At 38.0% G+C, this 72,089-nt stretch overlaps 1 protein-coding gene and 1 pseudogene across 1 annotated transcript; one reads left to right on the top strand and one right to left on the bottom strand.

The window, feature by feature from the left end:
- Nucleotides 1-45,426: 45,426 nt before the first annotated feature.
- Nucleotides 45,427-46,389, bottom strand: LOC112318570 (glyceraldehyde-3-phosphate dehydrogenase-like; annotated as a pseudogene).
- A 9,192-nt stretch (nt 46,390-55,581) lies between these two features.
- ALG10 (ALG10 alpha-1,2-glucosyltransferase) lies at nt 55,582-63,724 on the top strand. The gene is made up of 3 exons (XM_024575642.3): nt 55,582-55,904; nt 57,238-57,435; nt 59,133-63,724. The coding sequence occupies exons 1-3, from the start codon at nt 55,722-55,724 to the stop codon at nt 60,186-60,188; spliced, it is 1,437 nt and encodes a 478-aa protein (XP_024431410.2). The 5' UTR covers nt 55,582-55,721; the 3' UTR covers nt 60,189-63,724.
- Nucleotides 63,725-72,089: the final 8,365 nt, after the last annotated feature.

Raw genomic sequence — 72,089 nt, 5'->3', positions numbered from 1 at the left:
AACAAAGGCCTCCAGGGAACAATATAAGAGACCTGGCCTGAGATGAAAATCAAGCTGCCTATTCAAGTAGGAATAGGGTACATAATGACCAAAAGTCTAGGCAGTAGGAAATCAGCATAGTTCCCTCTAGGTGGTTGACTAATCATTATCAGACAGTTGTAGCAGCAGGATCAGGTGGTCAGTGATGGAGAATGAGGCTATTTGAGGCTAAGGTCACTAGGCAGAAATGGGTTAGAAGGCAGAAAGTGTTAGTGGGAACAAGAGGAATGAGGCCAAATCTCAGTCACTAAGTACTTGGGGCACACTAAAAAATCCCAAGTTTACCAAGGCAGTCTTTAAATTCCAAAGTCAAAGACATGTGAACTACAAATGGAGTGCTCAATGTTTAGCCATGTCCTACTGTTGTATAAATGTAGTCTTGGACTGTTGACCTTGGGGATGGAGAGAAATAAGCTTAGCCTAAAGAGATTTCAGGTGGGAAGACAAAAAATATTACTTTCTTCTAAATTCCTATGGCATTATAGAAAGTAACACGGCCCTATAAGATAGGAGGAGGAGTGTGGTCAAGGTTGTAATCAAGAGTAACTAGAGAATATAGGAGAGGTGAAAATGGGACTCAAATACATACAAACAGTAGGAGAGGGGAAATAAGGATGGAGTAGGCAGTGGTGAAGGCAGAGTCTGGGTGTCATGCTTTTACTAAATAAAAGTGGGGTTTTGCTGCCTGCCACCACCCACAGGCATAGTCTGAAGACAAATGTTGGTGGGAGAGGAAAAGAGGACTTCATCGAAAGGTTGCACAATTTGGGAGGGTGGGGAACTCCCCAGGTCCAGGATCATCTCTTCCACAAAACCCAGACAAGGCTCAGCCATCCCCAGAAACAGAAACAGTGCCCAAAATCCCTGCTCCATCCTTATTTGTCCTTTGGAGCCTGAGGGTGCTAAGCAGACGGCTCTCTAGCTTCAGGCTCATTTCTTGGGTCCATGTGTGGGGCCTGGCACCACCATAGTCACATGACTCCCAGGACCTAGCTGATCCTGCCAGTGTTCTAGCCCATACATCCAGCAGGTGGATTCCAGAGAAAGAGGATGAGTCTTTGCCTTCCTTTTGTTTAAATTTCCCAGCCCAAACCTCCGTGCACTCTGAAAGGGTCCGGCTCCCGCAGCCAATTCCGTCCTTGTCCGTGCTTAGACTGACTGGTCAGCACCTCTCCCTGTCGCCATGTTGACCTTTATGATACATGTGCCACTGTTTACTCTGGGACAGAAGGGGAGTAGAAGGTCTTTTCCCTCTGTTAATCACTCTCACCAGCCAGGTGTAGGCTCAGCGCAATGACTTCCTTCTGCATTATTTTGCCTAAGGGCAGGGAAATTTGTCCTTGCACACTAGTAGTGTGGCTTCACCCAAGCTGCCTCTGGCATTTCCTGTAGCCCCTCCCTCACTCCAGGGTCTGGCCAGGACATCTGTTCAGGTCTACCTGTATCAATACTGGGTTGTATACAGAATAAGTCAAGGGAATTGGAAGAGATCTGGACTCAAGAAGGTCTTGAACCCTAAGTATGAGGCTGCTGAGGAGTCAAAATGCAAAAATGCAACATGACAACATGGTAACAGAAAGACGTTTAGAAAATACATTTTTCCTCTTTAATATTTTTTCAATGTTTAAATATAAAGAAGAAAGTTTTGTTTAAAACCAAATTGTTCCTGGTTAAAATCATTAACTCACATCAGCAGATAAACAACTATCCATTACTCACTTATGTTTGCAGCAAAAAGTAAAGAGAAAAAAGACAAATACCATGTGATCTCACCTATAATAAGTGGAACCTAATCAACAAAACAAACAAATGAGCAAAATAGAACCTGAGTCTTGGAAATAAAGAACAAACCTACAGTGACTAAAGGGGAGGAGGGAAGGGGGAAATGGGGGAAAGAAGGGGAAGGGACAAGCAAAGGAACATGAATAGAGGACACATGGGCACAGACAATGGGGGGAGGTTGACTGTGGGAGTGGGGTGTAGCAATGGGGAAAAAGGCGGGATGACTGTAATTGAACAACAATAAATTTTTAAAAACTAAATCTAGAGAAAGCGGTCTATTGTTTAGGCTTTGCACACGCAAGTGAAGATGCTGAGGTAGAAGGTAGAGAAAATTGGAGTGTACTGCCAATTATATGGAGCATGATATATATGTGTGTTATCATAACCATTATTTCAGCATCTGGAAGTCCACAATAGACAGGAGACACAGTTACACAGGGTCCTTGCTTTTACTCATACCTGAAACACTAGCCTCTGGGTATTTCCTCTTGCTACTCCCTCTGTGAGAAATGCTCATGCAAAGTTGTCATCCTGACAATTTAAAAGCAATGATTTGCTTTTAATCCCATTCAGTTCTTTAGACAAATGTTATCTTCTCATTCAGGTCTCTGTCACTCTATTTAAAATTGATTCCATCATACACCCACTCTCTTCTTCCCCCCTACAGGGGGTTAAATGAAAGCCCCCTAAAGGTGTCTGCCCAAAACCTGTGCTTACAATCTACTTTGGGGAAAGGAACTTTACAAATATAATTGAGCTCAGGGATTGAGATGAGATCATCATGGATTTAGGGTGGGCCTTAATCCATTTGTTCTTACAGGAAAAAGGCAGGAAGAGATTGGAGACACAGATGAAGGGCAAAAGTCCACAAACGAGGAATGCCTGGAGCTCCAGCAGCAGGAAGGACGCAGGAAAGATCCTCCCCTAGAGCCTTCTGAGGGAGACTTGATTGCAGACGTCTGGCCTCCAGAGCTGACAGAGAATAAGTTTTTTTTGTTCTATACCACCAAGTCTGTGGTGATTTGTTATGACAGCCCTAGAAAACTAATGCATGGCCCTTATCTGTACCTGATACATTATATGTTTTACTTATCTTCTGTTATATTATCTTTCTCCCATTGGAATGTAAGCTCCAGTGGAGCAGGGGTTTCTTATGTTGTTTGTTAATAGCTGTATTCCCTAGCAGTAGAACCAGTGTTGCCGTATGCTAGGTACTCAGTAAATGTTCGCTGAAAGAGTAAGTGGTAGATTTGAACAGAGGATAAATGAGGTGAGTTTCACATTTGGATCTTTGCGGAACAGAGAAAACAGAGCACCCTAGAGGTAGAATGTGAGTGAGACTGAGAGCCTCAGGCAAGTGAGGCGTTGGATTTGGAAACGACCAAGAGACCATAAGCCTCCTGAACCTCCAGGCACTAAAGAAGTTATGGGGGATGAGGATCATGATGTGAATTCTGAATCACACAAACTTCGCCTTCACAAATTGTTGTAGTGTTTAGTAGCTCATTCTCTGGATAGTGGCTTCTGGTGTTATCAGAGTCCTTGCTCTACCCAGAGGGTAAATATTTTAAATAAACATCACTTTTTCCAGCCAAAAAGACAAGAAACTTATAAAACTCCCCAGACCCCCAACATGACTGAGATCGGAATACTTAGATTAAACACTTTCATGTCTCCAGAAGTAAGCAGTTGTGGGGGGCAGGGGACAGTCAAACTATAGCTGACAATAGAATAATGCCTATGAAAGGCCTTAAAATATGTTTTTCTTTTCATCTAGAAAATCCATTTCTCAGAAATCATGAAGTATGTGCTCAAATATATAATTGCAAAGATAATTGCCACCGCATTATTTATAACAAAAAAAGAAGGTAAATTAAATGTTCAAAAATAGTGCTACTTAAATGAGTTTCAAAATGTCCATTCAAGATATCATAGAAGTATGCTTACTGGAAAGGAAAGAGACTCATGATATATTAAGTGGAAAAAAAAGGGTGCAAAACAACATATATAGTGGGTTTTTTTAAGTTTTTATGTACAAGGAGATACACTAAAAATCTGAAAACCATATATAGTGTAGTAGATAAGGGTGATCTTTATGTTCTCTTTGTTTATCAAAACTTTTATGAAGATATGTTACTTTCATAGTAAAGGGGAAAATGACATTTATTTTAAAAGCAAATCCAGTTTATGAAATTTTGTGTGGAAATTTTTACATTTAAACCTTTGAGCAATTTCAGATAAAGAGACTGATAACTTTTTAATTCATATTCCAAAAATGGCCATCCCTATTGTCACCAGCAAGGTGGTAATCACATATAAAAAAAATCAGAACTTGGAAGTTTAAAAAAAAAACTACAGGAAAATTGAAAATGGATCAACCCTTATTCACTGCTGGTGGGAACGTAAACTGGGACAGCCGCTATGGGAAACAGTGTGGAGGTTTCTCAAAAATTAAGAGTAGAGCTACCATATAACTAAGCAATTACTCTTCTGGGTATCTACCCAAAAATCTCAGAAACATTTATATGGAAAGATACATGCATCTGCATGTTAATTGCAGCATTATTTACAGCGGCCAAGACATAGAGACAACCAAAGTGCCCATTCAACAGAGGATTCAGTAAAGATGTGGTACATACGTACAATGGAGCACTACTCAGCCATAAGAGAAGATGAAATACTGCCCTTTGCAACAACATGAATGGACTTTAAGAATATTATGCCAAATGAAATAGGTTAGTGAGAAAAGGCTAACGACCATATGATTTCACCCAAATGTGGGATATAAAAATGAAACTCATAGACACAGACAACAGTGTGGTGGTTACCAGAGGAAAGAGTGGGGGAGGCAAAGCATAAAGGGGCCAATTATATAAAGATGGAAGATGATTTGACTTTGGGTGGTGGGCACACAATGCAATAGACACATCATGCATCATAGAAATGTACACTTGAGACGTATATGATCCTATTAGCCAGTCACCCCAATACATTTTTAAAAAACTAGTTAAAAAAAAGAAAGTGGATCAGAGTAGAAACACTTTATTCACTCCTTGACAAAGAGGTTTCATAATTTCTAATGAAGAGAAATTAACATTAATACCAGAAAACATAATATTAGCACATGCATGATAATTATGTCAAGTTAACAATACAATAATAGAATAAGTCACAATTAATTATGTCCTTTACTGTCTTAATAAAATCCTCAGTATAAAACCTTTTCTTGTTTGGCTCCAGCTAGATAAACTCTAACTAACATTGTAACCAAGATTCTTCTATCCCAGAAGGAAAATTAGGGGAACAGTTTTCCTTACAGAAAAGGAACAAATTAAATTAATCTTAACCCAGGCTGGGTTTGAACCCTAATACAAAAACGAGTACTAATTGAGAAACTGCAGGAACATTTTAAAGTGGATTATCAACCAGAATAAAAAACAAACCCGAATGTCAGGAAAGTTTCTGCCCAAACATAACAACCTCTGTTTCCATTCTCTTTATCAGGTGATAATAGTAACTAATTGGCAGGAAAGCCTACTTGTAAAGAAGTTGAATATAGACTACTGATTACTGATAATGTGTTTAGGAGAAAATGCAGTTTTTTCAATGAGAAAGTTCCTTGGCAGCTGAAGAAAATGACCCAGAAAAATAGGAGCATCCTTATTCTTCCCTGCGAAGGACTGCATATCCTTAATGTTTTGCCCCTTGCGCCTTCCATGAAGCAGTTCAAGTTCAAGATGTTTCCAGCCCCATTAAAAACTGTCCTTCTTGGGTAAGATGCTTTTCTTTAAGGTGCTGGTCTTTGATAAACTGAGATAGCCTGTCAACTAAATTAAATTATTGGTGAATGATTCAGGCACTGATACACCAGAATCAATACAATTTTTATGGGGAAAAACTTTTGTTCAACCTCAAGATACTCCATGAACCCATGACTTTATATCATTTTTAGGCAGGGTTGGTTGTGTGCATTGGTCAGTACTTTGTCCTCATGACAGGCCCCCTGACCACCATTGAGGTTCCTGCGTTAGAGAAAACACACAGGTAAACAAGCGTTCTTGCAATGGGGAAATCTACTACCCTGGTTATCACCTTCAAAAATAAATCATGAGAAATAAAAAATAAATATTCCTAAGTTTTTCTGATCTTTCAAAGTAAATGCTCAGTCTTGCCAATACAATTTGGAAAGATTGGAAAGAGAAAAGGAGCATAGACCTTGAAAGTTTCAACTCAAGGGGATAAAAACACTGAGCAGTTCTAAGGATATTTGAGGGAGAATATGCCTTTAATCAATTCTCATCACGCCACCAAATGTGACTTGGCATTCAGCACTGCCTTTTTACACAGACCCTTTAAACTTAAGTCCAAATTTCTTGAGAGGAAAAGCTTTGGTTTATTTATGAATAGAAATACAGGAAGAATGATGTGCTTTACTTTCTTTCAAAGTCTTCCAGTAACTTCCATTAAAGATGGACACTTTATATTTTTATTTACTAGATTAAGTAGTTAACAGCAAATGAGTCTGTCCTTCTACAAAAGCAAATTCTTTTCATTCTCTTGCTATACTTATTATAGTTTATCTTGTGAAATTAGGTTTACTGACAAACTAATTGAGCTGGAGATGATGAGATTTGACTAGTCCAGTGATCAGAACCCAGATCACCTAATTAAGAGCCAATTAAGTGTTTTCTGGTTCTATTATTAGCTTTCCAATGACTGCCATTTCCCTGGCCCCCTTTGACATGTGATAATTGAGTATGTTGATTCATCCATTATTTCTAAGAATAAGGATAACAAGAATACCAATCACCTAGGATCATTTGAGGGTTAAATAAGACTAAATATAAAAAATACATGGCACAAGTAAAATCTCCTTAATTTATACACTATTATTATTAGTGTATAAAAGCAAATGAGAAAGAAGAAGGGATGAGCTAATAGTTGATGAAGATGACATAATATTAATAGGTTACAGAAAAAGACACATTCCCAAATGTATCTTCTCTGTTAGAATAGGCTTGGAACTGGAAAGAGAAAAACAAACAATGGGAAAAAAGCAACATCAGTTCACTACAAATAATAATGTAGTGATAAGGACCAGAAAGTTTTAATGTGCTTAAGTATCCAGGTGTTAGTTAATTTTATAGCACCTGGGAAAAAGAACATTTACATACCATACAAGAACATTGATACTCAAAGAAATCACATATGTTGGGAGAAGACCTGAGAACTATAGGTTAGGGACTGCACCAATTCCTAAAAGCAAGGAACTAGTCACTAGGGGAAATTACAGATTAGATCTTGATTTTCAGTAAAATTATAGAATCAATTACTAAATAAATGGTTAGTTTATTAGTATGAGAAAAATGAGGTGACTTTCAGGAGGCATCATTGTTTATTCAAAGTAAATCACAGTAAAAGTCATTTTTGATAGTATTATTTTATTCATTGATTAGGGAAAGGTCAGAGAGAAATATATAATTGCTATAACAAAATAGTAATTAAAAATTTCAGAGATGTCTTTGATTTAAAATGATAATACTGAAATTGTTTATTAATGGCTGTGTAATAAACATAACATGATATTCTGTGACCTGCTTAAAATATTCTGTATTTGGCCATCTAACTGTTTCACAGTTTTATCAATCTCCTCATGAAGATGTTAAATGCTCCCTAAGATTCAATTAATTTAAATATTTGTTCACTATGTACAAACATCAAGCATTGTTATAGTGCTGTGGAGTATACGCGTGAACAAAATAAAGACTGTTCTCAAGGACCATACTTCCTGTTGAGAGAGATGGAGAACAAAAAAGTAAGCAAATTGCATACAGAATTTATCATGCACATAGTCTTTGTCATGCATATAGAATGTCAAATGATATTTTTAAGGTAATAAAATGTGAAATTTATAAAGTGTGGTCAAAGATTAAATCTTTGATAAAAAGATAGTAAGCAGAGACTGAAATTCTATAAAGCCAAAAGGATACCTAATAGATAACAGATTCTAGAGTCTAAATTGTCCCAACAGGGTTAAGTACTGGTAAATATGAGTACAATAAATTTGCGATACTAGGTCTTGTTGTTTTTTTTTTTAATTTATTTAATCATGAATTCATTTAGTAAAAATTCTTAAGTAAATGAAGGGTAAGTTATGCTTGCTTGTAACTCATATGATAAAGATATATCGGAATTAATTAACCACAGAAATAATGTCAGTCAATAGCAGAATCTAAATAGTAAAAAAAGTCAGCACATTAGCTAGTTTCCAACAACGTAAGAATGGTGTTCTCAGCACAGGAATAGGTCTCCCACCGTACTCTATGCTAAAAAACAGATAAGCTTACCGACTTTTCTCCTCGTCAATATGTATTTTAAGCGGACATTAATAAAAACATGGTACCTGTCAGGAGGACATTTAGACTTGTTACAGAAGAGGAAAGATTTTAATATATAAACAAATTGGGAGTGTTTAAATAAACAAAAGGAAAATGGTAAGGACCATCCTTAAATATTTGAAATACTGTCATTTAGGAGTGGATTTTTTACCTGTTGCTTTTAAAGGCAAAATTACAAATAGTGAATGGAAGTTACGACGAAGTTAGATCTTTTCCCAATATTAAAAAATGGGTCTTGTGAAGCAGTGAATTACATAACATTATGCAAATTCATGAAGGGATGCAGTAAAAACATTTTGCATTGCTGAGGAAGGGAACTTGTCTTCCCTTTATTGTCCAGACCCGAGGGATGATGGTCGATTATAGCAGTTGAACGTTTCTGTCGCCAGACTGCCTGGGTTCAGTTTCTAGCCTTTCACCATGATTTTGGATGAGCTGCTTGATAACTCTGTACTTCAATTTCTTCATTGTGAAATGCAGGAAGAGTCACCAAAATGGGTCAATTATACACAATTATAAAATGCAAACATTTTCAAAACTAAAAACTTTAAGTTTGGAGCAAACTCACCTGGCAACAAGAACAATTCTGAGCTGATATGGATATGGGTTATTTATAGCCATATTTTCCCATGTAATGGAGACATTTATAAGTTTCTCTATTGAAGTGTTAATGTGTTTGCATTGGAGCGCTGCCCTAGACCTATCTGTAGCTATTCCTAACCTGCAGTATATGCCCAGTATTGTCTCTATGAAACTTAAAATCTCAATTTTCAAAACATATCTGTCCACAGTGATTCCAGAATAAGGACTATACCCCTGTAACACCCATTACTCCATAAGGTTAAATGAATTTATGGATAAAATGCATAGCACAATATCTGACACATAGTAAATACATAGTATAGGTTAGCTACCATTACTACAAAGAGTTTTGGTTCTTACATTAAAAACAAAGTAGTGAAAAAGGTCATTATTCCTTTAACAAACAAAAGAATTGATACCTTGCACATTGATGTATTTAAACTTTTTAATTATATAATCAAGAGTTTTTAATAGTGGTATTATAAACAGGTTCAATTTATTGCAGATCTTATCATTCTTTATTTATTTATAATAGTGAGAAATGTTAATGAAAATTTTTATTTTTTGCGCATGGACAGAATAAAATATTAAATGTATATACATGTAATCAGTAAATTATAAAATACATTTTCATCCAAGATAAAAAGTAAATAAGTGATAAAATCTAGTGCATTTCTGTGAAATATGTTGTGTTCTTTGCAGTTCTAAGAATTCTAATTCCTAGAGCACATGACTTTTTATATACATAAAAAGGTCCTATATACTTTTAGGGTAACTGTTTTCATATTAGGTCTACAACAAGAACCTGCCATTTAAAGTAGAACTGATGCTTACAAATAGTCTCTTTCTTGCAATGATCTATATATCACCTACGTACTTTAGAAGTTTCAAAGAAATGTGTGCTTTCAACACATAATTTTCAGCATTCCTGTATATTGTCAACCGTTTGATATGAAGAGGATTTATAGGTCAGATGCAAAAATGGAATTCTAAAACACAGGCAGCCAGGAGTAAGACAGCAGGATTTAGAGGCTCGAGTATCAGATATCACTACGCAAATTTGTGACTAATCTTATCGTCAAATAATCAATGATAGCCACAAAGTTCAACTGGCATCATGAAATACAGAGGGTCAGCTAGATGTAAAAGGGGTATTGTTACAAGAAGAATATTTTTCTTTCTATTTTTAGTACTTTAATCTTTTTTGGAAAATGCGTAGGAAAGACAGGAATTGCATACTTTTCTACCTCTTCTTGATTCTCAGGTACATAGCAGGAAGGGGGCTGCATTCACTGAGTTGGTGTGACCAAGAGGAGAAGCAGGCCCAGGGGAGACAGCAAGGAAAGACTGATTTTGTCTGTTGAATTTGTACTTTCTTTAGAACATGCAGATAAAGACTGCTGATAGGAACCAAATGCTGTCTTTCTTTTTTTTTTTCTTCAATAACACTTGACAATCAGTATTAATTTCAGGTATACAGTATAGGCATAGTAGTTAGACACTTATATAGCTTACAAAGGGATTCCTCCAATAAGTCTAGTAGCACCATACGTAGTTATTACAATATTATTGACTAGCCCTGGCCAGGTGGCTCAGATGGCTCAAGTGGTTGGAGTGTTGTCCTGTACACAAAAAGGTTGCAGGTTCGATCCCCAGTCAGAGCACATACCGGAGGCAATCAATGAACATTTCTTTCTCTCTCTCTCTTCTCTCAAATTAATAAAAACATATTCTCGGATGAGGATTAAAAAAACAATATTATTGACTAGATTCTCTATGCTGTACTTTTGCTTCACTGTGATTATTTATTAACTACTAATTTGTACTTCTTAATTATTTTACTTTTTTCACCCAGTCCCTCAACACCCACCCCAATCTATTTGGCAAACATTAGTTTGTTCTCCATATCTATGAGTTTGTTTCTGTTTTGTTTGTTTGTTTATTTTGTATTTTACATTGCACATATATATGAAATTATATGGTATTTGTCTTTCACTGACTTCTTTCACTTAGCATAATATCCTCTAGATTCTAAGAGATAGATAAGTATCAGAAGAATACAATTCTTCCCACTCCACGTTCCTCAAACCTCCCTCCTTGTGTATGAAGAAAAAAAGTTTATTTGTTTATCAAGTTAGAGAGTGAAGTCTATTAGGTTCAATTAACATGGTGTAAAAATACCAAAATATAGTGAAAACTCATCCCTTTTCTCTCTGCTTCTCTGTATCATTGAATGTGAGACAGGTCTTGGTTTTCCAGTTTTCTGCCCGAAGGCAGAAATTGTGTGTGTGTGTGTGTGTGTGTGTGTGTAGAAAGTAAGATTGGCAGGAGAGTGATAAAAGGAATAATTGTTTTGCCGCATTCTTCAGTGTAGAAATTACCAGAAAGCTCTAATCCAGGGTCAGTGTTTTATTTTTATGTCCACGTGGATCCTTAAACTTTTTCCTCCCCCAAGTGAAGACCAAAAAAGAGGAAGAAAGGACAATTATTAGATTACTACAACCTCAACCTCAAAGAAACATATCCAATAGGAAGCTGGAGATATAGGAATATGACCTGTAAGAGATATATGTCTGGGGTTGGCAAATAGTCATTGAAGCTGCAGGAGTGAATTGGTCACTTAGGGAGTGTGTATTAAGGAAGAGAAGATTCCTGAGGATAGAACTTTTACAACCACAGATGACAAAGGAATAAACAAAGAATGGGCAATCTGTCCATGATGATTAAGTAAAACAGAAATACAAGTCAAAGTGCTTCAAAAAAAGAAAGAGTTGTCGAAGGCACCAAACACTGCACAGCCCAGGCGAGCACATTCAGTGGCTGCTTCTCCAGTGACTAAGGCTCAGTAATTCCATTTCATTCACCTGACTTGGCCGTGAGAGCTTTATTTATGCATTGTCCAGGTTTCGCCTTCAGAACAAAATGGAATACATCCTTGACTGAGTATGGCCAACTAAATAAAGAGAAAGACTTCTCATAAATCTTTTAACAATAGGAAACAAAGAGTTTCCTGTGAAAAGAAAAAAAAAAAACAGGCAGAGAAAACTTGAGCCAGTTAAAACTTGAGCAAGTTAAATGGCCTTGGAGTTGGGGAGGTGAGTGGGAGGAATAGTTAAAAATGGCAACAAACAGAAGCTTCTAGATAATTGAAGAGTATGAGAATGATGGCCAATTAAATAAGTGTTGTTATTACCAGTATGATACTGTTATGCCCATAAGTTCTTAGGCCTGGGAAAATTCAGGAATAGTAAATAAAGTATTTTTTTCTCCTTTACAACTGCATGTATAATGAAGTTGTTCAACATTTTTACAATAAATAATAGCTGCTATAGTCTTTGATAATGTCCCTGAATAGAAGAAAGGATACCCTTTGCATGTAGTATTATTCTTGCAAATAAGAGACTGAATATACAAATGCACAATGGCCAGACCGTTGTAAAAACAGAACTCGGACCCACAATCCGTAGTAACCAGTGCAGAGAGCTAACAACTACCTACAAGTCAGACTTGTGGCACATCAGACTACTGTCTCCAGCAAACAGTCCAGGAAACCAAGCAATAATTCCTGAAACAAGTAGCCCAAGTACCAGGACTTGATTAATAACGGACAGGTTTCCCAGTTTTTGCCCTCACTTCCAATTTAGGATCAACCAGAAAAGGTCAAATGTGTTCCACAAGCCAATCACGTACAGTGCTCTACCTCTAGTTAATATAATATTAACTAACACATCTCCCATTACCAACACCTTCCAGTCAAGGCACACCTGGAACCTTCCCTGTTTCTCATGTAAAGCTTTCTCAGATTGTCTTTGAGTCTCTCCTAAGCCTAAATAACGATTCCTGACTCTCTTGCTAAAGAGAGCTCAGAATAAATAGACTTTGCTTATTCTCATTCAGTGGTCTGTTTATTTCCACGCAGGTGCAACTAAAATACATATCTTTGATCTCATAATTCATTGAATATTATTTATTAGTGGACTTATCCTGTAGAGGATCTGTTATAAAATATATTTTCTTCTAAGTAAAAGGGAAAATTTAATATGACTTTTAGCCCCCAAACTACATATTAATTATTTCCCTTTGTCCTCATACAGCACTGTTATCCCCCTTTCTCATTCCAGAAGCCACCATTTCAATGTATCTTTTCACTTCAATGTCTTCTGGTAAAATATGTTGCAAAAAAATGCAGCAAAGTGTTGTTGTTTCAAGGCAAGCTTTTAAAATTCATATGTAATAGCCCTGGCTGGTGTGGCTTAGGGGATTGAGTGCTGGCCTGCAAACCTAAAGGGTCACAGTTCCGATTCCCAGTCAGGGCACATACCCGGGTTGCAGGCCAGGTCCCCAGAAGGGGGTGTGTGAGAGGCAACCACATACTGATGTTTCTCTCCCTCTCTTACTCTTTCCCTTCCCCTTTCTGTAAAAACAAAGAAGTAAAATCTTTTAAAAATAAAAATAAAATTCATATTAATTGCATTTTTCACCTCGCCTCTCATTCACCCCTTGAACACATTCTAAATAACCATGAACTTTTACTGAATCGCACTTCACACTTCCATCTTACCATTTTCCTACTTTCACAGTTTCACTCAGGTTTGCCTCAAGGATAGAAATTCCTTTCTCTCAGCCAGATACCTGGCACAATCTATTTATCCTCCAAGTTACATGTCAAATCCTTCTTCATAAAAACTTCTCAATCACTAATATTCAAAATCATTTCTAGTTCCCTTGAACTTCTATAAGGGTTGTTTCTCTTATCAAATGTTTTTTGGTATTGAAATTGGTATTGTTCTTGGTTTTTCTCTCTTAAATGGAGCTCTTTGAGGGTTATACCACTATCAAGTGCTGGAAATATAATGATAAATTAGACAACCCACTAATCTTTGAGAAGCTCACACTCTAATGAGGCTGTTTATGTGTGTGCGATATAATTAACAACATTATCATCTGACCGGCTCCACTGGATCACAAAGGGGGCTCATTAGTCCTACCTGGCAGGATTGTGAATATGCTTTAAGGGAAGATTAATGCAGGCTTCCTGCCCTGCATGCACTCTTTCCATTCCTGCACCATTTCTTTCACATCAAAGAGCTGGCCCTGAAAACATGTTTGAATAAAGAGCTTCGCCTCTACTAGCCAATGTTGGTCTTACAGGAATAGAAGCCTGGCCCAAGCTAAAGTCATTGATCTGTTTTTCCAAGAAATTTGTAATTTGGATGTAGAAATTCTGGCATGTTATCAGTTACAGTGAAAGATTATGTAGCCCATGGCAGCTATTTTCCACCATGTACATTATTTTTTAGAAGAGTCCAATCTCGAGACAGACAAGTGTAAGGCAGACATTGAAGGGAAGAGAGGAAATGGCGCTTCACAGAGAGACAGGAAAAGAGTTTTGATTCCAGTCCATTTGCAGTTTCTCACTTCAGTCCTTCTCGGGCTGCCTGCACTTCTTGCCCTTAGGTTCTGTTTGATGACCTGTGTGTCCTCCCATTAAGTTTACAGATTCCATAAAATCTAGCTTAAGGGAATCTCTATTACTGCCTCCAACCTATCTTTGACTAAGGCAGCTATGTCTTAAAAGATAAATAACAATTTGCCAAATATATAAAGAAACAGGGCAAAACATCTCAACAAAGGGAAAAAATGACCAAGGATATAGAAATATGACATTTATGTCGGAGAAGTGGACCAGAGAAGTTAAACCATATGATGCGTAAGGAGATTGTTGAAGCCTCATTACAAATAAACCTAAACATCTTATTAGTGAATGTGGACTTTATCCCAAGAGCATGGAAAAGAAGACAGATGTTATTAAGGGAGGCTCCAACTGAAAAAGATTGGGCTTCCCTCCAGTCATATTGAAACACAGAGAAATGAAAGAACTCACGCTGCCGCCTAGACAGTAATGGAGATACACAGGTTTCAAACCCAGACAGACTAATACCAGTGTCTACACACAAAACTACTCATAACATTGCTTTATTCCTCAGAGTTCCTGTGTCTAACAGTCAGGGTTTGTTTAAAGATTTAAAATTATATATTGAAGCACCCATAACATAAATCGTGTTGCTCAGTTAACAGTAGTTCACACTGGTCATCACTCCCAAGTGCTTCCAGAGGGAGCTCTCCAGCACCCAATCGATGTGCCTACCTCTATCCTTAAAACTCTTATTAGTTTTAGGAAAGATCCATGTATATTACATGTAGTCATTATAATTTATTTCAAAATTTTAAATTTAATGCAAGCTTTTTCTCTGTACAGCTACACATTCAAAGAGAACAGAACACACAGACATCTGAGGCCCCTGTTGGTCAATTCTTTACTCCAGAGTTCAGAGTCTCTTCTAGTTAATCATCGTGTTTCATTTGTCTTGTCTTCTCAACTCCTTCATCCACTTCATCCCCCTCACACACATTCCTCTGTACTTTCTTCTTCCGCTCATGCTCCCCACAGACTTATTCAGCCACTCACACTGTCTACAGTTTAGCTTTTTATAGCTGACTCTGGCTAAGTTTCAGGCTTTGGGTATTTTTCTGCCCTGTTTCTCTCTTTTTATCTGTTTACTTTCATTTTAACTCCTGTTATTCACTGTTATCATCAAAACCAGAAATGGGGAGTCATTCAATGGGTATAAAGAGTCAGTTATACAAGATAAATAAGTTATAGAGTTTTGCTGTACAACATGGTGCCTATAGTCAATAATACTCTAATATACACTTAAAATTTTGCCAAGAGGGTAGATCCCTTAAGATCCTATTGTGTGGTGTATCAGGACTTTTAGCCTTAGTTTTGAAAAAAGGAAGGCTCATAATTCTCTGAGACAAGTAATTCTGGATGTATGTGATAACATGGCACAATACTGCTTGTGGTGGGGGAGAACATTTGGGTAGTTTTAGAGTGATTTCTATATCTTATATATCACATTTGGTTCCTAGAGATTTTAGTGAAATATTAGTATTTCTTTTTGCCATGTCAAGTATTCTACACACATACACACCTAAAACAAAGAGGCATAGAGGTAACAGATTATTTATTGTCTTGAATTTGGGGTTGGTTATCCAGATGTATGCATATATCCAAATTGAGTACATAAAATACATGCAGTTTTAAAAAGATCAATTATACCTCAATAAAGCTGTTTCTGAAAGTGTCACTCCGCTGATTCCACAAGATCACATTGATTGGACTTACTAGGTTCATGTTGAAATTAGACATGGTTGAAGCAGTTATTTACAAAGTGGTTTCCTCCAAGTGGGCATCCCAACAGCTATGTCCACTAGCCTGAGCACGGCATAGGTCACTGGCAACAACTCTGGTGTTGGTGCGTACCAAGCAAACAGCATCTGTGTAGTTGTGATGTGTCATGGCAAAAGCCATATAGTTCTGTCTCCTGTGGTGACCATATTTGCATTCTTTCTGTCCTTTGGTGGTTTGATCAGCTACAGTAGAGAATTGTTACAGACTGAATGCTTGTCTCCCCCAGTTTCATATCTTGAAATTCTAACTCTCAATGTGATAGTATATTAGGGAGTGGTGCCTTTGAGAGGCAATTAGGTCGCGAGAGTGGAGCCCTCCTGAATGGGATTAATGCCCTTCCATAAAAGAGGTCTCCTAGAGCTCTCTCGCCCCTTCTGTCACATGAGGAGACAGTGAGAAGAGAGCCATCTGTGAACCAGGAAGCCAGCCCTTATCAGACACCAAATCTTTTGGTGCCTTGACGTTGGACTGCTCAGCCCCCCAAAATGTGAGAAATAAATATCTGATGTTTATAAGCCACCCAGCCAATAGATAAGCATATTCACAGAGGCAGTTACCTAAATACTTGGCACTGCCATCACTTCTTTAACAAGATCTTCAAAGAGTGGGGCTGTAGCTGACACAATCACAAAATGGACATAAGACTGAACAAGTAATTCTAAACAGGTAAAAATATATGAAAGGACATCTACTTCATTTGCCACCAAAGAAATGCTCTATGGCGATCCCACCTGCTACACACCCACTGGGAAGACTAAAATAAAAAAGGCTGATGGTACCATGTATTGGTAAGATATAGAAAAATTAAAATATTCATACACTGCTAGTGGGCATGTAAATTGTTCTAGTCACTTTGAAAAATTACCTGGCGGAACCTATTAAGGCTAGCTTTATGTATCACTGTGGCCCAGGGATTCCATATCCAGTATATCTAACAGAGATCCACATGAGTATGAGTGTGTGTATTTTCATTTATACATGCACATTCATTGGCAGAATTATAGCTAATATCCAAAAACACAATGTAGATGTCTATCAGTCTACAATGGATAAATGAGTGGTAGTATATTTGTAATAGCATCCAGGATTGAGATCATATAAATAAACTACAACTATATATAACTGCATAAATCAATCTCATAGATAATGCCAAGTGAAAAAAGTCAAGGACAAAAAAAATCACTGAATTTTTTTCAATTTAGATAAAATTTAATTACAGACAAAATTAATCTGTGGTGAGAAGTCAGGACAGTAGCTACACTTAGGACTCATGAAAAATAAAGGAGTCTTCCGAGTACTAGTCACATTCTGTTTCTTGACCTCGGCACTGTTATTTCAGTGTGTTAACTTCATAGAAACTCACTGAGCTGCACATTATGATGTGTGCACTTTCCTTCATGCACTTCAATTAAAAATTTCAAGAAAAAATGTGAGAAAAAGATGGAGACTGTGTACTTTAGCTGAGTGCAGTTCACCAGAAGACACTGAGACTATCTACACTGCAGGCTCTGCTGCTACAGGCTCATAGCTCTGATGTACTTGCCTTGTGTCTCAGCCTTTGGCAAATTTCTGAATATATCTCCTTTATTTAATGAGAAAGTAAACTCTGCTAAGCAATTCTATTTTGCATAAGTGTTACAATGATGTAACACAGGACACAAATATAATTTCTGGGTGCGCAGTAATAATTAAATGTTTTTTCTGTAGTTAGGGTTGGTATCAACTGAAACCCAATAATATGGCAAGCATTGTTGTCCAAATGGAGGTGAAACACCCGGAACGTATGTACAGATGCTGCACCATTCCCATGGCATTTGCCATAAACTCCAGTAAAGATGTGTGATCGTAGGAGATCATTGATCATGTGATCCTGTGGAGCTTTCAAGGCATGGTCAAGTCAGTGGAGAAAGCAGACCTCCCCATGAAGTCTGTCTTCTTCAGGGTAACTTGGTAGGTGATATGGAAGATTTTCAGGTGGCCTATCCAATTAGGATCTGACAAAAATATTTCTTGGTTGCTCACTTGATAATCAAGTAGTAGGAGTCGTAACCATTCACTAAACACTTCTGTACTAGTTACCACATTTAACCTGGGGAGACAACATTGCCTAAACCTTGTGGAAGGCTTCATGCCACTCAACACTGGGCTGTTTTGCTACCTTATCTGAGAAAGAACCTATAGGGTCTCCCAGATAGAAAAGGTCAGGGAACCTATATTGACCTCACTCTCAATCAGCTTTAGGATAAAACTCTGCAGTCTTCAACTTCTCAGATTTCTGGATAGTTTTCCTTCTAAGTCCACATCTTCTACTCTGCACTATATCTCCATCTGCCCAGACTTTGGAAAGAAAGCTTTGCATTACCCTTACAGAAAGTCAGGGAAGGGTCTCTAGGTACATACTCAACTCAAGAGCCAGTACAGCCAAAACCTCAAGTGAACATTTTAAAGTAAAATTAAATATAATTAGGTTTAAATTCTTTCTCAAGATATCAAGTCTTTGTATGAACATTTTAATAATTATTGTTTTAGGCATATTGTCACTCTCCTATTTTATTTTAATTAGTTCCAGACCTGCAAGATGGTCTACTTTAGAAAAAATGACTTATGAAACACAAAATATTGTGTTAATGTAAGTATTATATATCAATTAAGTATTTTTGATTTTTACTTGGGATTCACGTTTTGTAATAAAAAGAGCAGAAAATGTTTCTCAGACTCTCTCCTCTGAGAATCATTTTTGGAAAAAGAAAACTCAATTAGCTTACATTAGTTTCTCACAAATCACAGAGATTCAAGACAATTCCTCTAAGAATGTTGAATTTCTTATCACTAAGAGCAAATTTATCTACTCCACATAATAAAAGCTATTCACAGTTAATATGAATAATCTTATATTAATGATGTGATAACTAAGTTTGAATGTTTAATTATTACCTTCAATATCCTTTTTCTTTTCCAAAAGCCATTTCCACAGCGTGGGCAGCAGCCTGGTGCCTCACCAAAGATGGCCACACTCTGATCTCCAGGAACCGTGACTGTGTTGCATTAGCTGGCAAAGCAGACCTCGAAGATGTAATTGCAGTAACTGGACCTTGAGTTCTTAAGCTGGATTATCTCGGTGGGCTCAGTCTAATCATGTGAGTCCTTCTCGGTGGAGAGCCTTTCCTGCCTGGGTCAGAAAGAAGAGACAAAGAGTCAACGTGTGAGAAAGACTGGATCCACTTTTTCTGGCTCTGAAGATTAAGTAAGGGGGACACAAGCCAAGGGATGAGCTAGCCTCTAGAAGCTGGCCCAGCCTTCCCTTGACAGCCAGCACTGGTTATATAAGCCTCTAATTCCCTGCATTAAAACCCTTCATAATCAGAATACATTGAATGATTCCCATTTTTGTCTAAAACCTGACTAATACACATGGACAAGCCTTAATATTCTGACTGTCAGAAATTAGTTCCATGAAAAATTTGACTCCGTTTTTTCTGGGAATACCTAAAGCTGAACCTCAAGATTATTTATTGAATGTAGTCACTGTGATGCGTCCATCACCCATAATTCTATTTATACACTGTGTAAAAGCTTAACCCCTGTCATGGTTCATGCTGACAAAACATTTCCTCCATCCTATGGAAAATGTTCATGAGCGCTTTCAACACACTTGTCATTTTCACCCAGAAGTGGGTAGAAAAGCCTCCTCCTAAGTCTGGGCTGTGGCTTGCCATGTGGGTTCATATTGTACCCAGGGTTTCACAAGTCTGTATGACACTCCATGAGCTCATCATCTAGATATTAATCCTTGCCAAGAATTTTGCCAATTCTCTCATTTAAAAAAAAAGTTATTTCCTTCTATCTTAATTCTAGCACTGAATTGGGGAGACTCCATAACATCTGTGTAATCCTCTTCCATTCTATTTTATCTCCTTTCTACCACCAAAATGAATTCCTTTCACCCAGTAACCAACTAGCCTTCTTCCATATTAGTCCATGAAAACCCCACAGGATGTTAAAATGGTACTCTTCTTGTCTCCATTTCAACCAAAGTATAAAGACATTACATAATGACACCATTACACTGAGGTCCAAAATGATACCATTACACTGAGGTCTTAAAGTCAACTAAAGGGAAAAGTAAAATAACTCAACTCCATAATTTATACGGAGGATATAAACTATTTGGGGGGTAGTGGTGAGGGTTTATGAGAACATTTAATGATGAGGAGTTTTGTAAATGGTTATTGATGTCTGATAAACTCTAATCTGCCCACTGCCAAGGTGAAGCAGAAGGATGAGGTTTCCATTTCTTCATCTCAGCCTAGTGTGGAAGCCATGAGGATGGACCTTGCAAGCCTCTAACGTCAGGGAGCAAAACTAAGGGCCCCAGCTTCTGCCTGCTGAAATCTATCATGCTAGTCCCAGCATGAGCATAGCAGGGATGCTATGGTTAGCCCCATTCCCGGTAGACATAGGACTCCTCTGATGCTACCTTCGGTCTGAGAACGCCCCAACAGCCCTGCTGACCCCTCCTCGGACAGCACTGCAGCCTAGAACCCTTCCAACTTGCCTTCCTCCCTCTCGGCCTCAGTAGGGGCCAGGCTTTGATTGCAGTTTCAGAGCTCTCCCAGCCTTTTCTGACTCCCACCCTGAGTTATCTCACAGGCATCTCTCCTAATGAATCCCTTGTTTGTTTAATCCTCTGTTGGCTTCTGCTTCTTGGAGGACCCAAACTAACTAAATGGCAGCCACACAATAGCAGATGGTGGATTGACTGACCTACAGCCTGGCAGATGAAGTGGATTCTATCTTGGTTGGTATGTGGGATCAGAATAGAGCCTGGCACAAGATGATAGTTCCATTGCTAAACCTTTAACGACCAGTGATAACCTGGGAAAATGTCCCAGTGGAAGGAAATGCTGTGGCGAGTTAAGTGTAATGACTCCAAACTCGAAAACTGTTTGGGGGGGATAATTCCTACAAAGACCACAGAGTTGGATAGTTGGTTAAGTTGTATTGACTCACTGCAGAAGGATAATGGCTGAGGGATTTTAGCATTCAGTTTTGTGGCTAAATATGAAAGCCAGAAAGCATCTCTTACAGTGGAAGAAAAGACACACTTGAGCAGCAGGCTGAAGGGCTGATTGTTAGAGTTCTGGAGCTTCTGAGATGTTTGAATACTCACCAAGTCAGGTCAGTTATGGAAAGTTCAGACTCCTGGTCAGGAAAGATAGGAACACAGGTCAGATATATCTGAGTTAACTTATAATTTATAAGTTATAATTATAATCATTTAAATGACACTGCAACTTCCCTGGACCCTCTGGGCTTGCAGAAATATCTCACTCTTCTCCACTCCCACTGTGCTGGAACACCTTCCCACAGAAGACTCTTTCCTATGAGGTAACAGGTGCCCCCGACTCAGGAACTTCTCCCACACCCTCTCCTGGCTGCCAGACTAATAACTAACATTAAATTTCCGTGTAACTTGACTAGAGATGCGCTAAGCCTGCTCGGGTGGGGGAAAGAATACACACCTAACATGGTTCAAGAATTAACTTGCATTTACCAGAAAGCGATAATGAAACACTCCTGGCATTGGATTTTGAAGGTTCTTTATCAAATGGCACCAGAATATAAGGATGGATACACAAGGATTCGGGGGAGGGGCACTTTCTCAGCACAAGGCATTCAACATCCTAGCAAGAGCTCAGGAAATGGTGTAAACTCACTACTGGGGTGGATCTTAGAAGTCTGAACAAAAAGTTAACATCCATGGGGATAAAGGGACTCTAAATAATAGAGACCAGGAGGCTACAATTCCTGTAATGACCAGTAAACCTTATATGTATCCCCTGCATTTGACACCTGAGTGGGCTGGTGTCTTCTCCTCACAAAAATCTAAATGACAAAGGAATGGCTAAGGAGAGGTGACTTGATTGTACTGCATAAGTAGAGTTTGTCACAACAATAAAACATTAATGTTTTCTGTGGACGAGATGAGAACCGCTGGAAGAGACACAGCCAGAGTGAGAGTGCCTCAGGTGCTGGCTTACAGAGCGCGGAGACTTCAGTTCAAGGAGGCTGAGGTGCATTTCCACTTGTGTAAAGGCTAAGAAGGAACGGACACTGCAGAAAAGAAATGCATTTATCCAGGGGAAGGGAACTTCAGAAGAAAGACTCCCCAAAATAGAGGGGCAATTTAGCAACATTTTCTAAAATTCCCACTTCCAGGAAGCTTGAGAAGAGAAAAAGCCTCAAAGTTCAGACAACCATGAGATTGCATATTAAACTGAGACAGGGCTCTGTGACCCATAAAGCCATAAAAATCATGAGGCTTGCCTAAACTTTCTTCACTGAGGAGCGAGGAAATTACTAGCCCACATAAATAAAGTTGGGAAACCAAATAAACTCGCTTTGAGATTGCATCACTTAAGAAATAATTGCCTAAACAAAGAAGATTAAAATAAGATTCTGAAACAGACTCTGGTTAAACAATATTTTTGCTTCCTTTAATGGCTGGAACTAATACAGACTCTGTTGCAATGAGACATTTTGTGAAGGAGAGTGATCAGCTGTGTCACCAGGCGGCCTGGCACTGAGGGACTGCACCTAAAGCAACGCGAAAGGAACAGAAGTTCCAAGGGCAGGAAATGGGCTCGCCCGTTTAATAAACCGACTTCTTTCCTGGAACATTACTTCGTATTGCAAACTGTTCATTCTTCATATAAGATAACGGCATTTGAGTAAAATAGATTTTCATGGATTATGTATCATACAAGTGCTTGTTTATAATTTAATGCTGTCTTACTATGAATAACATTTTTTTTCCTTTTGGTCAAAAGTAAAATCACTAGTTCAATTCTAAGTGTGTAAATTTTATTTTAAAAATGTCTCAGTAACCTTATGAGTCCATGTTGAATCAAAGTTGGTATTTTTTAAACAAAGTATGTATTTAAATAGCACAATGAATTGTTTCTTGCATTTCCAATTTAAGGTCACAACAGACAATCATCCAGTTAGAACTCACTATGACTCGATGCATCTACCTTTAAGACACATTTATTGAGAATATATCAGAACAGAAAGTTGCTAAATAACAAGGTTCTTTTGAGTTGAACATTTAATAATTAGAGTCTACTTTCACATATTCAATCTTAATTTTAACACCTAAAGTAATAATAATTAATAATAGCTCCAGAGTTAAGCTTTAAATAAATCATAAGGATTAAGGTCCATTAAAAGCCCATTAACTTTATATCAAACATTATATATTATAGTACAGGGTTCTTTATATACTTCTTACTGCTCAAATTAAATAAATTTCAGAAAAATAGAGAACATGTCTGAAATATTCTCCTTTGGCACTATGTTCTTTCAATTTATTGCAAAGAAACAAATCTTATTTTGAAAGGCCTTGAGTAGATTATAATGGAATAATATCATTTCATTTTAACCTCTATCCCTCACTTTAAGAAAGATTTGATTAATTTGAAAGGCATTTTCAGTCATATAGGTGGGTAAAATTGCCAGTGCCAATGCCATGCCAATGACAGGACATTGACATGGGCGAATGGGAGAAGTGATGAAGCAAGACATCCCTTTCAAAAATATCTTGTCCTCCTAAAGGACTGAATACCGATAATTTCACTGATTGGTACTGCATCTTTGGCCAGATTAGAATTAGGGAATCAGAAAACATTTCATCAGAAGGAGAAGATCACATTATTTTAATTCAATTCCCTTATTCAAGATAGAGAAACTGAGTCACAGAAATATTCCATTACTTGGTTAAAGTTGACCAGCCTCACAAATAATAATACATAAAGGACTAAAGACAGCCTCCTTTTTACCACCAGCACACTTTTGCTTCATTAAGCTGTTTAGTGCAGAGATGCTGAACACAGTTTGAAGACTAATTCAGGGAATGGCAAGGAAGGGAGGAAGGAGAGATTTTTAAATGGGAACAGTTGGAGAGTGATGTTCATTATCTTGAGTGTGGTGATGGTTTTATGGGTCATATGACATGTAAAAAGTGATCAAATTATACACTTCATGTGTGTGAAGCATATTCTATGGCAGTTATCCCATAAAGCTGTTTTCAAAGAGAGAGAGAGAGAGAGAGAGAGAATAAAAGGAAAAGACCCGAGCTTAAAATTTCATAATGAAACTAGGTTGGAAATGCAGTTTGATGCTGAAGCCCAGAAAAAGCTCGATAAGTATTTTGTAACTGTTATTTCAATGCAGCTTCAATTATTTTAATATATCCTAATTTTAAAAAATACCTCCATTACTCTTCTTTCAGTAAAAGACTTTTGTGAAAAAAAGAAGTTTATTACTAGGAAGGTCAAGTTAAATTGGACTGAAACCAAAGGTTTCCGTATCTCTTTTCATACTCAGAATTTGCCAGGTTATAATTGATCCTATCTATTCTATCTCAAGGAAGTCACTTAGACCTTTTTCTGAAGCCTACTGAGATGCAAATTAACCAGCTATTTCCAAAAGAGCTGATCACACTGGCTTGTCAACTTCAAGTGCTTTATTAATAATTTCTTGGGCTGACCCTTCTTAGGCTCTCAGAATCTAAGAGAAAAAATGTAGAAATCACAAAAGGATTTTAAATTTCTCATATCTCAGATGAACTAATTAAAAGGTCATAGTATTTAACTCTAGACCTTTTGAGAAGTCTTGCATAGATTTAGTATCAAAACAAATTATTAATTTGAGAATTAAAAATGGGTAAAAAACCATTGAGAATTGTACTACGCTATTTCTTTTTTTAAAGATTTTATTTATTTATTTTTAGAGAGAGAAGGGAAATAGAAAGAGAGGGAGAAAAACATCAATGTGTGGTTGCCTCTTATACATCCCCTACAGGGCACCTGGCCCACAACCCAGGCATGTGCCCTGACTGGAAGTCAAACCAGTGACCCTTTGGTTCACCAGCTGGCACTCAATCCACTGAGCCACACTAGCCAGGGCTGCACTATGCTATTTCTGCACTGCTCTTGTATTTTGTCCACTATTCCTCCATTTAGCTCTTTTTATATTGTCCTGCACAACTCTATCCTATTACACAATTATTTGCTATGGTCACAAAGTACAAAACAATGAGGAGACCACTATCCTCCAAGGCATAGAGGCTAATGCCCTACTGAAGAAGAGATTTTGGCAAAGGTAGATCAAATACTTAAAGAAAAGATACAGGAAAGTAGGGCTTTTGTAATATTTTCAAAGATCTAGATAAAATGTACTGTTTATGATGTTATATAAAACACTAATATTTGCAAGCAAATAGAGTATAATAATCTATTCATGCATTGCGCAGGCATATCATTCACTTTCAGTAAAGTCCTACGTTTATACAAAAAGTAGATTGACAGAAAAATCAATGCCTGTATATTTCAGAATGTGTGTCCATGGGATTTTTATCTCATATTTTACCTAATATTTTAAATCACTTTTTTCCCCTATACATTGAGACCTAATGCCTGTGATGTGTCTCTCAACATTCACACGTTTCTCTCACTGTACTGAGAGATGTTAAGCTATGTGAGGACCCAGTTCCTCAGGTTGAATTCTTTATGTAGCCTACATTTATTTTTATTTATTTATTTTTTATTGTTAAAGTACAGTTGTCTCCATCTCCCCCCACTACTTCCCCCTGCCCCATCCCTCCCTGCCACCCACCCTCGATCCTATCCCCTTTGGCTTTGTCCTTGTGTCCTTTATATATGTTTCTTGACAAATACCATATGATCTCACCTATAAGTGGAACCTAATCAACAAAATGAACAAGCAAGCAAAATATAACCAGAGACATTGAAATTAAGAACAAACTGACAGTAGCCAGAGGGGAGGGGGGAAGGGATTATGGGGGAAAATAGGGGAAGGGTCACCAAGGAACATATGTAGCCTAAATTTAAATCAGACCATTTGAAGAATACTAAGCCTGGTGAAAAATTATCTATATTTTCAACCATTTTAGGACAAAACAGATAAAGGGGAAAGGAGTTTATTTTATTAAAGATATTAGGCTGACAGCAAAATATGAGGAGCATAAAGTGATGCCCCCACTCCTCTCGTGCGTGACTTCCCCGCAATGCTGTGATGGGTGGGCAAAAAGAACAAGGTACCATGTAAATATGACTGACATCCCAGGAGATCTTTGGGTGTAGAGGTGCATATTCGAGAAGGCGAGCATTCTGTGAGGGGAAAAAATCCAATCTTCCAACTTGTGATTTACTCTTTGGCTGAGTTTCCTTACTCAGTTATCCTCTGTGTAAAGAAATTTGGTAGCTATTGGTATTAGTTTGCTAAGGCTGCCATAACAAATTATTACAGACAGAAAGGCTTAAATAACAGAAATTTATTTTCTCACAGTTTAGGAGGCTAGAAGTCAGGCCCAGGGTGTTAGCGAGGGTGATTTCTTCCCAGGCCTGGTACAGTTGGCCACCTTCTGTCTGCATCTTCACATGGTGTTTGCTCTGTACCTGTCTGTGTTCTAATCTCTTCTTATTATGACAGGCACCTGTCACACTGAATCAAGGCCCACCCTAATGACCTCATTTCACCTTAGTTATCTCTTTAAAGGCCCCATCTCCAAATACAGTCACATTCTGAGTTACTGGGTTCAGAAGTTCAACATATGAATTTTGAGGAAGGTATCCTTTTAGCCACACTGCCATTCTGCATGATACCCAATCCTACACACGTACACACACACACACACACACACACACATTTCCTTTTAGGATATTCAGCTGAATTCCACTCCAACTTCTACAATCTGAGTCTTCCTGTAAGAAAGAGAAGAAATCCAATAAAAATATTAATGTTGAGTTTTGGGCTAGAGACAGGCCAATCATTTTTTGTTTTCACTCAAAAAGAATGTACTGATCTTCCCTGTCTATCATATCTTGCCATCATATTATTCTATTCCCTCCTATGTAAGGTTTGCTCTCTCTTTAGGGTCTTAGTTTTTAATCAGAGAAAGCAGGTCTATTAGTTGTTCTCTCTGATCACATACTGTTGCTGCCTAATCTTTGTATATCAGGGTCTGCACGACATTCAAATGTTAGCTTAACTATCACCTCCTCCGAGAGGCCTTTGCCATCCTAGTCTCAAGTAGCTTCCAAATCACTGTTTATCACTCTATTTCAATTGTCTACACAGTGCTTACAATTGTCTCATATGTTTCTTGCTTATTTGTCTTTATTTGCTGTCTTTTCTATTTGACTATGCATTCCCTGATAACTTGGACCTTGACTGTTCTGACTACTATTATAACCCCAAAACAGAGAACAGGGCGTGGTATAGAGTAGTAAGTACTCACAAAATGCTTATTGAATAAATGAGTGTCTGGCTGCTGCTCAGAATGATAATGTATGATTCTTGAATTTATAAGATTATCACCCAAGATATCCCTACAACTTTGTCCTGTAGCTGCCCAGAGGATTCCCAGATCACTCAAAGGAATAAACAAGGCCAATTTTGTATAACTTTATTTCTTTTTTACTTTGAGTCAGTGCTTTGTAACAAATAAGACTATGATTGATATTTCACCCCCAGGAGCATCTGATTGGAATTCACTGTCATATGACTCACTAACTTAGTTGTCTAAGTCATTACTCAATAGTCCTAAAAAATAAGGAAATTGTTCCCATCATATTTGAATATTCATGAGCCTCTCATGCAAGTAACTATTAGCTGCTGAATAGCATGAAAAGAACTTTCTATACAAAACATAGACAGCAACAGTAACAATTACAGAATAGGATAAAAAGATTCGAGTATTCTGACTTCCCATAGCCATTTCTTCTAGAAATTTTTGACTATGGTGCTATATTAATAAAAACCTAACCCTTTCAGTTACACTGAATTCTGCATAGTTGCATAGATTTACCCCTTTAGAAAACTACAAGGAATTCACAGAATTTTCCCCTGGGATAAAATATGACAAACTTCAACAAGGCAAGAGACAACAGTCATGCTACCCTCTCTCATAATCACTGAGCTCTTCTCAGGGCACATAAAGTATGAAGAGCAATTTGAAGACCAGGGAAGAATTAACTATTAATGTATTTGAGCAATAAAATCTAAGGTTACTCAAATTAGCAGGCTATGTCTTTTGAGGAATAACTGGCATTTTTAATTTATGCTCAGTTTAAAAGTACAGAGTCGAATACACTGGTTTTACTGCTCTTTTTCCAATGGATACATCATTTCCTGCCTCTGGTCATCTCATTGGCTTCGTCTTGACAAAGGGCATCACGATGTGTTTTACTCCTGACTGAGCCACCAATCTCAAATATTTGTTTTTAGGCCCAAACTATGATCTTAAAGACTTCCTATTTCCTAAGCCAGTCCGTCATTATTCGCTGTCCTGCTGACGTGTTGGGCAATGAATCACTATCCACTTTGGGCTTTTCTGTTGCATTCTTAGTCATTTTTTGCCTCTACCTTCAAGAATGTCTCCTTCCTTTGTCTACAGCTCCATTTCCTTAACCCCTGGCAAAAATAGATATTTATAGAAAGAACAAACGTTAAAGTGTCAATTTCTTGGAGATTCTTGGGTTATAAACCTTAAGAGATGTATAAGGAAATTTGTTGTTAGTATGACTTACTCACTTAACTTTCTTAGTCAAAGCAAGCAGCATAAAATTTAGGAAGGGCATTGAGTTCTTTTGACCAATTATCCAGTTAGAAATTTGTTCTTCCAAGAGGACTCTTCCTGTTGCAAATACTAATTGGCTTTCAGTGAGTAACAGTGAATATACATAGTTACAAATATAAGGAAAGAGGTGAGGCAGCTGGACTCCCTGCTACTTAACAATGACTAGGCCCTGTGTCTCTAATTCAAAAGCTTACTTGACAGGAAAGACCTTGTTGTCACAATTGCCGTGGTTGGTGGTGTTTCTCTAACAGTCAGGTTTTCACCTGGAAGCATCTTTTCTTCCCCAGAAAGAAAAGGAAAACTGATGAATTTCCCGAATACCTCTGTGTATTGCTCATATAGTTCGCATTCTGCTTTACACATTATTTTGTATTTAACGACATTTCAGTAAGCACTGTCATACAATGTTGAGTGGCCAAAAGGAAGGGGCCCTTAGTCATGCTAAGTGCATAAGAGTAGAATACAAAGGCTTCAGAGTCAAATGGTTGGTTTGGAAACCCACCTCTCACATACATTGATAATATGACATTTGGGAAATTACATAATCTCTTAGTTTTAGTTTCTTCATTCATAAAACATGGATAATAGTAACAGTCCTTACTCTATTGGGTTTTTAAGAGGATAAATTCAGTAATTCTAATAATTCATGTATGGCACTTTGCTAAATGTTTGAATAAATTATTATGTCAATAAAGGTTTTGTACCATTATTATTATTTCCAAGAATATTCACTAACAGTTCAGCAAGCTACTTCATGTTATAAAAAAAGAAACTAAGACATCGAGGCTTAAATAGTCTTCCCAGGTCACATTTGGTAACAGTCAAGACGAGCACCCACGTTTGTAAATCCCAGAGCCAGATTCTTTCCAACCCATGACCCCCCGCCTGTCTGACGTTGCTTCAGTAAAGACGATTTTATTGTGGAATTAGAATCATCAGTCCACTCACTGACTATCTCATGTAGCGGGTAAAGGCGGTTCAGTCTGAGGAAGAAAGAACATATATATCTATTTAAATTAAAAAACATGGATAGTGTGTTTTAATGGTTAGAAGAACAGAGTTGCCCTAGAAAATCAAGATGCTTTGAGTGGATCTTATTTCTTCTCTGTTGTTGTTGTTTGGAAGGGAAGGCCTGGAAGTTGGAGGTCGTTTTATTTGTAGCTGCATGGATTAGGTTTGTAGGTACTGCTGACATTATAAGAGACTGAGAGTAAGAAAGTTTTGGTAGTAAGAGTCCAGCTAGCTGACACTAACTAGCAATAATATAATGCACATTTAGTAATGATGTTATGCAAAACTGAAAAGTCTAAATGGCAGTTTCTGCAACAGCGTTCAACAAAGTCTACTGAGCACTGTAATGAACGTTACTGTGGGTGAGTTGATGTAAGGGGGGCATGTTGAAGTGAAAGGCAGTGGAAGCGGCTCCTACACAGGTGCGTCGCCCATCATCTTGTACAGGACATCTTTTGAGTTAGTCTTGTCCTTTCCCTCTCCTTCCTGCCCTCAAAAAAGGGAGTATCTATAAAGGAAAAAACAAAAAAAGAAAAAGAGGAAAAGCACCTAAATTACTATAGAGAAACAATTCGAGTATCACAGCCAAACGGAAGAAATAACTGAGGAAACGGTTGAGGGAGTAATCATCAGAAAGCCATGGCAAGCAGCAGGAGGAGAAGGATTTTGAGTTTAGGGGTGATAACCAAAAGCATCTGGGTAGAGGGCAAGAAAAACAGACTGAAGAGGCACGACCGTGTAGGGAAGATGGGAACGTGAGAACAGCGGAGACAAGCAGCTGAAAGGTTGTTATAGTGAGAGAGGAGACTGAATAGAACAAAGCAGCCAGGTGCCCTAATCAGGGGTCTAAAAGCTCGTTTGAACTCATCTTAAATTTTGGTTATGGTCACCCTCCTCCCCATACAAAACATCTCTGCAAATACTCGAAATACAATGTAGTTATAACCTGCCTAACTCTCTTGGTACAGAGTTACCAAAATAGATATTTTATTTATAAGAAAAATTGTATTAAGTCAATAAATTTCACATAGATGCTGAATTCTTATTATTACCTCCCACCCCCTTTTTTTACATAGTTAAAAAAATCTAAAGGAGGAAATTGTTTCCATACGGTCAGCTAAGCTATTCTGATCAACCATGTTACTTTACAGAAACACGTGGCTATGCAAAAAATTTTTACTTAATTAAAAAAATAATTTATTGATAGCCATTCTGACAGACATGATTTTAATTGTGATTTTTATTTGCACATCTCTGATGATTAGTGATGTTGAGCGTCTTTTCATATGTCTGTTGACCATCTGTATGTCCTCTTTGGAGAACTGTCTATTCAGGTCCTTTGCCCACTTTTTTAATTGGGTTGTTTGCTTTTTGGGAATTGAGTGTTATAACTTCTTTATAAATTTTTTATATTAACCATCAGGTGTATCAATGAATATCTTCTCATTGATTTTTTTTTCATTTTGTTGGTAGTTTCCTTTGCTATGCAAGAACTTTTTAGTTTTATGTAGTCCAATTTATTTATTTATTTTTCTTTGGTTTCCCTTGCTTTAGGACATATATCAGAAAAATATTGCTAGGAGCAATATCTGAGATTTTACTGCATATGTTTTCAAACAACAAGTGCTGGTGAGCACATGGAGAAAGGGAAACCCTCCTGCACTCTTGGCGGGAATGCAGACTGACGCAGCCACTGTGGAAAGCAGTACAGAGTCACAAGACTGAAAATGGAACTGCCTCATGACCCAATGATTCTACTTCTGGGAACTTATCCAAAGAATCCCACAACTCTAATTCGAAAGAATATATGCACTGCTATGTGCATTGCAGTGTTATTTATAATCACTGAGATTTGGAAGCAGCCCAAGTGTCCGTCAGTAGATAAGGTGATAAAAAAGCTGTGATACGTGTACATGATGGAATACTACTTAGCCATAAAAAAGAAAACTATTTTTACCCTTTGTGACAGCATGGATGGACCTGGAGAGCATTATGCTAAGTGAAATAAACCAGTCAGAGAAAGATAAATAACATGAGTTCACTCATATGTGGAATCTAATGAACAAACTCAACTAATAAGGCAAAATGGAGACAGACCCATAGACAGCAGGCTGACAGCTCTGTGGGAGGATGGAGCAAAGAAGAAAGAGAACTCACGGACATGGATTTCAGTGTGATGAATGTGGGGGGCGGGTGTGAGTGGAGGTGGAAGAGGGTGTGGGGGGATAACTGTTAATAAAACATACAATAAAAAATGAACTATTTTTTAAAATGTTAACTTCCTAAAAGCATTTAGAAATGAAAATGCAGTCAGTAAGAGCCATGCCAAAAGTGAAGGGAAAACAGAGACCCAGACTGATAAGCAAGCATTAAGCCACTTTTGCTGAGAACATTTGCGGATACTGTTAGTATTAGATTCCCAATTTTACCCATTTGCTGAGGTGATAGAGGCATAAGTTAGAGTTCACAACCAGGTTAACAGAGAACCATCTCTGCCGTAAGCTGGGGCTCCCAAACTGTTGGAAATCAGAAGTGAGAGAGCTACTACATGGAATTTGGACCCAGATTTGAGGGCCCTGGTTTGACTATTTTTGGATCAAGGAATCTCAAAACTTAAAGTTGATGTCAGTAGTTGCAGACTGGAAATCCGCTCTGGTCCCTAGCAGAAGCAAAGGATATTCTATGGAGAAAATACCTTTGTAATGTACCACAAATCATTCTTGTACTTTTTCACATGCATTTTTTAATGTATATTAAAAAAATAATAGAAAACACAGGAAATTTGAGTTTGTAAGTGAAAACCAGTTGAAAACTGTAAGGGAAGTAGAAGCAAAAAGATTTCAGACACTGGGATTGTTAAATGCAGTTGCTAAAATAACCATGCATAAAGAAATGAATGTACTTGTTTGACAGTCTCCAAATTCCAGCTAATTCATAGATGTAATGAGAGGTCTTTTGCAAATTTAGGATCAAGTGAAGAAAAAACTAACAAACCTAAAAGAGAAATCCATCTTTCCTGCAATAATAATGTGTAAGTAGACTGTGTGACCATCAATGTTTCAACGTCCTGTTCCTAACAAATATTGACACTGTAACTCTCAACAAATTAATTAAATATCCTGCCAGGGTATTTAACTCACCCCAACTAACTAACAGCCAAAAAACCCAGAAGATCCAAAAAGCTGTGGAGAAAACTAGCTTTATTGAGCACTGATTATTTTCAGACACTGTGCTGCATACTCTCTCCCACACTTCTGTTTGATCCTCACAATGCCCTTTGGAGATGAAGATCCCAGGCTTCAAAATTGAAATCATTATTCCAAAGTCAAATACCTGGGAAATAGTGGAGTTATTTATTCTATCTCTAGGAGCCAAGCTTTACACACGGTGACGTGGTCGTGGCAAACAGAGTACTGGAGAAGGTAATAAAATGATGCCAGAATAGAGAAGTGGTCCAGAAATTTAGAGGAAAGACTAAAAATTGATTTCATTCGCTTTGTCTACAGAACATACCCCATGATCCGCTGGATCTTTATACTGTAGCTGGGCTCATGCGTTCAGTTACCTACTGGATTGTGCCATGTGAGTGTGTCATAGGTAAACTGAACCCAAAATGTATGAAGCTGAAATTCTCTTTCTTCCAAAACTTGTTCCTTCTCTTTTAGGCCTTATTTTTGTGAATGGCAATATCCTTTTATGCAAAGCTGAAGCCTGGGAGTCGTCTCGCTCCCCCTTCTCCCACAGCTCCAGGCTCACATTGGATATGCATGCTTTTCAGCTCACTGACTTCACTATGTCTCAATAGATCTATTCCCCCCATCTTCCTTTCTTCGCCAGAGCTCAGAAGGGATCAACTACATTTTACCTTGAACGTTAAAATATTTTGCTAAATGACCCAGTCTCACTTTCCTGTAATCCTCCATAGTTCTATGTGAAGAATTTCCAAAAAGACACATGATCCCTTGACCCCAGGCCCCACCTCCCCAGAAGCCTGGGAATACATTTCAAACACCTATATAGTATAGTCATCCTTTCATTGTACTGTCTTGCCTTTTTTTTTTTTTTTGCCTTGATTTTCTCCTTTGCACCAAGCTTACTGAATCACACTAGTGTCCCGAAGCCAACGTGCAACTTAATGCTTTCGTGCCTTGCACAGGCTGCCCCAGAGAAGCATGACATGAGTTTAGAGGTCCTGGGTAAATCGTATGTTAGGCTTCGGGACAACTGGACACTAATCAGATACAACACAATCACTTGAAAGGTTTCTTAAGAAAAATTTACTTTCCAGATTGCCACAAACCCTAGTTATGAATCCAAGCGGAGGTTTCCTAAGAATTGGTTTCTTTATTTGTTTCTCATCTTTTCTTTCTTCCTAGTTAGAAAGTATCTGCAGATGTGTCCTCAGATGTGTACTAGCATCTCAGTGGCTTAGAAGGTCCCGAAAACGTATCAGGATAAAAAATAAAGACATGTAAAGTGGCTATGATGAGCCAGATACTGTAAATGAGTCACATCTAAAGGAGTAATTTGGAAATTCTTATAGGCACATGAATCACCATCAATCAGTCCATGGTGGGGCAGGGATTAGGCTTTCCTGTGAATGGCCAGGTTACATTTTTGGTGTTGGTCCACAGAGTACAATTCGAGTTGCAAGGTTCTGGTCTATTATAACCCTTTTCCTGCTGATGTGGCATTGTGTTTGAAGTCCCCATAATTATTACCCCCTTCAAAAACCCTGTGCAAGAGCTGGTCTTCAGCTGATGGCATATTATGTCATGTTTAGAGGTGAATCACTACCTACTCGGGCCCTGAGTAAAGACTAAAGCAGCCACTAATGATAAAGGCATAGTTTGATTGGAAGGAACCCAGTGATAGGGTAGCAGAGTGGGCCCACAGAGACAGCAAGGAGGCTGCAGACACCTCACTGTGGGAATCTGAGGAATGCAAAGAAAAAAGGCGAGGAGCTCTGAAGACGAACATCTTTGTGGTCATCACAGCTATCATTTTGTGAACATTTGTCATGAGCCTATGTATGCACTTTGTGTGCGGTTAATAACGCACTTAGTATTTTAAAAATAACAATGTTGTCTATTTTGCAATGGGCCCAAGATGGTCTTTAAGACAAAAGGAATTTCTGCTTCTACTTAGCACAGAACACATTCACAATGTAGGTGTTTATGTAAAAAGCAAACAAAACTCTTCCTGTCCACTGAGGCTGAGCCACAGGCATAGGATCTCATTTTACAACAGGAATGCCTTTCATCTACTGACCTGAGCTTGCGCCTGACATGCTTCCCCTTGGACTTGCTGGTTCGGACCTCCCTAGAGCAGATGGCTTGGCCATTTTTGCCCAAGGGATAAAATACTCTGGTCCTGAGGAAACATGTAGTGCTTGGATGGCATTTCCTTTGTACTTGGAGTGGCCTGAGGCTGAGTTCCTTCTTCAGATGACACTCTGTGCTCCTCCTTTTTAATGAGGCAGATGAGCTGCGATGCTTTTGCCCCAATCTAACAAAGATTGCTATGGAGATGAGTACATTCTAGGCCCTGCTACTTTCAAAAAACCTAAGTAGACATGCCCAAAATCTTTGTGACTTGTTCCCAGAAAGCTTCCTGGAAAATCGAAGACCTCAGGCATGTACAAAGCCCTTGAGAAAAGCAATGAGCTAAATGAGTATCCAGAGCGTCTTCAAGAAGCATTTCCTGTCCTTTCAGCTATGCAACAAATATTCACCAGGGTCTGAAGCTGAATGACACTGCATTTTTATCTCCATATTTCATGTCTATATATCTATGTATATCTATATCCATACCTATGTCATCTATATCTATATATCTCTCTATATCAAAGTCTATATTTATTTTGTGTTGAAAGACATAGGAATGCCCATTAGAATTGAATTATGAGAAAACTACAAGATGAAAACTAGCATTTTAAAACTGTGTTTCTTGGCTCTTTGCAATCTGACTCTGGCTTACAATAAGAACTCATTTTGTGATGCGCATACTAACCCCTCCTAGAATCTTCCAGCAGTTTGAACTATTTTTTGTTTCTTGAGTGTTTCAAGCAATTTTGTGCCACTGTCTTTTTTATGCAACTCATTCCCTCTGCCTGGAATGTTTTTCCCCATAATTTTCTTCTAGTAAACTCCTATTCATCCTTTCAAATCCAGTTCAAATATCACCTCCTCTTGCTACCTGCTTCTCTTCCAAAATTAATCAATTCATTTTGAACATAATGTTGTACGTCATATAAGTATTACTTAATACTTATCGTACATTACAATATAGTTATTGGCTTACATGTCTGTGAGCAACCGTGGGTAGCTTATTTCTTTTCATCTTTTTCACTTTCGTACCTAATGTAGTACTCACATATTTGTGAAATCAAAATTGAATCGAAGGACCTAGTGGAAACTTCAGTTGAAACTAGTTTACTGTTGACAAGACGCTTTGTGGAACGGAAAGAGACTTTCGCCGTGGGGCTCATGATACAGATAAGGACGCCAAGGCCCGCGGAGGTTTGCTGACTTGCTGAAACGCACAGCTGGTTAGTGCAGAGGCAGAATTAGAATTTAGTTCTAGGGTATCCCAGCACCACCACAGTAGTTTTTGAACATGTAACCAAATGCAGGACAACCTATCTTATGCAGTGCCACATGTTGTCAAGAATTGGGCAGTATATGTGGGAGGTGGGGGCAGGTAGCACTGGGGAGAGCCATGGGGGAAATGAGCACAATTCTAATTGAACAACAATAAAAAAATAAAAATAAAAAAATTATAGAAAAGAATTTGGCACTATAATTAGTATTTTTCCTCATGTAAGCAATGATGTCCAATGGTTTCCCCGTGTAACATGGGGAAGCTGATTAATGCTAATTTTAATTTTATCTTGAATACATAGTGCCAGAAGGGCATTCTATTGTAGAGAATGCCACGCCCCTATTTAAAGTGGCAAACTCATAAACCCATGCACATATTTATTATGGGCAATATGTTCCTGCCAGTGCTGTGTGATTTGTCAATTTCATTTATTATCAGGTAACAGGAATTGCCCACATACTAATCCCTAAACTGTGGGAATCCACAGTAATGTCCTACTCATTGTCACTAACTAGCACAGGTGGGACATAAAGAGGTGGATGGTGCTAAAGGGCAAGAGGCAGAAAGGTTTTCCCTTTACCTAGAGAACCGGGCACACAGAAGAGAGTAGAAGGAAAGAGAGAAGCTGGCAGCACATTCCATTTGTCATGCTCTCGCCTTGAGCAGAGGCAGTGTGGGACAATGATGAGGTGCTACAGCGTAAAAATGGACAGAAATCAGAAAACTAGTGCCTAGATCTGGAATCTCTAGTCACGTGCATAAGGCAGCCCCAAGATTTTCCATTTTTCTCACATGTAAAATAAGAAAGTTGGACAATAATAATTCCAAAAAGCAGTAGGGTAGGTAAGAGGCATTGTGCTAGGTCCTTTATGTGTATTATTTCATTTAAAAGTATAACAACCTCCAGAAGTTCATATGATTGCCCCCCTTTTTACTCATTATGCTGAAGAAGTGTGAGATACGGGACTCAAGCCCAGATTTGTGAAGTCCAAAGCCTACAGTCTTAACCATTTCACTATTCTGGCTCCAAAAGTCTATAATTTAATGGAAACCTGTAATCAGCCTGAATGCATATTGTGAGGGACATAATGAAGAGCAGCATTCTTCTGGGGAGGTAGCCACCTTCCGCTCAGTATGCTAGGTTTGTACAAATAACATCAAGCCAGCGTGCCAAGTACAGTGCAGGAATATGGACAGCCTACTGCCCATTTGACAGCATTTGACTTCTCCTAAGACAAAGAAATAAGCCAGGCGGTGAGGGACAAATACCATCTGATCTCATCTTTAACTGGAACATAATCAAGAAAAGAAAAAAGCAAACAAAATATAACTAGAGGCATTGAAATTAAGAACAATGTAACAACAGCCAGAGGGGAGTGGGGAAGGGGTAGTGGGGAGAGGGGTTTACAGGAGCTACTATAAAGGACACATGGACAAAATCAAGGGGGAAGGTAGAGGTGGGGGAGGGAGGTGGGATTGGCTGGGGTGGGGTGGAGGGATGGGGAGAAAATGCAGACAACTGTAATTGAAGAACAATAAAAATTAAAAAAATATAAAAATAAAAATAAAAAGAAGTGAGCTCTCAGTCACCAGCAGAAAGTCATGTACTATGAAAGTGCAGTCTTTGCGTGTCCACTTTACCTTCTGAGAACCCCAATTTCATTTCCGAAATCAAAACAATCTACATTGTTCTCCATTACAAAGAGGAAAGGGTAAGCACAAGCATGTAATCTCATTCCATCCTTAGATGTAAGATGGAACAGCTAAATGGAGAACTATACGCACAGAAGGGACATTAGCAGTCATTGAGCCTAAGCTGTAGGCAAGGGAAAAGGTACAGTTTGAGATTGGCTTGAGTTTTAAAAGTTTATATGGGAACTAGTTTCTGTGTCTTTTCTAGAAATCCCTTTCAACTAATTTATAGATATTGCCTGTTATGCAATAGGTAAAAAGGAAGAGTTAAACGAAAGAGAGAGAGAGAGAGAGAGAGAGAGAGAGAGAGAGAGAGAGAGAGAGAGAGAGGAAGGAAGAGAGAGGGAGAAAGAGAGAGAGAGAAGGAGGGAAGGAGGCAGGGAGGGAGGGAAGGGGTAGAAGGAGGGAGACCTGAGAAGAGAAAAGGGCCCTGAATTGGAGCTCAGATTTTTTTGTTTGTTTTTGCCTAGTTTCTGGCTTCTTTGTAACCTTGGTTAAACCTGTTTTATTCTCTGGACCTCATTTTCATTTGTAAAATAAGGAGATTAGATTACTTCTAAAGCCTTTCTTATCTGTGCTAAAAGTAGGTGCTATATTTATGTGCTAAACAAATGCACTGCTAAGTTTTCAATACAGAAGGCTGCCCACATGCAGTGATGTATTGATTGATTCACTCAACAAATACTTACTGAGAGCTTACGTTGTGCCAGAAACTGTTATACGTGATCAGAATACACCAGAGAACAGACATCTTATGCTTCACTTTATGTGACTGTAACCTTTACTTTCAGGCAGTGTACAGAAATAAGAATCCATGTACATTACTTGGGGGAACCAAAATGTGTCGAGTAATTGAGAGACCTTCCAAAGTATCTGGAGCATTTTGTCTCAGAAAACTGGTTTCGTCAGCCAAGGCCACCATTAGGAGAGTCGTGTTGTATATGGACCTTCCTCAGCGACAAAGCTCTGTTTTCCAACTCCCCTACGCTGGCAGCGTGTGAACCAGTCAAAGCAGAGCCTACTGTCGCATTTGCAGTGGCTGTCTTCTTCACTGGCTGGCTCTGGGGCCATCTCTCTGGGGGCCACCTTAGGTCCTCCTTCCTTTGTCCACTGTTATGGCTTCAGTCAAAGGTTTCCCTAGAACCTTGGCAGTTTTCCTTTATTTTTTTACTTTTTAAAATTATTCTATTGTTGTTCAATTACAGTTATCTGCATTTTCCCCCCACCCCAGCCAAACTCACCTCCCTCCCTTGCTTCCACCCTCCCCCTTGTTTGTGTCCATGTGTCCTTTATAGTAGTTCCTGAAAACCCATCCCCCAATTACCCCCTTCCACTTCCTCTCTAGTTACTGTCAGATTGTTCTTAATTTTAATGTCTCTGGTTATATATTGCTTACTTTTTTTCTTTTGTTGATTATGTTCCAGTTAAAGGTGAGATCAGATGGTATTTGTCCCTCACCGCCTGGCTTACTTCACTTAGCATAATGCTCTCCAGTTCCATTCATGCTGTTGTGAAGGGTACAAGCTCCTTCTTTATCTCTGCTGCGTAGAATTCCATTGCATAAATATACCATCGTTTTTTGATCCACTCATTTGCTGATGGGCACTTAGGTTGCTTCCAGCACTTGGCTATTGTAAATTGTGCTGCTATGAACATTGGGGTGCATAGGTTCTTTTGGATTGGTGTTTCAGGGTTCTTAGGATATTATCCCAGTAGTGGAATTAGTGGGTCAAAAGGCAGTTCCATTTTTAGTTCTCTAGTTTTCCTTTAAAACACTCTGTTGCTTCCCCTTCTTATCACTTGGAGGGATCATTTGTATCAGTCAGTAGCTATCACTAGGAAGGGGACCTTTTATAGAAGAGAAATGATACATGCTCTGTCCAAGGGATCGTCTTTGACTTGATCGGCAGAGATCTGCTCACAGAAAGGAGAGTCTTAACTCATGTCACATTTACTGGTAGGAAATATGGTGTTGGAAAGAATGGTTGTGATATGGCCACTTCCTCGGTGTGTGAACTTGGCGGAGCACTTGATCTTTCAGTTACGGATTCTAGTAGGAGAGCACTGTGTGACTTCAGAGTGCTGTTGTGAGATTAAAGTAGATAACGTGCAAATGCCTGGCATCTGCAACCAAGCATTGCATATACAATGCATCCATCACCAATAGCCAGGAAGGACATCAAACCATTCACATAAACAGCCAGTTATAAGTTATATATGAGAATGTTCAAATATGAGATTTCTTAATGTTGGAGATAAGACCTAAGAAACAAACTGATCAATTCACTAGCTTACTATTTATATCTATGGCCTCTAAGTTCCAGCCTAATAAACAACACGTATTTTGCCATGTATAATGCACACCCACATTTTAGTACTACCCATGTATAATGTTCATCCTTATTTTTCCCTCAGAAATTTGGGGGGAAAGATGCATTACGCATGGCGAGATACAGTAGTTTCCTTCCCTAACCTTCCCTAATATCCTGCCCAAAGTTCTATAATGAAATCAGCTGTTTCTCCAGATGCATGATTCCAATTTCCTTGGTGTTAACATCACTTATGTTACTTATGGAGTTGCCCACCAATGAATCAAAATAGCAATCTTGGAGAAGGAATCTTGTTTCAGGTCATAGATTTACCACTCCACCCTCTGCATGACTTCAGGCATGTAGACTTTTCTAGGCCCCAATTTTTAAAACTATAAAACAGTAATCTGTAACTGCTTTACCAGTCTTTGCAGATTTTACGTAAAGATAAAAAATTCACACTCTACCATGAGGCCATAAAAAAGAAAAAACTCTTAGCTTTTGCAACAGCATGAATAGACTTGGAGAGTATCATGCTAAGTGAAATAGCCAGATGATGAAAGACAAATACCATTTGATCTCATTCATATGTGAAATCAAATGAACAAAATAAACTGATGGTCAAAATAGAAACAAAGTCACAGACACATGGGACAGACTGACAGCTGTCGCAGGGAAGGGGCCAAGGGGAACTGGATGAAAGAATGTGAAGGGATTAGCTAAAGAACGTAGATAAAGTGGTGATGGCCAGAGAGAAGGGGGCAAGGACAGAGTGGGGGTGGGCAAGGGGAGGGAATTGTGACATCTGTCATAGTATCGGCCATAATAAAGCAAAAGAACTCATATTCTTCAGATTTGTAAATTTGGGACTTTTATAAATGTAAGTGGTATTATTATTTCCCTAGAATATTTGAATATGTTCAAATAAAGTGTGTGGGTGGGTGTATATAGATACACAATCAATAAATCCATACTTCTTTTCTGTTCTTGAAAACTGTATGTTAGAGGGAAATTAAAACTTGTAACCTGTGAAAAAGCAGTCATCAATCTTCTCTCTCCTGGTCCTGTAAAAACAGGAAATAGCGCCATCATGAGACCGGTAGAGTGAACACATCATTTGCTGAACTAAAAGTACGTGTGGTGTGAAGATGGGATTCCTCCATCCACCAATCAAACCTGAATTAGCAAATCTGAGCTACAGAGCATTGTTTTTTTGTACTAAAAGTTATTTTCTTTTTCAACTATCTCATATCTGTGGTACTTACATCTCCAGCAACCTAAGAGAGGTACTAATGATTTTATTTTATATATTAAAGTGTACAATGGGATGTTTTCATATACATTGTTAAATAATTATCGTGATCAAGCTAATTAGCTTACCATCACCTCACATAGTTACAATGTTTTGTAGTGAGAACATTTAAGATCAATTTTCTTAGCAAACCTGAGTATAAAATACAGCATCATTAACTGTAATCACCATTCTGGACATTAGATCTCTAGAACAGTAGTTTTCACCTGGTGTGCCCCAGCACCTGGCGTGCCTTCGGAACTTTACAACGTGCTATACCTGAATATTTAGTCAAGGCCACTGACCTTTTCCCCCTTAGATTGCCAAACAAAAAAAAAATGAAAACAGCCAACACAAAATAGCCATCTGGTGTGAATGAATCAAAATTATACTTATGTTTTTTGTCAGATCAGCAACAGATATATTTTTGCTGTGCTGCAAGTTTTAGTAAATTGTTTAGTACTTAGTGAGCCAAGGGATGAAAAAGGTTGCAAGTCGCTGCTGTAGAACTGATCCATCCTGGACAACCGAACCTTTGAACCCTCTGGTCGACTTCTCCCATTTCCACGTCCTGCCCAGCCTCCAGCTCCAACATTTAAATAGGTGCATCATAAAACTAGGTAAACTCCTTTTGCTTAGAGTCCTTCTAAAATACATGAAGCAAATTTACAAATTATATGATCAGTATAAAAGTTCTATATAATTCAATTTATTGATATTAATTTAATCTGGGAGCTAATTTTATTTTGGAAAAATGAATTACTGCTTTTAACTTGAATTGCATACTTGCTAATATGCATTGGGCCTTTTCAGTAAGGTGTTCTTATTTATTTCCATCATCTTTCAATATTTAAACTATTTGGAGACCTTCATTATTAGGATGGGAGACCATATTATGACTTGGACTTCACATAGTCAAGCCTGATTATAAACATAAAGACAAAGAGAAGTGCGGAGTTGAAATGGCAGTGTTCAACTCCGAGAGCATTTAGAACTATGCTTCCCAGTACAGTGGCCACTAGCCACGTGTGAATATTTAAATTTAAATTTTAATCATTTTCAATGAAATTTAAAAAGCCCTCAGTTCATCAGCCACACTTGTCCTAATTCAACATTTAATCACTGCCTGTATCTAGTGACTATCATTTTAGACAGCATAAAAACAAAAGTTCTCATTATCATAAAAACTTATACAGCAGTAGTTTAAAATATACTCACATTTATCTCTTTAGATAATAGTCAATGTAAAAAAGATAAAACTTAAAAAATTTTATAGACAACTCTGTACCCTTACAAGACATCCATGAACGCTCAGGGGTTGAAAAACAACTGTGGTACATAGTAAAAGAGACACTATAGTAGATGATAGGCCATGAATAAAATAATTATTTGTATTTTGTTAACTGCTTTCCCCCTAGTCTTAGTGATTAATAAATACTTGTTATAAGATCGAGCTGCTGATTTAAAAAGAAAGCCGTGTATATAAGTTATTTATTTATTTATTTATTTATTTATTTATTTATTTATTTTTATTGTTGTTCAAGTACAGTTGTCTCCATTTTTGCCCCACCTTGGCCCCCTGTCCCACCCATCCCTGCCTCCCACTCATGAACCTACCCCGTTTGGCTTTGTCCATGTGTCCCCTACACATGTTCTTTGATGGACCTTCCCCTATTTTCCCCCATTTTCTCCCCTCCCTTCTGGTTACTCTCAGTTTGTTCTTTAATTCAATGTTTCTAGTTATATTTTGCTTGCTTTTTTGTTATTTTTTAAAACTAAGAAGTTTTGTGATGGAGTAAACATACTAGGGATAGGAGATTGAATTTATATCTTTTATTTATCAAACATTACATTACTATATTTTTTGCATAGCTCATTATTCCACCACTATGTGTACTGTAAGTAATACTGAACTTGTACTTTGAAAACCTTCCTTATTTGTAACAGTTAATTTCTCCAAACTCCACTCTTCTCATCTATTACATCGCACTTCATATTATAGTTAAAAGGGATTATACGAGAAATCACTATGTACATTTGAAATCAAAATTTAGCTATTGGTATGCTATGAATGATGAACATCAATGTTATTAAGTTAAGTTTATTTTGATTTATTATGCTTCCTGAGTGGACACTGTCACAGTAACAACTTTTATGGAATCTAGGACAGTACCAAGGGTTTCAAACACGTTTGCTACTAATGTTGATGTCTTACATGTCTACTGACCTCACTGAATCAAAATGTTTTCACAAAGTTACATACAAATGCCACTGTCCTCTAAGGGGAATGCTCCGCCTCTTCCCTCATTCTTTTTTGTTTTCCTTGACATCTAACTAAATTATATTATATTGTTCTTTATTGTAAGCCTGAACAGCTTTGGGAAGCTTTCTCTAACATTAGAACTAAATGAATCTAGTTTATGAGTGTTTTTCCAGGTACATCCATTTGCTCTAAAATATGTCAGACAAATGTTTTTTATCTTCTGTAGCTAATATAGCAATCAGCTATTTTATTATTGAAAGACTATGTATCAAAGACTCTCAAAGATTCACATGAAGCTTTACTTTCTTTTACTAAATGCTAAAAGTGGATTTTCTATAGTAATAAGTGAGTAGTTAAAGCTTGGACTCTGTGCTATGTATGTGCATTAATTCATTGTTTTGGAAAGCAAATATTGCAATATTGTAAAATTTTTTATTAGCAGGCCAATCTCAAACTTTGAAAAACATTTCTAAGAAGACAAAAATGCAGTTACATGGCCTCTTTATAATAATAGTCATTGGTCCAGTTTGATCTGTCAAGTTATTTTAGGCTTGGAACAATGATAGCATCTAGGACAATCTTCTGAGATATGAGCCAAAAAATCTCATGTTACATTTTACTATTCTTCCAAAATTTCACGTGTGAAATAATTGACATATTATCTGCCTACAACATTGAAAAATATAAAATCAACTTTAACTCTTCTGGATGCAAATGACTGATTATATACACATAGTTAATGTTGCGAAGAGGAAAAAAGCAGTTATTTGGACTAACATACTAGTGTTCCCATTTTCACTATGTATTTTCAGATTTATCTTTACACACTAATAATATTAGTATCACCCAAAGCAAGATTTAATTACACTTCCCAAACAAGGTAATAAATTTGTGAGCATAATTAAAACTCTCATAAATAATTAAAGCTAAAATCTCTCTTCCAAACAAATGAATGAAGTAAATTTGTGTTGCTGTGACCTTGATTTAGTCACATAGAATTTTTTAATCACTCATTTCTGGTTAAAGAAATATTAAAATCTTCGATGAATTATCCCTGGGTTCTAGTTTATTTTCTCATTTTAATAAGACAGGATACATTTTTTATGACTTTTTTTAAATGGAATTGCAATCAACAGATATTTGTTAAATGCTAACTAGCAGAATGTCAAGCACAAGACTTATTATTTAAGTTTCGTCAAACTATTTTCTAGACTGAATTATTTACAGATTCTTGGGAAAATGGCATTTCATAGACATGGACAAGTGACTTCATGATGATTCCTAGGACCCAGTTTTTTCCAATCCCTCAAGTAGTCCCTGATGACTTTTTTATTTATTTACTTTTTTGAGTAGGTACGGTGTACTTTATTAATGGTACACGATAAAAGGTAGGGCTCCCTAAGTCCCTCCCCTTCCTCAAGGGTTCTGGGGTGGAAACTCTTGACAATGAGGTGGGTGATAGAGGTGGGAAGACTCCCAGCAGCTGAGGGCCTCTCTCTTTCTGCCTTGCTTTTTCTAAGGCTGGTGGTCCAGGGGGCTCCTACTCCTTGGAGGCCATGTGGACCATAAGGTCCATCACTCTGTTACTATAGCCACATTCATTGTCATATGAGAAAATAAGCTTGACAAAGTGGTCATTGAAAGCAATGCCAGCGCCACCATCCAAGGTGGAAGAGTGGGAGTCACTGTTAAAGCCACAGGAGATAAGCTGGTCCTCTGTGTAGTCAGGATGCCCTTTAGGTGGTTCTAAAATGCCTCCTTCCCCCTCTTTTTGATGTCATTATATTTGATAGCTTTCTCTAGACAAGAGATCAGATCCATGGCAAACACATTGGGGGTGGTGACACAGAAGGCCATACCAGTGACCTTCTTGTTCAGCTCAGGGATGACTTTTCCCATAGCTTTGGCAGCACCGGTAGAAGCAGAGATGATGTACAGAGCAGCCCGATGGCTACCATGGCACAGCGTCCCAGAGGGTCCATCCACAGTCTCCTTGGTGGCAGTGGTGGCATAGACTATGGCTATGAGATATTCCACAATGCTAAAGTTATCACAGATGACCTTGACTAAGGGGGCCGAGCAATTGGTGGTACAGGAAGCACTGCTGGCAATCTTGAGGGAGTTGTCATACTTCTCAGGTTTCACACTCATCAGGAACATGGGGCAACTGCAAAAGGGCAGAGGTTACGATCTTTTGGGCTCCACCCTTCCAGTGAGCTCCAGCATTCTCCAAGGTAGTGAAGACACCAGTGGGCTTAACAACATTTGATGATGGCGGGATCTTGTTTCTGGAAGATGGAGATGGGTTTTAAATCAATGACAAGCTTCTAGTTCTCAGCCTTGACTGTGCCAAACATGTCATGGATGGAATCACACTGAAACATGCAGATCATGTAGTTAAGGTCAGTGAAGTGGTCACTGATGGCAACAAAATCCACTCGCCAGAGTTAAGAGCAGCCCCGGTGAGCAGGTGCCCAATACGGACAAATTTATTTACTCCAGCCTTCACCCTCCTGTCTCAGGTTACAGCTTGCATGCACTGCACTAGAAGATGCAGCTGCCTGTTGAGCAGGGAGGGGCAGCGAGCCCCAATGGCTAACTAGTTTTCTCCTTCTCAAACATCTTAAATGATATTGTATACTATGACATTTCTCCACTCTCTTCTGCTTATTTATTTATCTATTTATTCTTTCATTTAGTAATTATTGAGAGCCACTGTGTTCGACACTATCCAAGGCGTATAGCCTGTTTCTTGCTATCAAGTGTTTACGTGATAATTTTTCACTGATCATTTTAGCAACGTGATAAATGCATTGCATTAGGTAGCTTTGCAGCAGTAACAACCTCAAAGAGCATTTATTTCTCATTAATGTTACATGTAGATAGCTGTGGGTCGTCTGCTGTGACTCTATGTGTTTTCCCATTCCAGAACCCAGGCTTAAAAAACTGACCTGAAATTCTCCTGGCAGAAGGAAAAGAGCAGAAGCTGATTGGTCAACAGCTTTGAATGTGATGTACAGTTGATTCTCATTATTCATGGTACTTATATTCTATAAAGTGACCACAAACACTGAATTAGCAAATACTGAACTACTTCTCCTAGGGTACCTGCAAACCTTTATTCACAGCACTTTTGTCAACCAAAATGCCATTCAAGTTAGATAGCTTGTTTGCCAAAGTCTTGTATAGTAAGCCAGACTCATCATCCTTGAAAATCTGCTCTTCCACATAGCCATCTTCTGTATAACACTTAGTAGGTGTTTAAAAAAAAATTCCTGCACATTCTCCTGATCTGCTGAACCTGTTTCCCCTGCAAGTTTACTTTTATGCTGTTTAAGCTTTTGAAACTTTTCAACCAGACAACACTAGCTGAAAAGGGTTTAACATTTGCCCCACTCTGGTTAACATGCTCTTTAACAAGTAGTGCCTAATGGGGAGAAGTATTCCTACAGAAAAATGAGCCAGAAAGGTATTCCAAAATCCCTGTTTCTTACAGGTAACAGCCCTGTTTCTCTGTCCATAAAAAAAATACCCAGAGATTCAGTGACCCAGAGAAGCTTCTTCTCTAATGCAGAAGTGTAATTGAAGATTTATGAACTGATACATTATTGGTGCCCCTAAACTATCTCTCCGTAGATCATTGTCCTAAGGTAGCACAGTTAGAGAGGTCTGCCTGGGATGGAGGAGAGAATACACATGTTTATGTTATTCCAGGTTATAAGGAGTAGCTAATTTTAGTTGAAATGATACTGTTGGTGAATACCCAGATACACAGACTTTTGAATGGTGCCCTGGTAATCTCTTTATTCTTAATATAACTGTTATAAATTCTTTCCGACATCTTAATACAAGCCAAAAATAAAGTGAAAACAATTAGGTTTGTAAACAGTTGCTTATACCAGGAATTGGCAAACTATAATCTGTGTGGCAAATCCCGCCTGAGACTTGTTTTGTAAAGAAACTTTTATTGGAATACAGCCATGCTTTTTGTTTATGTGTTGCCTATGACTGCTTTCACACTGCAACAACATGGTAGTTGCAACATATGGCCCACAATGCTGAAAATATTTACATTCTGGATCTTCCCAGAAAAGGTCTGTCATCCTTGGCCTTGTGAAAGAAACATTGAAAAAAAAGATAATTAATAGTGAAATTATGCCACTGACTGGAGTGGCTCAATGGATTGAGTGCTGGCCTGCGAACCAAAGCGCATCCCAGTTGGATTCCCCGTCAGGGCACATGCCTGGGTTGCGGACTGGTCCCCAGTTGAGGGTGTGTGAGAGGCAACCACACATTGATGTTTCTCTCCCTCCCTTCCCCTCTGTCTAAAAATAAATAAATAAAATCTTTAAAAAAACAAATAGTGAAATTATGAATAACAGATGGAAAAACTAACACCTCTGCACAGAAGTTCTTATATTTCCAGAGCTTCTGCCTAGGTCAGTGTCATTGAATGTAAACCAATTACAAAACTGTGCAAGCTGTTCTCTGTAGCTATGAGTCTGTTTCAATTTTGTTTGTTAGTTTGTTTTCAGCTGTTAGAGGGAACAGGGGTTGGGCCCAGAAACAACACACTGGGTAGGAGGCTTCAGACCACATCAGGGCATGACCCAATAAGCTCCACAAGCAACACACCCAAAGGGGGATTTTGGCAGGCACAAGACTCAGCTGGGGTGATTTCTGGTTTGTGGGGTCAGCCTTGCACAGCAGCTCACATGCTGTGGGTGGAGTCAATTCTCACAGTCAGCCAGTCTGAAGGTCAATACTACCCATGGCTGGACCAACAGCAATCAAGATCCAACTACAAGAGGGTTCACAAACCACATAAGGAACATTTCTGGAACACTTACCTCGGGTGATCAGAAAGACTGCCACTGAGCCCCACAAGACACTTGCTACATAAGGCTATCATACCAAGACCAGAAGGCATAAAAGACCTACCTAATACAAAGAAACAAATGCAGAGATGCAGCCAAAATGGGGAGACAAGTAATCATACAGCAAATGAAACAATAGGGGAAATCCTGAGGGGGGAAAAAAACCTGAAACGTGCCTGAGTTTCAGAAGTCAGGCACGTCTTGAAACAGGCAAGTCAGTTTTAAGACGTGCCTGACTTGAAACTGAGGCAAGTCATCTGTCAGACACAGAGTTCAAACAATGGTTACAGGCATGCTCAATGAACTTGGGGGAAGAATAGATGAACTCAGGGAGAATATAAAGAAATAGTAAACAAAGAAAAGGACACAGAAACCATAAAAATGGACAAGTCATAAATAAAGAATTCAATATCTGAAATGAAGAATACACTGGGGGGAATCAACAGCAAGTTAAAAGAAGCATAGGATAAAATCAGCAATTTGGAAGACAACGTAGCAGAAAGCAAATCAGACAAGCAAAAAATAAAAATAAATAAAAAATGGAGGATACTTGCAGATATATCCAGGACAACATGAAGCATAACAACATTTGCATCATAGGGTTATCAGAAGAAAAAGAGAAAGAACAAGGGATTGAGAATCCTATTTGAAACAACAATGACCGAAATCTTTCCTAACTTGGTGAAAGAAAAAAACACACAAATGCAGAAAGCACAAAGAATTCTAAACAAGATGAATCTAAAGAGGCCCACACCAAGAAACATTATAATTAAAATTGCAAAAGTTGAAGAGAAAGAGAGAATCTTAAAAGCAGTGAGAGAAAGGCAGTGAGTTACCAACCAGGGAGCTTCCATAAGACTGTCAGTTGATTTCTCGACAGAAACATTTTAGGTCAGAAGGACTGGCACAAAATACTCAAAGTGATGAAAAGCAAGGACCTATGACCAAGGTTACTTTACCCAGGAAGACTATCATTTAAAATTGAAAGAGAAATAAAGAACTTCCCAGATAAGAACAAGCTAAAGAAATTCATTCTCACCAAACCAGTATTACAAGAAATGTTAAAGAGACTTCTTTATGAAGAAGAAAGACAAAAAAGGAACATTGTTATAAAGAATAAAATGGCAATAAATACATACTTATCAATAATTACTTTAAATATTAATGGATTAAATATTCCAATGAAAAGATACAGTGTAGCTGAATGGATAAGAAAACAAGACCCATACAAACAAGAAGTAAAGCTCTCATTATTTGCAGATGACATGATACTATTTAGAGAGAACTCTAAAAATTCTACTAAAACAACTGGATCTGATAAATAAAGTACTGGGATACAAAATAAATATTCAGAAATTGGTTGAATTTTTATATACCAATAACAACTATCAGAAAGGGGAACTAACCACAATGAGATATCACCTCAAACCTGTCAAAATGGCTATCATCAACAAATCAACAAACAAATGTGGGCAAGGACGTGGGGTAAAAGGAGCCCTTGTGCACTGTTGGTAGGAATGCAGACTGGTGTGGCCACTGTGGAAAGCAGTATGGAGACACCTCAAAAAATGCAAAATGGAACTACCTTATGACCCAGTGATTCCACTTCTGGGAATATATCCGAAGAAACCTGAAACACTAATTCAAAAGAATATATGCACCCCTATGTTCTTTGCAGTGTTACTCACAATAGTCAAGATTTAGAAGCAGCCCAAGTGCCCATCAGTAGATGAGTGGATAATAAAGCTGTGGTACATTTACACAATGGAATACTACTCAGCCATAAAAAAGGAGGAAATCTTACTTTGAAAACAGGATGGAAGATGTGGAGAGTATTATGCTAAGTAAAATAAGTCAGATAAAGAAAAGTATGATATGATTGCACTTATATGTGGAAGCTTACAAAAAAATAACAAACAAAATAGAAATAGACTCATAGGTATAGAGAACAGACTGACAGCTATCAGAGGGGAGAGGGGTTTGAGGGCTGATGGAAAAGATGAAGCAATTAAGCAAAGAAAAATCCTCATAGACATAGACAACAGCATGGTGATTACCAGAGGGGAAGGGCATTGGAGGAGTAGAAGAGACTAAAGTGGGGTAAATGGTGATGGCAGGAGACCTTACTTGTGGTGAGAGAGAGAGGAAGGGAGAGGGAGAAGGAGAGAAAGATGGAAGGAAGGAAGAAAGGAAGGAAAAGAAAGAGGAGGGAGGGGAGTGAGTGGGGGGAGAGAGAGAGAGAGAGAGAGAGAGAGAGAGAGAGAGAGAGAGAAAGAAAGAAAAAGAAAAGAAAGACCTTAAGAAAACAATCCCATTTTCAATTGCCTCAAAAATATTTAATAATAAATTTAATCAAGGAGTTAAAAGATATGTACTCAGAAAATCATAAGAAACTGAAGAAACTGAGGAAGATACAAAAAAAAAATGAAAGCATATACTGTACTCATGAATGGGACGAATTACCATCATTAAAATGTCCATACTACCCAAAGCAATCTATAGATTCAATGCAATTCTGAGCAAAATACCAGTGGCATATTTCATAGAACTAGAAAAAATAGTCCAAAAATTTATACGGACCCACAAAAGACCCCGAATGGCCACAGCAGTCTTGAGAAAGAAGAACACATTTGGAGGTATCGTGCTGCTTGATATCTGATGGTACTGCCGGCTATACTAGCCAAAGTGTGTGGTACTGGCATAAAAGCAGTCATATAGATCAATAGAACATAACATAGAGCCCAGAAATAAACCCACACTTATGTAGGCAATTAATATTTGACAAAGGAGGGAAGAACATACAACAGGGTAAAGACAGTCTATTCAATAAATGGTGTTGGGAAAACTAGACACATTCATGCAAAAAAATAAAACTAGACCACCTCTTACACCATATACAAGAATAAACTCAAAATTGATTGATGACTTAAGTGTAAGGCTTAAAACCATAAAAATCTCCGAAGAAAATACAGGCAGTAAAATCTCTGAAATTTCTCTTGGGAATATTTTTCTGACATAGCTACTTGGGCAAGGAAAACAAAAGAAAAAATAACAAGTGGGACTACATCAAACTGAATTTTTGCATAGGAAAGGAGACCATCAACAACATGGAGGGTCCTCAAAACTTTAAAATGGTACTGCCTTATTACCCAGCAATTCCACTTCTGGGTATATATTCACAGAAACACAAAACACTAATTCTAAAGGATACATGCACCTTCTATGTTCATTGCAGCATTATTTACAAGCCAAATATGGAAGCAACCCAAGGGCCCATAAATAGATGAGTGGATAAAAAAGTGGTGGTACATATATATATAATGGAATATTACTCAATCATAAAAAAGAATAAAATCTTAGCATTCGCAGTAACATAGGTGGGCCTATAAGTCAGTCAGGAGAAGACAAATATCATATGATTTCACTTATAAGTACAATCTAAAGAACAAAATAAATAAACAAAATTGAAACAGACTCATAGATACAGAGAACAGATGGACTATTGCCAGAGGGCAGGGGGTTGAAAGAGCAAAAAAAGCGAGGGGAGTAAGAAGTTCAAATTGTTAATTACAGAACAGTCATGAGGATATAAAGTGTGGCATAGGAAATATAATCCATAATATTGCTATAACTATGTATGGTGCCAGGTGGGTACTGGAAACATCCGGTGGGGGGCGGGGAGCACTTTGTAAACTACAGGATTGTCTCACCACTGTGCTGTACACATGAAACTAATACAAAATCACACTGAATGTAAACTGTAATTGAAAAATAACATTTTAAATGCAAAACTTTAATACCTTCAACCAACAAAGATTTACTTCCTATATACACTATCTATCCTTAGATCGTCAACAGAAATCACCCATTTTTGCCATAACTTTTTATATGTATCATAATTCAAGTAGATAGCACAAAAAGAGAACTTAATTGATGTTTAATGATAATAAAATTGCCCATCTTAGTAATAAACATTTTTCACGTAATAAATGTTTTTCTCAAAATAAACATCTATGGAAAATTGGGGTTGAAATCCTTAATGGAAAATATAAAGCAAATATTAATGGTGATCCAGTTTTGAAAGATAGGCCTAATAAAATACAACTCTCTTCATCCTTAGAGGTAGCTATTTTATTGTGAGGTCTTAACTTAATGGCAGACCTTGGAAGGCTTTTTTAGGTTATTGGAGATGTGGTAATCCCAAAGTGGACAAGTGAAAACAACTTTACCAATTTGTATGTAGTAAAAGTAGTTCACCAACAAACTGGTGGAGTATTCTTTGAAGACCTCTTTTGGGCTGGTATGATTTCTTGGCATCCTAAGGTAATATATTTTTTACTGATGGTTTCCAAATCTGAAGATTATTTTTTGGTGGTTGAAAATGATTTCCTGGAATCTAGTTTGTAACAAAGCTCACCAGAAGATTTTGATACAATTAGTCTGAATACGGACATTTAAAGAAAAAAGAAACCTGTATTTTCAACTTGCTGGATGGAAACATAAAGGCATAGAAGGTTAATATAAGGTTATTGGGACTATTGAAACATTAGTTCAGTGTAAATGGAAGATTATTTTAAACTATAAGGTTATGGGATTATTTTATTACTCTTGGTCTGATATTCTAATTTTTACCCATAGCTCTGTCACTAATTTCCTATGTGATTTCAGGTAAAACATTTTAACTTCTGCTTCTTTTGAGAAATAAAATCAAGTAGATTATTAATAAAGATCTCTCACAATCCTAAAACTCCCTATTTCCTTGCAACTTTCTAATGACCTTAAATGGGTTGTGATATACACAGGACAGATGTTTAAGGTAAGCTATTCGTGGCAATTGTTATGGACAGAAACATGTAGCAGAAATGTCTGTCCTCGTTCTACTACCTTCAAAACATGCCCAGTGTTTCCAGGAAAGGTCAGTAAGCTGCAGGGTATTGACGGGGTGGGGGTTGGGGGCGATGTTCAGGACGTCCTAGCCCCAAATTTTGCACCTTGGCATATCAAATACTTCAAAACCAAAGGACCTTGAAAAATGGAATGTGCAGGAAGGATTTTCTGGTCTTTCTCTGGAGAAGGTCATAAAATCTTCATTTAGGAGATGCCATTCCTACACCCAGGGGAAAGAAGCATCCTTATTTCCGAAGTCAATGGGACACAGAGGAACGTGAATAAACAGGTCTTGCTAAGTTTCCTCTAGTTTACAACACTAGCATATCCTTCCACAACTTTCCCATCTTCATCAAACGTAGCATAAAAACACTTAGGTTTAACTGTTTCTTTGGTTCTTTATTTTCTTATGAAGGCTTCAGTGTCACATGAAATTATGTTAAGTAAATTTGTATACCTTTCTTTTGCTGGTCTTTGTTACAGAGGTCCCAGTTAAATTTTAGAAGGGTAGAGATCCCCTGCCCCTCAGTAAGTATATCACAACTGAGCAAGTCAGGAGGTCTGGGGCCAATCACTTACAGATCCCATCAACCTCTTGAAGATTGGATCATGGGGACATAATCTCAAACAGATCAGGACAACACATACTCAAAGAAATAGGAGCTAGTAAGGAAAACAAAGCTAAGAATCACAGCCAAGTAGGATCCTGACATGATTTTATTCCAATGGTTTAAATAAAATCCTGTCCCACCCCTTATTCACCTCTTACCTCTCCTGCTAATGAGGAAATAGCGGAGGCTGAATAGAGAGGCAGTCCATTTAATTTGACAAACTTGCCTAAATTGGGAGAGTCTGAATTAGCTTTGACCCAGAGAAAGAGCTGAGGTTTGCAACTCTAAACAAATCCTGACTCCTTTTTTGATGTATTCTCAACAAACACAACCTGACTGAGGTTACTCAAGAAATCGTTTTTCTACAAAACATTGTCAACTATGCCCAAGGCAAAATTCCAAGACATAATTTATCTTCACCATTCTTCAAATATTTTCACTTTCTGCTCCCAAGCCCCAGAACAAGAAATGTGTGGTCTAGATTGTCTGTAAAAGCCTACAGATTTAACTGCATAAAATGTGAAAGGCATTTTGGGGGCTACAAATATAAGTCATCCACAATCCCACCCATTAGGATGCTTCCACTTACTATTTAGTAGGAAAAATGGGACGCCTTAATAAATTAACAAGAACAATCACAGGCACAAAAAAGCTTTCTGTATGGAAAACACCCCAAATTCAAAAATAATTGCTTTCCCCAACTCCCATAGAGTGCTGTGATCTGGCTGTCAGGGTGTACCACGAATGGCGATTTAACTAATCCCCTTTGAGGTTACCGACATTTTGAAATGCTTCTCTTTTAACTTAAGCAATCTTCTAATTAGTTAAATTCATTGGCAGTGAATAGTCTCTCTAGGCCTTCAGATTAGCTTCCACAACCCACGCTCCCCTCCCACCCTCCAGAGTTGATGAAATCGAATGCCTTGGAATTGTAACTTTTAGTAACACATCATTTTACAGAATACAGAAATAACTGGAGCGGGGTGGGGGGGATTGGGGAGTGGGTGAGGGGGTCTGCAAATTTTCTAGCTTAGGAACCGCAAAAGTGAGAAAATGACGCCACCTCCTGGTTAAGCGATGGGAACAAGCCGGACAAAAAGCTTGCAGGATAAGCAGCTTCTTGCTTTTCCAAGCAGGAAGCCGCACTTCTCCGTCGCGTGCGAGCTCCTCTGAGACCCGCCCTCCTGGAGCTTCTGACCACTCAGTGAGCCCCTATCAATGTGATTGACAAGGCAACAGCCCGGCCCGTTACCTAAATTAGTCACTCCGGAAACCGTGAACCGATGTTTCCGGAAACTCAGCATCCGCTCTCTCCCAGCGTCCTTTGCCTTCCGGCTATGTTCAGTCGGTCCGGCCAGTCCCGCCTTGCGCGCCCATTTCGAGCCCAAGTTTAAATTTCAGCTTTCCAGGCTCGAGAATCTGGCACAGATTTTCCAGGGCTGGGTTCTTGGGCAGTGGCTATGGGGGCAGGAATGGCGCAGCTGGAGGGTTACTACTTCTCGGCTGCCCTGAGCTGTACCTTTTTAGTGTCCTGCCTCCTCTTCTCCGCCTTCAGCCGGGCGCTCCGAGAGCCCTACATGGACGAGATCTTCCACCTGCCGCAGGCGCAGCGCTACTGTGAGGGCCACTTCTCCCTCTCGCAGGTGGGGTACCCACCCTGTCCCCACCCCGAGACAAGCCTAGGAGGACAGCCCCAGAGCTAGTTCTCCCATCCTTAGCTCCCTTTGCCCCACCCTCCCAGCCTTAAAGCATGAAAGGAACTGGGTAATCTTTTATTCCCGTCTCTGAGATCTCTGAAATGTTTGTTAAATGAATGAATAAACAGCAGAGCTGCGGTCTGGGAAGTCCTGTTATGACATTAGGGAGCTGAGTTACTGCCCCTTTTCATGGCAACTGATGATAGTTATCTCAGTTTTTCTTCCTCTGCCCCTTTGTGAGGCCGTGGGCAGCTTCTGGGAAGTAGCAGAGAACTTCACTTTAGCTTATCTGTCAGGCACCTCACTGTATTTTGGGCATGGGATAGGGTGAGGAGGGGGTGTCTTCAGCCACCAAGAAGTGACAAGTTATTAAAATTCCATCCTTAGTGTTTTGGGGACCCTTTTGTTAACTGGATAAAGTGGCAACTAATGAAGTGGCATCATGTTTGTCTATAAATATAGAGGTAGAAATAAAAAAGATGAATTATAGCAGGCCTTGGAATAACTTCCTTTGTTCAAGTACATTCTTTATAACCTTGATGAGATGTGGTAGGAACTTAACTCTTGTGTAAAATTCGTTTCATTTTATGTTTCATTTAAATCGCAGAACATATCACAGATGTTAAGTGAGGACTTACTGTAGGCATATTATTTTTCCTCCTCTGGTGAGGCAGTGTTGAGTAGTGGTTAGAAATATAAAGTCTAGTTAGAGAAAGACATGAATTTAAATCTCAGAATTTATTGACTAGTTGTGTGACCTTGTAGATTTCTGAGTTTCAGGTTACTCATCTGAAAATGACAAAGATAGTGTCTACTCTAGGGTATGTTGCAGGATTAAATGCAGAGGGTTTAGCACAATTCTTGGCTCAGTACATGTTACCTTTCATAATGGAGCCTCTGGTTTCATCTCTTTAAACACCAAACATGAGTTTGGCTTTCTCTCCAAATTCATCAGAGTTCCAGCTGATGTTTCCACACTTTTAAAAACTGGAGCATTTGTGACTTAATTGCCAAAATACAAGGCTTCAGAAGAGTAGGGCTTCTGAAGAATAGAAACTGATTTTAAGTCGTGGTGTACTGATTGGTGATACCTTAACAATCACAAAGCAAAATAAAAGCAAAACTTTTCTTTAGAGGCGACATCTGATCTGCTGAGGACTTATTTGTCTCACAGAACAACTTCTAACAATGCCCAATTGTTGGTAAAGATGTTTTTGACCTTGACATTTTTGTGTCAGTCCCCTTGCAGTTGCTTCATTGTCAGCCTTTCATTTTTAAGTGGGACCCCATGATTACTACGTTGCCCGGCTTATACCTGCTGTCAGTGGGAGTGGTCAAGCCTGCCAGCTGGATCTTTGGATGGTCTGAACACGTTGTCTGCTCCATCGGAATGCTCAGATTTGTGAATCTCCTCTTCAGTGTCGGCAACTTCTATTTACTGTATTTGCTTTTCCGCAAGGTACAACCCAGACACAAGGTATGTTTTCAAAATAATTTAGTATACGTTTATATGCAGTTAAGTTCACAATTACGATAAGTTGATTTTATGACATTTGGTGGGAAACATCTTTAATACTTGGTATTTGTATATTTTGTAAAGCTAAAGCAAGACCCCCACCCCATTTTAGAAGAAATGTATGTTTAAATACTTAAATAACTTATATTTATAAAATCTAAAGTAAATGGTTGTTCATGAATCAAACCCATTACGGTAATATTTACTGAGCTTACTCCATATGTTAAGCACTGAAACTAGAGGTAAATGAGGCAATCTTTGCTTTGCTTTGTTTTGTTTTAGAAAATTACATTTTCATTAGGGGAAACAGACTTTAACTGAGAGATTTTTGTGTGACTTAATGCTGGCCCTGGAGCTGAATTGCCTTGATCTGAATTCTATCCACTTACTAATTATCTTACTTTAGGCAGGTTACCCCTCAGTGATTCTGTGTCTTCATCTGTGAAATGGGAATAATACAGAATCTATCTCATAGGACTGTTATGAACAGTAAAAGAGATTAATGATGGCAGGTGCTCAGAATAGTGCCTGATGTAATATTGTAGTAAGGACTCATAAGTGTTCATTATAAATACTATAATTATGTTTAACCTAAAGAGATTATTTCAGTAGCATAAATGAGAGGGAGGTGGGGAAAAGACACTATGTGGATACAGAGAAGGAGCACAGCACTTACTGCAGGCTGTCTGGGAGGGAGAGGCGGGTGGCCATGGGTGAGGCTTCGCAGAGAAGATGGTACCAGACCTGAATCTTGATGAACAGATAGGGCTTTAGGGTGGGACTGAATCCTGGCAGGAGAAGCACAGGCACCCGTAGAAAGCCTGAGCAGCAGACGCAGGGAATTGGTGTTTGGACTTGGAGGATTATAATGGTATAAAGATGTGAGGCTGGAGAAGTAGATAGGAGTGAAGTCATGAACATCTTTAAATATTTTGAACTTGAGAGGTAATGGACAGCCCTTAATTTCAATCAAGGCTGGGTATGATTTGGTGATTTAGATTTAATGAAAGCTACAATTCAAGGAGGCGAGAACACTTTCAAATTCAAAATAGTATGTCAGAAAGGCTAAGAAAAGATATTTAACTTTAGATTGAGCCCAATATTTTCAAGAAAATACCTGTAACTTCAACATGAAATATTAAGATCATTGGGTATGGTAGTATATGTATGCTATACACCTATTTACATTCTCTAGTGCAGAGTTTTGAAGGGATACCCTTAAAAGCAATTGGTGAAGCTGGCTAAGTGAATGCTCATTGGAGGTGCTGAGACTTAGCCCCAGGGGAGTGCGACCACCTGCGCGAGTGTGTCCCATTCGTCTGTTCATGTTCCCCACAGCATTTAGTTCAGTGTCTTGTACACAAGAACTTGAGTGTTGTGGAAGGATTCAAAGTATTTTGGGCCATAGACGTTTTGGCACCCACATTTATTGTCTTACTGGCTTCCCAACTGACAAGTGTAACTAGAAAGTGCCAGGGTGTTCTTATAAATATGTACTGTGTTTTTGCAAAGCCAGAAGTAAAATTAATATTAAATAATATTATTTATATAAGATTCATGTAGGTTTTTAAAAAAGAAGTCTTTTCATTAGCTCAACAGAAAACGCATATTTGTTTCATGATGAAAATAATGTTAACTGTGACTTCTCTTCCTCCTAGGCTGGCTCAAGTATCCAGAGAATCTTGTCAACATTAACCCTAGCAGTATTTCCTACACTCTATTTTTTTAACTTCCTTTATTATACAGAAGCAGGATCCATGTTTTTTACTCTTTTTGCCTACGTGATGTGTCTTTATGGAAATCACAAAACGTCAGCCCTGCTTGGATTTTGTGGCTTCATGTTTCGTCAGACAAACATCGTCTGGGCTGCGTTCTGCGCAGGAAACATCATCGCACAGAAGTTAACCGAAGCTTGGAAAACTGAGCTGCAGAAGAAGAAGGAAGAGAGGCTTCCCCTTATTAAAGGACCCTTTTCAGAATTCAGGAAAATTCTTCAGTTTCTTTTGGTTTATTCCATGTCCTTTAAGAACTTGAGTATGCTTTTCCTTCTAACTTGGCCATACATCCTTCTAATGCTTCTGTTCTGTGTTTTTGTTGTAGTTAATGGTGGGATTGTGGTTGGCGATCGGAGCAGTCACGAAGTCTGTCTCCATTTCCCCCAGCTGTTCTACTTTTTCTCTTTCACCCTGTTTTTTTCCTTTCCTCACTTGCTGTCTCCCAGCAAAATGAAAGCTTTTCTTTGCTTAGTTTGGAAACGTAGAATTCAGTTTTTTGTGCTTACTTTAGTTTCTGTATTTTTAGTTTGGAAATTCACTTATGTTCATAAGTACTTGTTAGCCGATAATAGACATTATACATTCTACGTGTGGAAAAGAGTTTTTCAAAGATATGAAATTATGAAATATTTGTTAGTTCCAGTCTATATATTCGCTGGTTGGAGTATAGCTGACTCATTGAAATCAAAGTCAGTTTTCTGGAACTTAATGTTTTTCATATGCTTATTTACTGTTATAGTACCTCAGAAACTGCTAGAATTTCGTTACTTTATTTTACCTTATGTTATTTATAGGCTTAACATACCTCTGCCACCCATATCTAGACTTGTTTGTGAGCTGGGTTGCTATGCAGTTGTTAATTTCCTAACTTTTTATATCTTTCTCAACAAGACTTTTCAGTGGCCAAACAGTCAGGACACTCAGAGGTTTATGTGGTAATATCACAGATAACTTGAACTCTCAAAATAGATTTAGTGTTTGGCATTTCTACAGGAGCAACTGAGCAGGTAAAAATTACAGACTTTCTTTTAGGCACCGTGGTGATCCTCAGATCAATCAGATTTTATTTTTAAGCATTGGATATATGTGTTTTAAACATACGTAACAAATCCAAGGGGGTGAAGTGGTAAAGAACCTAGAAAAGTTTAAGACTTGCTCCATAAACCTGAGGAGTAACGGGAAAATCCAGTTGTGTACGGTTGTCTCACTATACCTCTGGGACTGCTGGCCACTTAGAAGCCTGGAAGCATTTTACAGATACAAGTTTAAGAAAACTGGGCATGTATCATACCCATATTTTGCCATGTATAAGGCGCATTTTTTTTGCCCAATTTTTTGAGGAAAAAATAAGGATGCGCATTATACACTGGTATAATGATTACATACCATGGGTATAATTATGTGTATAATAATCCGGTATATAATGCACACAAAAACCATGGGTACGCATTACATGCGGCAAAATACAGTAATACTGGAACTTACGTATTCTCTTCAGAAAGCAATAGACAATATTTGAAAAACATTTACAAATGATCAGGTAATATTCTTAATTGAAAAGTTGCTTAACATTTCAGTAAAAATAGTTTTACTAATAAGATAAAATAGTCATCAATAGTAAATATTAGAAATTTGACGCTCATCTCTGTCTACCGAGGATTTAAATGATTGGTTCTTGATAATGGTGAAGCTCTTTCACTAATTCCTAATGTGAAATATGTGATGGCCAAAGATAAACTGTTGATGATAATGCCTCTTAAAAGGGATTTTTTTTTTTTTTGAAATATGTTACTGTATGAGTTTTCTTTGGCTGCCATAACAAATTGCCACAAACTTGGTGGCTCAAAAAAAATTTGTCTCACATTTTCAGGGCCATAAATCTAAAGTGACAGTGTTGGCAGGCATGGTTCCTCCTGGAGGCTCTGAGGGCGAATCAGTGGCCTGCCCCTGCCCTAGCTTCTGGAGGCCGTCTGCAGTGCTCGCTGGTCTGTGGTTTGTAGATGCTTCATTCCAGTCTCTCTGCCCTTGTCTTCAGCGAGCTTTCCCCTCTGTCCTGTCTTTATCTTACAAGGTCACGGTCATGAGATGGGAGGCCCGCCCTAGCCCAGGGTGGTCTCATGACCACATTAACTCAGAATTACCTACAGAGACCCTTTTTCCAAGTAGGGTCACGTTTACAGGTTCCCAGGAGACATGTTTTTGTGGGACACTTTTCAACCCACTAAAGTTACCAAAGGAGATTTTAGGATAAACTTTATAAAAGTGTAGGAAATAATTTCTTTGCTTAGAGAGTTTAAATAAAATCTTTACTGAGGTTAAAACAACTGACTTTCAAGGTCACATAAATACAAAACTAAAGATAACTGGTATTTGATTCCATTGTACAAGAAGAGTTAGAATTGAAAGGAAGTTTAGAAATCATTTGATCTTGTCTGTCTTCGTAGCTTCGGGAAAAACTTCTTGGGTAGGATTTTTGTGTGTTGGTTTTTGCATTCTGTGTCTGCTATTTTGAGTACATCCATTGGGTTGTCATTCCACTACAGAAAAGTACTATTTGGACATGTTTACTTTGACATGTAAACTTAGAACTGTGAATAGAATTCATGGTTTAACCTCATTTTATGTTTGTAAACTTTTTTAAATAGCTGTGTGAACAAATTACTTTGTCTTTGGTTTTGAATAATGTTTTCTCTGGGTTTTAAATAATGAGTGGGATTGGAAAGTATTGTGCACTTGCAATTATGAAATTGTGTACAGGTGAACGTTACAAGTGCAGCTGAGTAATAAATACAGAGCAGTCTTTTGTCGTGCTCCACTCAGTCCTTAGAAAGTAGATGCATTTTCAGTTAAAACCGTGATTGCAGGACAAGTATTTGTACCCAAACTTTTTTAAAATTTGACAAAAAAGCACACTCAAAGAACTTATTATTTATGACAGTCTGAATTCCAGGAAGTCAAAATTGAAAACAAAATATGTGTGATTTAGGAAAAACAGCCTTCTTGTCTGATATGAAAAGCTTTTTTATGTTTAGGAATATATCTGATGGAAAAACTTTTCCTCTCTAATCTAGTGTGGCAAAAATGAGATCATTCCACCCCATAGACAGGGGGAAGCACTGTCCAGTTAAATATGTTTTTAGTCCACACCTGAGGGTGTTTTCGGAGAGAGAGAAAAGGAGAGAGGTGGCTGGGAAAGGGGGAGAGAGACATCGATGGGTTGCCTACCCGGCCAGGGCTGCTGCAGTTAATTTTTAAGTTCCTATTTATGTTAGGAGACGTTTTGGGGAAAAATCTGCAGTCAGAGAAAACAGGTTAATCTTAGATGTTTTCTATAAAGTACATAAAATATAGTACTTAACATGTTAGAAAAGAATGCTGTGAATTCCCAGGTGCTATAGAGCATTGCTTCGAGACATATCCTAAGTGTTCTTTGTGTTTTAAACATTTTTAAAGAGTTATCAAATAGATATTTTCAATATGAAGTTTTAAAAAAAAGTTAGACTTAATTCTTGATTAAAAGGTGATTATAAAATAAGTATTGATAAGCTAGAGAGCCTGTGGAGCCTTGCAATTATATTAAAGTGTGTAAGTAGGTTTATATTAAAGTATGTTAAACGGATTTAGACCATGCGTGTTTAGGCCCAATAATAAAACCGTGTAAACTTTTTTTCCCTACATCAAATTTCATCGGTATAGTGTACATACTGTCTTTGTATAGCATTAGTAAGGTTCAAGTATGCTGTGTTTCCTCACATAGGATTTATATTTTCTCTTAATGGGTGCCCAGAAATCTTTTCCAATGCATCTGACTATGTATTTAAATTCTCTGGAAATGTAGTACTCCTAAGGTTAAACATAGCATGTCATTTGGCAAGAGAAGTTACTTTGTTAGTGCTCTGGCCCCTGGAATGTGCTGAGTCTGTCATAAAGTACCTTAAGAGGGAGTGGGCGATGTAGTGGGTTTCTAACAAATCAGTAGTGCACTGTGGTGCATTCTGAGTTTGACTGACAAGGGGCGTGACTCCAATAGTAGTTGAACGGCCACTTTCCATTTTTTTCTTTGTAATTGAAGACATGGGAAGAAAAGAGATCCTCAATTTTTATTTATACCCCCTAAATAGGAAGCTGTTATATTAGATGCACTTTATTTTTTTAATTTTTAAATTACAGTTGGTTATAATATATTAGTTTCAGGTGTACAACTCCATGATTAGACATTTACATAAGTTATGAAGTGGTCACCCCGATAAATCTAGCACCCACTTGGCACCATACATAGTTACTATAATGTTGGCTGTATCCGTATGCTGTACTTTACATTCCTGTGACTATTCTGTAACTACCAATTTGTACACTTTACTTCCTTGCCTTTTTCACCCATTCCCCTGAACCCCCACCTGGCAACTGTCCGAATGTTCTCTGTATCTCTGTAGACTCACTTCTCAATAAAATGTTCATATAAAGAATTAAATTCATGTTCACTAAGTTAGAGAGCATTTATTTCTTTAAAGCAATCAGCATTTCATTAAAAAGTGAAACAATGTATCATGCTAATAACATGAAACAAGTTTTTAATGGAAATCTAAATATGACTTAGGAGTAATGGGCTTATAGAAAAAGCATTTGACAGGGCGGTTAGGACTTTCTGTATTTGGTTATAGCTTTGGAATCAATAAGGCAAATGGTTTCATATCTGGTCTTCATTTCAAATGAAGCTACTATTTGTCCTAACTGTTCAGTGCCTGGCACATTGCTAGCCTTATTTCAAAAAGAATTTAGCACCTGCCGTATTTCAAAAAAATTCATAAGTACATTATATAATAAATACTGAGTAAATGTATACTGAATGAAGTTTCTAGTACACAAAGAAGTAGGTATCCTAGAAAGAGTTTACTGTGTAACCATTAGCTAGTTTTAGGAAATAAATCACGTATTTTATAATGAGAGCCATCCTAAACTTTTTCTGCTTAAATTTCCTGATCTAGTGTTAAATGTTTTTATTTACTATAGTGTCTAGTAGTTAAATATTTTCTTATAAATATGTTACAGGTTTATAATAGGATGTGATTTAAAAATTGTTGCTGTTTAAAGTCAGAAAAGTAACTTGACTGTTAAATTATAGTACAATTGATGGTTATTAGATATTTAATGAAAATTTTCAACCAATTACAAATATTTTGTGTTTTAGGCTGAATTTTACTACTTTAGGGATAATTGTTCATTATCTTTTATTTAGCATATTTTTATGTATTTAAATATTGACAAGACAAACATTGTTAATATATTAAACCTTGTATACCTGAGAAAGTTATAATAAAAAGGGATATATTGAGGTTACACTTAAAAAAAAACACATCCATGAATCCAGCACTAAATTCTTTGACGTTTGGAAATCATTTCTAGGGTGAGAGATTTTGCCACAGTGAAGTAATCCAAGAATATATTGCGCTTTATAAAAAATGAGCATTCAATGAATTTAGTGTTAATCTGAGGTCAGTATATCACCATCTAGCCAAAAGAAATGCAGTACTTTTCCAATGAGGAAATATTAAATACTGTATTGATTTTTCACACTGATAGGACCTTGCATCAGTTCAGTTCACTTGAACCATACGTGTGTGTGTGTGTGTGTGTGTGTGTGTGTGTGTGTGTGTGAGTGTGGCACATGCAAAATCACTGCTGTCATTCATAGACCACCTGCAGCGCTCTGCGTGTGATACCCCTGGCTGATTCACAATCACTGTCACCTTTGACCTGATCGCACTCACACTGCTCTGAGGCAAATGTTGATTTCTGTTTGCTGAAGAAAACAGATCAACAGATAAGGTAACTTGCAGCAGTCACGCTGTCACTTCATCGCTCGGCCTGATTCCCGAGACTTCTGACCGGCTACTCTGCCCTCTGAAAGGTTTCATTAAGAGAAGTAGAATATGGAGAGAAAGGCGGTAATCCTGTCTTCCCTCTGCATTAGCCAGACCGTTCACGGCATATTATTTTTGTACTGGTTGTAGTCATTTTTAGAAGTGCTAGAAACTAAAGAAGCATGAACAGATGGTGAATGTTTTATGTTGCAAGAGAAATGGCTAAAAGAATAAAAATACATGGATGTTTAACTTGGAGAAGCCGATATCTTATAACTTAATAAGCTGTCCTCATAATTGAATACTTATTTGGAAGGAGATTTGGAATATTCTATATTCCCTAAAATATAAGTCAAGAAGGACCAGCAAATTTCAACGTACGAAAAACCCATATTCTCTAATCGTTTAGTGTCTGTGGGAAATGGACCCAGGGAAAAGTACGTCTGCTCCCTCAGTGGAGGCAAGATTTCTGTTCATCAGGGATGCTTCAGAAGTTCAGATGGTAAGTAGGTAGAGTAAATAGGTTCTTTAAGATGCCTCAAAATCCTATGATTTGAAATGTATAAGTTTGTTACAGCCAGTGTTTTTTGCATTAATTGGTAAGTCATGGCGAAATAGCTGGTGACGTGCCTGCTGTCTATGATACGCTTTAAATTTCCGAACAAAAACTGTTAACCTTGTTTTAGAAACAAAGTTGAGAAATAGAACTTAGAAGATATTTTTAGCTATAGTGTTTGAGAGCACTGCTAATGTAGTATTTCATTTGTTTCCTATCATTTTAATTTCCCTTACATTAGTGAAGAGAATGTGCTTCTTTTGAAAAGGTTTCCCCCCAAAGATGAATGGGGTATACACAATCTACAAAATTGTTTTAAATGCACTGTCCACCAGGTGGTGATATTGTGCTATGTTTCCAATTATTCTTGTATTATAAACTTTCTTAATATCTGAATTAACTTTTTCAGTTTTAAATTTTGAACTACAAGGTAATTTTTAGCATCTATGCTTATTATGATGTCATTCAAAATGTTTTAATTGTTTAAAGCTAAGGCAAATGTTAAAAAATCATCTGTGTTTTATAATCATGCATTGGGTGATTTAACCTAATATATTATTTTTTACTTCATACGGCGTAGTCAAGATCTTTTGCCACAGTGACAACAATGACAAATTCAAAAATCCATATAGTATTGTTTCAGCCACTGTTTTAAGTGGCTGCCGTACCCACATAATTTATGCCTCATAATAACCCTATGGAATCAATAATATTTTCAACTTATCTACATTGACATGAGGACCCATATTGACGTTAAAACGATTAAGTGTTTTTCCAGAGATTACAAAATAACTGGCTGAGCTGGTATTCAAGCCTAGACAGGCTGACTCAGAATCCACATCATCTACTCTCAGTTTTGGGGCGGGGCACACAATCCACCTTCAAGTTCATAACATTTTAGAAAAAAAATGATTATGGAGAATGTGGCTATATTCCCTATTTGTATAGTCGGGAATATGAGGCCCACACTCACTTGGGGTCTTCCAGAGGCAGATAATCCTCCATTTGCCATTGTGTCTTCCATTCTCGTCTTTGTGATGGTATCTCAAAGTGAGGAGTGTGTACATATGAAAATAAGGGGGGAAAAAACCTCAGATTTGGATTTTTAACAATATTAATTTCCATTGAAATAAAGACCTTTGTTTTAATGAGAATGATTCCTGCTACAAAGTGGAGGAGCAGAGTTGTTTGAAAATTAATACTTAGTTTCTCCAAAGAGACTCCTATTTTAAATGAATTGTCAGTTAAGCATGGCCTACTTGGAATTAAAAAAAAAATTAACTAGGAAAGCTTAATTTAAAAAAAATATATGTTCTAACACCAAGGCACATCATAAGTACATTACCCAAGATTAAAGATAAGGAGAGAATCTTAGAAGCAGCAAGAGAAAAGGACACAGTTACTTACAAAGGGGTTCCCATAAGACTGTCAGCTGATTTCTCAAAAGAGACCTTACAGGCAAGAAGGGACTGGCAAGAAGTATTCCAAGTCATGAAAGGTAAGGGCCTACATCCAAGATTGCTGTATCTAGCAAAGCTATCATTTAGAATGAAAGGGCAGATAAAGTGCTTCTCAGATAAGGTCAAGTTAAAGGAGTTCATCATCACCAAGCCATTATTATATGAAATGTTAAAGGGACTTATCTAAGAAAAAGAAGATAAAAAATATGAACAGTAAAAATGACAGCAAACTCACAGTTATTAACAAACACACCTAAAACCAAAACAAAAGAAAACTAAGCAAACAACTAGAACAGAAACAGAACCACAGAAATGGAGATCACATGGAGGGTTATCAATAGGGGATTGGGAGGGGGAGAGAGGGGGGAAAGGTACAGAGAATAAATAGCATAAATAATAGGTGGAAAATAGACAGGGGGAGGGTAAGAATAGTGTAGGAAATGTAGAAGCCAAAGAACTTATAAGTATGACCCAAGGACATGAACTATAGGGGGGAATGTGGGAGGGAGGGGGTGGGCAGGATGGAGTTGAGTGAAGGGACAGAAATGGGACAACTGTAATAGCATAATCAATAAATATATCAAAATATATATATGTTCTAGATGCTTTTAAGTTTTATATTTCGTTAGTTACTGTTCTGGAAAATAGGTTTATTTGACTTCTAAAATTGTGTTGTGGTTAATGTCACTTAAACTTGATTTTTAAGTAAATCTATTCTTTATAAGCATAACAGACTTTCCTTATTTAAAAGTTTGTTCAAACATGGTTTCATTTTGTTTGCAAATAAATCTGTTTTATAATATTTTATAATTTATCATGTGTAACACATCCTCTTATTCTGAACTGGGTGCTAGTAGCTTTCTTCCACTCTGTAGTAGTAGTAGCCCTTTCCCCCTGTCTCCCACCCACACAGTCTCTGCTTCATTAGTCTTCTTGAAATAATAGAACTGATATTTCTAAGTGCCCATCACCAGCCTGTGTGACTGTATTTTATTCTCATCATAGTAGAAGGCATTTAGATTACTGGCTGATCACTTTGAACTTGTGGAGGCCTGGGTTTCTTTGTTAGTCCATGTTGATAGAAAGCCCAATGTGTTTTCCAAACCCCAAGTTTTGATCTCTGTGGTAAGGAGAAGAGATCACTCCTTTGCGTCCTCAGACTTCCAGCTCTGGCTTTCTCCTGGGCTGCAGCTCAGAGATCAGCCCAGGACTTATACGCAGGTGCAGGGCTTCCTCCTCGTGACCCTCCTTTCTGGGATTTTCCTTCTTAATTTGTAGCCACTCTGGCATCCTAAACTCCATCCTCTCTCATCCTAAACCAATGATATTGCAGCTTTCTGGCCAGGGTGTGTCAGGGGAGAAGTCGCCTGGGAAGATTTTCCAGTCAAGTCCTGTCTAGTTCCTGCCTGCTTTAGCTGGGTCTTCAATGCCTTCAAAAACATTTACTTTTTTCCCTTTTTAGTCAATCTGCAGAAGAGTTAATACAATTGAAGTTCTGCAAATTACCTGCCCAGCAGCCTTGTCTTGATTATAGTTGTCACTTTCTACTTACATGCAAGGAAGATGGGTTCTTACTTTTGCTTTAAAGAACTAAACAGGAGAGTCCTGAAAATAGTTTAGGTGGGATCAGTAAGTTTTCAGAATATTGACTTCTAATATGTCCCCCTAATATAGTAAATTTTAATGTTTGTAATTAAATCTAATGATTATTTGAGGGTCCCTTACATGAAAATATTATTGAGAAACAAGAGTGACTGTGGCCTCCAGGCCAGAGGGGTTCACCTTCTAATCAGGGGCTAACTAATGCGGAGTATAATATAATGACCACTAAAGGGTGTGGAAGAGCCAGGGGATTACATGGAAATGGGAATTACCCAGCTGAAGGGACAAAGAAGTATGTCATGGGAAAAGTGGCATCTGAGATTATACCTGATGGAGACCTGTCCAGATGTAAAAAACACTCCAGGCAGGACGAAGGGGCATGAGCAGTAAAACGATCATACACTTGAGCAGCAGGTGGCAATAACTGTGGCCAAATTATGGAGTGCTTGCTATATGCTGGGCACTTAGTGTAAATATTGAATATGAATTAATTAAGCCTCATAATATCTCTGTAAGGCAAATACTAGACTTCGCATTGTATTGTGAGGAAAATGAGGCATGGCAAATATTGAAAGCATTTGCCATCTCAGGAAGTGTGGCTCCAGGACCTGCCCTCTTAAGAGGGGCTCCATCCCGACTTCCTCTGAACGTGTCTGACAGCCTACGCTTCACAGCAGCTGAGGTTATTGTTAGGCAGAAAATAGAAAAAAATAACAGTGTTCCGCTACATGCAGTGAGGAGCCAGAACATATATCCCACACACAGGCTGCACACACACACACACACACACACACATACTGTGATAATGGAGTTGTGGAAAAGTAGCTATTATTTGGGAGAGCATGACCAGGTTTAAAACACAAAGATGAAAGGAATTTCTCTGTGGCTCCTCCCGCACATACACCCTGTTAGAGGTGCTGCAGGGACCAGGGAGAAGGGCGTTTCTAGTAAGAAACATTAAAGGTTTGGGGGAGCTACCCTAAAACATTCGGCCCGAAGGCTTTTGAAGCCAGGAGGAGAGGATGTAGTCTTCACCGGAGAAACGTTTCTTGAAAGGAAGCAGGAACTATACTGGTCTTTCTCAGTAGGTGCATTTTTATAGTGTCTTTTATGACCCGTCCATTTCTAAAATTATGGTGAAAGAACTAAATTGAGGTGAACAAACCTAGCTTGACTTGGAATGTTAACTCAAGGCAATGCTTCTCACGCATTCGATCTTGCGACTGGATCACCAAATATATTGCAAAGGAAGGAGGCCCTGGCCTAGGGGTGACCCTCCTGATCTAAGATAGTAATTTTAATTAACCCACCTTGAAATCTGTTTTGGTCATACGATTTTGTCCCTTTTGAAATGTAAGGAAAAACAACACATTAAGGCTAATCAGACATTAGTATTTTAGTACCATATGAGAAAATCTGTGTTTTCCCTCCAGCCCGCCAATCAGCCCACCCCATCCCCAACCCCGCTGCTGCCTACCCAAATAAGTGCAAGCACGCTGGAGATGATGGGTGTGAGAACCTGAGGAACATTGCAAGGAAAAGAAGAAAGGGAGAGAAGTAGTAAGACTGAAGACAAAGGGCCAATGAGAAGGGAGCCTGGAGAGAAACATTTCTTCACATATCAATGGCTCTCAGACTCTCTTCATTAACAATATTTTATTCAGGAGGCTAATTTCTTGTAGAATGTGTACAAAATACTGATATGAGAAGAAAGAGGAATAGGATGTGGGTTGAAAAACCATGCTAATCTCTCTGCTTGTACAAGAAAAATTATGGTAATTTTTTTAGTGAGGATAACTGTGCTGGGCAATTTTTAACCCCCGCCCCGTTTTTTCTGTTAATTTTGTTTTCAAAATGCATTATCCTAAATTTTACTCAAGGTGGCAATCTTAGACATCTTTTCCAGTTGTTGGTCTGACAGGAACTTTATACCACTTTATTTACCCGCACGATGGCACAAATACTAATGATTTTTTATCTGGAAAGACTTTCTTTGAACATGTTTAGCTTTCAGCAAATGTATTTGCTTATTTTTGTTAATGGAGCATTTTGAAAACATGACCAGTGGAAACTTCAATCAGATAATTACAACCATATCCCATTCCCCAATAGTAAGAAAATATGGAAACATTCATGTTTTCTTTATATCCCCAGCCAGATACCAGCCAAACCTAGAATTTATAAATGCAGTTTTAGTTCATGTGGAAATAAATATGCAAACACAAAAGGGTTCTAAAAAGCTTCAATTACTGGGAAATTCTTGTTTCCCTCCTATCTGACCATTAGAGAAGAAGTTGGCCATTCTCTGAACTGCGCTATGGGGTAGTTTAATTGATAAGGAAGGAAAGCAAAGTAATTTTAATTGTAGTGCTATGTGAGTGATACAGAAAGTAAATTTTTAAAACAGTCATCCATTTTTAGCTAAAATAAATGTAATTTGGAAGTTTCTGCAAGTCTCCGACTGGTTTTTTCAGTTATACACAAGGGTGGACAAATTGTTCCTATGGGGAAAGGCATGCAGGTTATGTTTATCACAACAGCTTCACTAAGTCAGTGTTCTGCATACTCATAGCTGTAAACCCACTTTTGCCCACCTGGGTATTATGTGACTTGCTCTATAGCATTTGATGTGTTTGAATTCTGTATAGCTAGAAAAAAGAAAGTTGGCAGACTATTTATGGGTCTTTTGTCTTTTATAATGTTTGATATTATAGTGCCTCTTAATTTCATGTATATATTATTTAGTTTGAGAAATCATAAATGTATTGGCATGGAATCTATGGATCTCTATAGGCCCTTTGTTATTTTCTTCACAACCCCAGTTAAATGTTTATCATTAAAACATAAGGATTAGTAAAATTTCACTTTCTTCCTAACCCAGGTTTCCTCTATCAGGAACACATTTTTATCAAATTGAAATAATGATAATTTTGGAAGTAAAGTAGCTAATTATGAAAAATAATTGGCAAGCATCTAAAAAGAAAATTCTGATAAAATGTGGCTTTTATATTTCTTAATGGTATGGCATTTAAAATAGACATCCTTATACCTAATGAGACGGTGCTTTCTAAAAAAGGTAATTTAAGTTGCAGTAATTGAACTCATACATGATTTGTTGTAATAGGAAGTTATAATTCTTGCTGAGCATTTCTATAGAATTTTACATTTATAATTAGTCCTTTTTTTTTAACTCCTGCAGGTCATAAATATCAATAAAGTCTTGATGGTTAAAGTAACAACTTATTTAGCTCATTGTTCTGGTGGGTCAACAATGTGCACTGGACTCAGCTGGGTGCCGTTGTGCTTGTCTCGGCTAGATGCACAGGTTTCGCTGAAGCACGGTGCCCAGGCAGGGAGCCCG

This window comes from Desmodus rotundus, chromosome 3 (genome assembly GCF_022682495.2).
Source record: "Desmodus rotundus isolate HL8 chromosome 3, HLdesRot8A.1, whole genome shotgun sequence".
NCBI lineage: Eukaryota > Metazoa > Chordata > Mammalia > Chiroptera > Phyllostomidae > Desmodus > Desmodus rotundus.
This window is presented reverse-complemented; position numbering and strand designations above follow the sequence as displayed.

Bases quoted from the DNA above. Each gene is read 5' to 3' on its own strand.
- ALG10 (XM_024575642.3), top strand. From the start codon at position 55,722: ATGGGGGCAGGAATGGCGCAGCTGGAGGGTTACTACTTCTCGGCTGCC. The intron at 55,905-57,237 runs GTGGGGTACCCA...TTCATTTTTAAG, and splicing joins GCCACTTCTCCCTCTCGCAG to TGGGACCCCATGATTACTAC. The intron at 57,436-59,132 runs GTATGTTTTCAA...TCTTCCTCCTAG, and splicing joins AGGTACAACCCAGACACAAG to GCTGGCTCAAGTATCCAGAG.